At 40.1% G+C, this 72,089-nt stretch overlaps 2 protein-coding genes across 4 annotated transcripts in view; both read right to left on the reverse strand.

The window, feature by feature from the left end:
• LOC307126564 (uncharacterized protein) overlaps window positions 1–17,790 on the reverse strand; it is a 23,415-nt gene extending 5,625 nt beyond the window's left edge. Inside the window, exons 1-3 of one of the 3 annotated variants that reach the window (XR_013816506.1) lie at window positions 17,729–17,783; window positions 14,673–14,773; window positions 14,366–14,523 (exon numbers count right to left, since the gene is read on the reverse strand). Coding sequence is in view for 2 of the 3 variants with exons in the window: in XM_079817162.1 (XP_079673288.1) it covers window positions 14,366–14,726 (361 nt within the window). In the remaining variant the exon portion in view is untranslated. Of the gene's footprint in view, window positions 1–14,365; window positions 14,774–17,568 lie in introns of all 3 variants that reach the window. The other 2 variants (XM_079817162.1, XM_079817161.1) reach the window with 2 other exon arrangements.
• A 5,494-nt stretch (window positions 17,791–23,284) lies between these two features.
• LOC307126026 (uncharacterized protein) lies at window positions 23,285–39,982 on the reverse strand. The gene is made up of 10 exons (XM_079816355.1): window positions 39,282–39,982; window positions 38,650–38,786; window positions 36,990–37,147; window positions 36,702–36,896; window positions 33,388–33,477; window positions 32,685–32,774; window positions 31,981–32,103; window positions 31,201–31,332; window positions 23,701–23,817; window positions 23,285–23,565 (listed from the first exon to the last, which is right to left on the reverse strand). Exons 1-10 carry the CDS (start codon window positions 39,455–39,457, stop codon window positions 23,455–23,457), a joined length of 1,329 nt encoding a protein of 442 aa, XP_079672481.1. The 5' UTR covers window positions 39,458–39,982; the 3' UTR covers window positions 23,285–23,454.
• Window positions 39,983–72,089: the final 32,107 nt, after the last annotated feature.

Genomic DNA, 72,089 nt, shown 5'->3' on the forward strand with positions numbered 1-72,089 from the left:
TAAAAATCCTTTCTTTGTATTGGTCTTAAGTAGAGCTGCTCCGATCAGCACTTTTGGGGCCGATCACCGATCACCAAGATCATGATCTGCCGATTGCCGATCACAGAATGGCAGGGGAATGGCAATCTTTTATCTATAATCTTGCAGAGTTTGCACCATTTGTAGAAATGAAACTAACTCTAAATTAACTGAGTCAAGATCTTGAAGAACCACCAAGTGTTTATTTTAGAAAATGAGATAACTTAAGGCTACTGTGGGCCATCTTTCCCAAATAAATGTATATAATAAATGTATATAATTATCTCCCCTAAATATTTGATCATGCAGTGCATTTTTGTTTTTAAAAACAATTTTTCAGGTAGGTCTAACATTAGTATTGAGGTAAGAAATACTAAAGACATTTAATAAGAAATCAAATGTAAATTAATATTGGTCTTCCCTGAATAAATTTAATTAGATTAATCCTTACACTTAAGGTTGCAAAAGTTAGCCATTCAAGCAGTGAGTGTCATAAAGGTTCATCAAACACCACAAGACAAAGAGAAACTCAGAGACAGCAGCAGTTTATTCGACAGCTGTCACTTTAAGAGCGAACACGGATACATGCAGTTGCACAAACGTTCACTCGCGAGTCACGAAGGGGTTTACGTGCTTACTCGTCAAGACGGTCATTTAGTACATACATTTGTGTGTATCTGACCATTTCAGCGCAATTTGTACTCGCAAGCTTTTTGTGAGATGGCCTGTGTGTGTGTGTGTGTGTGTCTCTCTCTCTTCAGACCGTGCGCGCGACTGCTGAGCAGTTTGAACACTGGCAAAACTTAAAAATAAATGCAAATGATAAACTTTAGTGACGATGCGACACTGCCTCGATTGTGCAAAGTGGCAAATCCTGTGTCAACTGTGCAGCTCGATTTTAGTGCACATGCGATGCGCCGATGTGAAGCCATTTGAGCATTTTGAAAGGGAGAGAGAGAGAGAGCGCGCGCACGCGGTGATTCACGCGCACTGTTTGTGAATTTACGTCCCACAGAAAGTTTTCAAATGACTGCGTAAGTTATTTAATATAGAAATATGAATTGTACCTCACCTTCAGCATTATAATTATTTTACCCGCGCTGGAAAGAGAATGAGACGGTGTCGCTGCATATCATGCCCTAGCTCTCACGGCAGGTGCGGGGTTTATGTGTCGTCAGCATGCGATCGGTTCATGAGATCGGCCTTTTTGGAGACCGCCGATCAATCATCCCAAAGCGATTATCGACCGATCGAGATCGGTTGCCGATCAATCGGAGCACCCCTAGTCTTAAGTAATATTCTAATTTTCTGAGATACTGAATTTGTGATTTTCCTTAGTTGTCAGTTATAATCATCAAAATTAAAAGAAATAAACATTTGAAATATATCAGTCTGTGTGCAATGAATGAATATAAAATACAAGCTTCACTTTTTGAATGGAATTAGTTAAATAATAAATCAACTTTATGATATTCTAATTATATGACCAGCACCTGTATGTATAATATATATATATATATATATATATATATATATATATATATATATATATATATATATATATATATATATATATATATATAAATATATATATATATATATATATATTATTAGCTGCAAATTACTATATAAAAGTAAATTGCTATAAATTCCCTTGTTAGAGGTGTACCATAAAGCTTATTATAAATGTTAGTAATACGCATGTAACTCAATGGTAATTTTCTTCAAATCTGCAGTTCTGGGTATGCGGACCCACAGCAGCTTTGGTGCCTACGCTCTGTTGTTATGTATCGTCATCACTGTCCTGCGTTCTCATTGGTTCGCTGGCATATGAGGGATTTAATGAGCAGGGTAAGCTGTGAGCGAATCGCTAGGCCAAGAGGAAATATTTGCTGTTACTGCCTTTACAAAACATAATAGACTGAATCCAGTGAAAAAAAGTCATAACTATAAATAAATGCAATTAATGACTTTAAAGGTCCCGTTTTTCGTGTTTTTTTGAAGCTTTGATTGTGTTTACAGTGTGCAATATAACATGTGTTCATGTTTTGCGTGTAAAAAAACACAGTATTTTTCACACAATTTACTTATCTGTATACTGCTGTTTTCACTGTCCTCAAAACGGCTTGAAAGATTTCCCTGTTCTATGAAGTCCCTCCTTCAGAAATACCTAACGAGTTCTGATTGTGCCAGCGGTTCCCGTGTTGTGATTCGACAGCACCTTAGGGCACGCAGAGCGCACGTTACCGGAAAGGTCACGCCTCTCACCATAACGGGGACGCATGCGCTCAATGATCTCTAAGTACAGCGTCCCTGGGAAAGCCAAACAAAGGTGACTTGACTCCGGGATGAAAATAACAGCGTCTCGACGACATGGCAACAAACAAACTATACGAACGCAACCGAACGCAACACTTCCTATTCTCCACACGGGAGCAACAAGACCACGCCCCCTTTTTCGCGCGTTCTTGTGGGCGGAGGTTAGTCGACATGCTGCTCTACTGACGTAATTAAAGCAGGAAATACCAGGATGTAGTCATAACCAGCCGTTCGCTGTAGGCTTTGAAAGGGAACTTCTGTTAAATAAAATATCTCGCTTGACATTGAACTTTGAGCTTTATAATTTTACAGGTATTATAAATGCTCTAACAGCAACATTACACACTAACTAAAGTTTGAAAAATGGGATCACGAAGAACAGGACCTTTAAAGAACACACAGACTACGATTAACAGCCTCGGATAGTAACAGGTCTGTTTACAGTAGGTCAGTCTTTAACAGTTAACAGTTTTCATTCAAAATAAAATGCTATGAAAATAGTTTCAGTTATGACTTTTTTTTCACTGGATTCAGTCTATTATGTTTTGTAAAGGCAGTCACAGCAAATATTTCCACTTGGCCTAGCGATTCGCTCACAGCTTACCCTGCTCATTAAATCCCTCATATGCCAGCGAACCAATGAGAACGCAGGACAGTGATGACGATACATAACAACAGAGCGTAGGCACCAAAGCTGCTGTGGGTCCGCATACCCAGAACTGCAGATTTGAAGAAAATTGCCGTTGAGTTACATGCGTATTACTAACATTTATAATGTAAGCTTTATGGTACACCTCTAACAAGGGAATTTATAGCAATTTAATTTTATATAGTAATTTGCAGCTAATAAAATATATATATATATATATATATATGTGTATATATAATATATATATGTGTATATATATATATATATATATATATATATATATATATATATATATATATATATATATATATATATATACATACATACATACATACATACATACAGGTGCTGGTCATATAATTAGAATATCATCAAAAAGATAGATCAGACCACGTGACAGCAGCAAGCAGGCTCCTGATTGGTTAACGCGGCGCGAATTGACACCAAAGTTCACATTTTTGAACTTTTGAATTTAAAACTTTAAATTTAAAAAATGTTTGGCAAAACGCGTTTGGTGTGAAAGCAGCATGACACATTTAAATTGACACATGTCATGGTGTTTCTTATTTTTCGTCTCTGATTTAGATACGTGTCCTCAGCCGATGTGCTGTACCATTTAAAGGTAAAGCAGTTAGTTTATGTGACATTAGTGCCACCTTGCGGAATTACAAAAATACAGCATATTTTGCAAACGGCTCTTCCGCACTTCATGCCAGACTCAACTCAAACAACTCAACAGCTTTTACGGGTGCTTGGGAAGGAATTAACAGGTAAATGTAGGCCACTTTCAATAAATGGACAAATAGATTAGGAAACTTTTAACTGTGAGAGTAAGCATTCTAGCTACTGGAGTTCCCCAGGGCTCAGTGCTTGGACCACTTCTCTTCTCCATCTACATGTCATCACTGGGGTCTGTCATTCAGAAACATGGCTTTTCCAATCACTGCTATGCTGACGACACTCAACTCTACTTCTCATTTCAACCAGATGATCCCACAGTTGGTGTTCGTATCGCTGCCTGTCTAACAGACATTTCAGCCTGAATGAAGGAACATCACCTTCAACTCAACCTTGCAAAGACAGAACTGCTTGTGGTCTCTGCCAACCCAGCACTTCACCACAATCTCTCCATTCAGCTAGGATCATCAACTCCGTCCAGGACAGCCAGGAACCTTGGGGTTGTGATTGATGATCAGCTAAAATTCACTGACCACATTACTGCAACAACCCGGTCCTGCAGATTTGCGTTATACAACATTAGGAAGATTAGACCCTTTCATCAGATCATGCCACACAACTCTTGGTCCAAGCTCTTGCTCTCTCCAGACTGGACTACTGTAATGCTCTTCTAGCGGGCACTATCAAACCCTTGCAACTGATCCAGAATGCAGCGGCGAGGTTTGTCTTTAATGAGCCGAAGAGAGCACACGTCACGCCTCTCTTCATCAGTCTGCACTGGCTGCCAATAGCCGCTCGCATCAAATTCAAGACACTGGTGCTCGCCTTCAAAACATCCACTGGCTCTGCACCAATATACCTAAACTCGCTCGTTCAAACTTACACACCCTCCAGGAACTTACGTTCTGCCAGTGAACGACGCCTTGTGGTGCCATACCAGAGAGGCATGAAATCGCTGTCACGGACCTTTTCCTGGACCACCCCCACCTGGTGGAATGACCTGCCTATCTCAATTCGTCCGACCGAGTCTGTAGCCATTTTCAAAAAACACCTAAAGACACATCTCTTCCAGCAGCACCTGACCAATCAAGAATAGCACTTTTCATTCTATTCATTTTCTGTCTGTCTAATTTATTTATAAAAAAAAAAAAAATGTCCTGTGTTCTGTGCTAGATTAACTGAGACTTGTTACAGCACTTGCATATTGTTGCCCTTGACTGTTCTAGTTGCTTCTTTTGCTCTCAAGTCGCTTTGGATAAAAGCGTCTGCTAAATGACTAAATGTAAATGTAAGCAACTGATCAGCAAACACACCGACTAGAGTGATGGCGAACGCGCTTATTTCAAACTCATCCAACATACAGGTGCATTTTTGACATAACACGTCACTCAGCATACCCGGGTTAAAACCGCTCGCCACTGATCTATATATGTAACAGATGTAGGCCAGTAAGAGTTGTGTGTGTAAAACTCACTCCCCCTTGCCTCAAGAGGTGTGCTAGCGGCTAGTCTTTAGCGTCCTTGTGAGAGCCCGCCTCCCATGCCGGATACTCCAGTTTGAATCTCGCTCGTAGTGGGTCAGTGGGTTACATATATCTAAAGGAGAAACCCAATACAAGTAATGAACTTTATCTTGTGTTCTCACTCAGCAGCAACTATTTATATTTAAGGCTATACAGCCATCTAGTGCTTACACCTTGATATTGCAGATGGTAAATGGTGCATAATTTAGAGGTAAATATTTAGTATATTTACTAAGTATTTAGTAGGGTGACAGACTTCCACGTTTTCCAGGGACAGTCCCGGTTTTTAGTGTTCTGTCTCCAACTGGAGCTGTCCCCGTTTTACAGCTTGTTCAAAACAACCCGTAGATATATTGTAAAAAAAAATCGCCCAACCAACATGATGTGAAGGAAATTTTACATTTAGATGTGTTTTACTATTAGATGTGTTTTTATTTCATCTAGATGTGGTTTTAACTCTTAGAAGTGTTCATTTTACTTAGAGGTGTTTTTACTTAGGTGTGCACTTTAACCTTTTATTCCTAGATATGTATCACTTGTTAACATTGAACTATTAACATTGAACATGTATTTGTACTAATCATTATTAAAGAAATGTAACCAAGCTTTTAGAAATGCATATGTTAAGTGCAGGAGCTCATTGTTCTGGGTGATAAATGGGAACTAGCTGGCAGGAACATATTGTTCTGAGTGATTGAGTGTTGCAAGGAAGCTGGGTAGTGCAAAAGGTCAAGATGACATGTCGTACTTTAGGTGTGACAAATATGTGCGCGGCTGCAAACAGACTAGGAGTAGACAGGATACGTGAAAATGATGTAGCTTAAGAACAGGAACTTCTGCAGACATGAATATTGTGTTGTCTAGTTAGAATTTATGCTGAACAGGGGTTTTGAATAAAGATGTTTCCTTTTAAAGGCAAACAGAGATTGGGTGTAACCGACCCAGGATGTATGAGGGGTATATAATGATGTCGAGGAGAGCTAACTTTGCCCTTCTCATGACAGACATTCTCTGTATGTGAACTGCCTATTTCTTGCAAGAAATAAAATCATGTTTGATACTTTGACTTTTCAAAGGTTTGGATTTGTATTCCTTCCTCCTCATTTTTCGAATAGAATTATTTCCACAACAAATGGCGACGAGGACGATGGGATGCAGTGAACCAACCGATCGGCGTGATTGAGAGGGCAATTGATTGGCCATCCCGAGAGACCAAAACTCTGCGGCTCAGTATCCTCAATTTAAAGGAGAGAGAATTGTCCTACTCATCACGACGAGCGGAGGTGAACGCACTCCCAGAATTGAACTCACGAGGTCATCAAAAGACGGTGAGAGAAAATTATTTACGTGGTAAATAAGAAATTAAGTAAATATTTGCGTATTGAATATTTCTGCTAAAAGGGTCAGAGATTTGGAATAAGCCTGAAAGTAAGTTTCCAAACAGGGTTTGAGAATAAGAGTTTCTCAAATGCCAAGTGTTAATTGTTTTCCCAAAAGGGCCAGGAGTTGCGAGAATAAGCTAGAAATTTCTCGAGCGTCCAAACAAGGTGCAGTTTGAAATAAGCCTGACAGTAACTTTCAAACATTGATTAAGGCACTTGTTTGGGAAAAAGACCTAGCATCGACGGATGTGGGCAGTTTTGAAAGTCCTAAATTGACGAATTTAGGCAGGCGTGGTGGCCACGCTGGGGGAAAGAATTAACACAGTATAATATAGCACGTGGTGACCACGTGAGAGAAAGGATTCAATTACGCAAATATAAACACTGTTAATAGAAACAATGGGTAATGAGAATTCGAAAAGCGTGGAGGAGGAACAGGTTAATTTCTCTAAGAGCTCCTATAAAGCTATGGACAAAATAATGGGAACTTGGTATCATGCTTTTGTGCCGTTTTTGATAAGTCAATATGGGTTTAACGGGGGTTTAAGTGTGTCACATTTGACTCAGACTAAAATAAATTGGGCGACTCATGTTGTAAAAAAGAAGGACAAAGAACATTACGATAAATGTGGTGAAATCATAGTAAAATGGTTGGATGAGGCAGCACGCAGACAACAAAAAAAAGTCTGTCGGGCCATCGCACCATTATACTCTGATAAGGAAAGAGAGGAGGCTTCAAATAAAGCACTAATGAATCTTAAAAATGACTGTAGTGAGATTGCTGACTTTTCTTCTCCCTTTTTCGGTCACTACCCGAGAATGATGGTGGAGGACGGGACGTATCCGGCTTGGCGCCCACCTGCTCTCTATCCTGCTCCAAGTGAGGCTGCTCCAGCTGTGGGAGAGGCAAGCGCACCGACTGCACCGCGGCCCAATACACTCCAAAAGAGGAAGAGAGAAGTGACAAAGCGACAACGCGCTCGGGTGCACTGTACAGAGAAGACAAACAACAGAAGTGCAACAAAGACTTGGAAGACCTGCTCAGCAAGAACATGAGAAAGTTGACTTTGCACGCACGATGGACATTAACCAAGTTCGTCAATGCACTCAAGGAAAAGATGAAACCACTGAAGCATATTTCCTTCGACTAAAAGAGTGTTTTGATCGCCATGGTGGTATGGAAAAAACCCCCCGCCAACAGACCAAGGGGCGGAAGCCCTGGGGTCCGATCCGTATGATGACTATTTGAGAACTTTGTTCATGGATGGACTTGACAGAGAAATTTCAAAAGAAATTGAAAGAAGCTGTGTTGGATGGCAATTGGCCTCCACAGCTGAGATCCGACGACATGCGAAACATCATGAGGAAATCATCAAGAAGCAAAGAACAGCCAAAATCATCAAGCAAGACAAAGATTTTTCTCTAGCTCTGATGGCGCTGCAACACAACAACTCCAGACCAAACCGCTACAACAAAAAAGGTGGTGGCGGAAAAGGAAAGGGACGGGGTCGCGGAAAAGATAAACATTTTTCGCAGAATGGGCAGCGTCCAGATCGAGACACCTGTTTTACCTGCGGAGAAAAGGGACATTGGCGTGACACTTGCCCGCAAGCAGCAAGCAGTGCGGAGCAGGCAGATTGAGAGGAGGGGGGTGCGAGCGACGGGTCTCCGGTCTCTCCATCAGATAAGTATCATTCTCTTTCCGTTTCTGACTCTGCTCTCTGCAATGAAGAAGTGCTTGCTAATGTTTTCTATAGAGCTAAAAATTCTTTACCTTTGATAGAAGTAAATGTTTTGGACAAAACATTATTGTTTCTGTTAGACACTGGTGCATGCAACTCGATAATTAAAGAAACAGAATTGACAGCACCGATTCCACTTTCTGGAAAGAAAACTTTCTCCAGAAGTGCGACCGGTCATGTGGTCGTTGAACCATTCTCAACGCCGTTTGAGTGTTCAATTAATGAGAAAAAATTCAAGCATTGTTTTCTGATTTCTCAGTCATGTCCAGTTAATTTGATGGGAAGAGATTTATTGTGTAAGCTGGGTATTTCTGTTCACTGTACTACTAAGGGGCTTCATGCTGACATGAGGATGTTGCATTTAGACGCAGAGGAAACCTCTCTGTTTGTATATGAATGGCAAGTTTCAAACACGTGTCTGACCACAAAGGCTCATGACAGGGTGTTGTCATCATCTGACTTCATGAATGACTCAGATCTGCACTGTACTTCACATGTCAGCATTGAACCTGATGATGAATTTGCGCAGCGTTGGTTTGATGTGGATGTGGAAGATGTAAAGACAGACTATCTGTATTGGACAAACCACTGGTGTGTTTTAAGTGTGAAACTGACTGACAAACAGGCAATGTTTTATGACGTGGAAAATGCACAGCCTCATATCTCACTGGCCAAACCAGTGAAGGCTGAATGGCGTGACGCGGGTCCCTTCATGGTCAAGTGCCATGAACTGACCGACTGGGTCATAATAGATCAAAAAAGAATGATCTGCCAGAGTGAAAGTACCGGATGGTTCAAACAACCATGTCATAAAACATTGAGGGGTTTGAGAGCAGTCACAGTGTTGGAAGAGGAAATGAAATTTGACAATCTGACTTTATCGTATCTCCCTGTCATCCCCGAGGGGTTGGAGGGAGTTCCGAGTTGTCTGTGGGCTAAAGATAAATATGATGTGGGTCTGATTGCAGGGTGTGAGCCTGTTCGAATTAAACCTAAATCTGAATACAGACCAAAGAAAATGCAGTATCCTTTGAAAAAGGAAGCGATTGATGGCATTACGCCCGTGTCTAACTCTTTGTTGGAAAAAGGGGTCATCGTTGAATGTCCAGACTCACCTGTCCGTACTCCAATTTTTCCGGTAAAGAAAATAAGGGACGCAAATCAAGCTGTGGAATATAGATTTGTACAGGATCTTAAAGCAGTTAATGACGCTGTAGAAGCGCGCGCACCAAACGTTCCGAACGCTTATACGATCCTCGCTCAGATTCCAGCTGACACTAAATTTTATACGCTTGTTGATATTTCAAATGCGTTTTTCAGCGTACCAGTGCATCCTGACTCACAATTTTGGTTTGCATTTAATTTCAATGGTAAAGCTTTCACCTTTACACGTTTGTGTCAGGGATATTGCGAATCTCCAACAATATTCAACGAAGCTTTAAAACGCAGTTTGGAAGATTTGATACTTCCACCTGGCGTGGCTCTTTTGCAGTACGTTGATGACTTGTTACTTTGCTGTCCAAACGAACATGTCTGTAAGCAGGCTACCATCATATTGTTAACTTACTTGGCAGAACGGGGCCACAAGGTTAACCCGAGTAAAGTAGCTATAAGTCAAACCAAAGTTACCTTTTTAGATCACGTGTTGACAGCAAATGGGAAGTCATTGTCTGACAAAAGAATCACGGCAATACAAAAGATTCCTAAACCGATCACTAAAAAGCAAATTATGTCATTTTTAGGAATGACCTCATATTGCAGAACGTTCATTCCTAGCTACAGCGAAAAGGAAGGGCCTCTGTCGGCATTCATTTATGGTCAGGAAATGGCAGCCTCTGACAAAGTGACATGGACCGCAGAGGCAGAAAGTGCCTTTTGTGAAATGAAACAGGCTTTGCTGAGTTCTCCTACTCTTGGTATTCCAAATCCTGAAAAGCCTTTTACACAGACAGTAGCTGAGAAAAATGGCTACATGTCATCTGTCTTGTTACAGAATCACGGGGAAAAACAAAGACCCGTCGGATACTTTTCAACAAAATTAGACGCAGTCGCGAGGGGGCTTCCTGCTTGTCTAAGAGCTGTTGCTGCAGCTGAGAGAGCTGTGGTAGCCTCTAGAGATTTCGTAGGTTTCAGTGAGCTAACACTGTTAGTACCACATGCTGTGTCTCTGATTTTGCTAGAACAAAAGACTTCTCATTTATCTGCAGCTCGCTGGCTGAGATATAATTTTGTGTTGTTAGAAATGCCTAACATTACTATAAAGCGATGTAATGTTTTAAATCCTGCAAACTTGCTCCCCACGGAACAAGATGGGGAGCCACACTGTTGTGTTTCAGCCTTGGAACAGATATGTAGTCCGAGACCAGACTTGAAAGACGAGGCTTCAGCCAACAGTGACATGATTCTTTACGTGGATGGATCCTCCAGTAAAGATGCTCTTGGCAAAAATAGAGCTGGTTATGCAGTTGTTTCATTAACTGAGGTTCTGGAACAACAACCACTGCCATCACATTTTTCGGCACAAGCTGCTAAATTGGTTGCTCTGACTGCAGCATGCAAATTGGCAAGTGGCCAACGTGTTACAATTTACACTGACTCAAGGTATGCTTTTGGCGTTGTACATGATTTTGGCTCGTTGTGGAGACATCGAAAGTTTTTGAAAGCAGATGGAAAGCCGATCTTGAATCACCTGCTGGTGGGTCAATTGTTGGATGCTTTGATGTTGCCAAAAGAAGTGGCAGTGTGTAAATGTCTGGCCCACACATCAGGAAATGATGACGTTTCCAAAGGAAACAAACAAGCAGATGTAGCTGCAAAGGCTGCGGCTCTGCTTCCTGTTCAGATAACCGCAGCAGCACGGCTAGATGAGGAAATAGGGGACATAGAAGCGATGCAACAGCATGCATCTGTTGATGATAAGAGAAAATGGAGAGATGCAGGCTGTGTGTATAAAAATAATCAATGGTGGGGCCCCAATGAAAAACCATGTTTACCTTCTCATTTCTTTCAGGCATATGCGAAACTGACACATGGATTGGACCATGCTTCCAAAACGGGAATGTTTTCCATTATGAAAAATAACTGGTTTACCAAAGGTTTTTCCACAGTGGCAGCAGATTTTTGCAGCAGATGTCTGATTTGCGGAACTAACAATGTGGCAAGGGGTCAGGCAATGAGACAGGCGGGGCATCCCAGGCCACCAAGACCATTCTCACATGTAATGCTTGATTATATCGAATTGACACAATCAGATAAAAAGAAATACTGCATCGTTGCTGTAGATCTTTTCTCAGGATGGGTGGAAGTTTTGCCAACATCAAAGGCAGATGCACAAGGGGTGGCGAAATTACTCCTACAGGAGATTGTCCCACGATGGGGAATCCCTGAAAGATTGTCGAGTGACAACGGCTCACATTTTGTAAATAATGCAATTTCAGCCGTGGAAGCGTTTCTGGGTACTCCCTGGAAACACTTTTGTTCCTATCATCCGGAATCAGCCGGAGCGGTAGAGAGACAGAACCAGGTTCTGAAAAACAAACTGGTAAAAATTTGCGATGAGACAGGGCTTTCATGGCCTAAGGCTCTGCCCATTGCTTTGACTTATATGAGAATGAGGAAGAGGGGGCGAGCACAGCTCTCACCATTCGAGATTTTGTTTGCTCGTCCACCTCACATGGGCTGGGAACCACACAAACCTAGACCACTGCCTGACACCACTCTTTGTGAACATGACATGTTGCAATATTGTGTTGAACTGGATAAGGTGTTCTGTGATATCTCAAAACAGGTACAGGCAGCAGCTCCAGAGCCAGCTGAGACGGCCCTGCACAGCATCAGGCCAGGTGATTTCGTGCTGATAAAGGATCTGAGGCGAAAACACTGGAGAGCAAAGAGGTGGCAGGGGCCATTTCAAGTGTTGCTGACAACTCACACTGCGGTGAAAGTTGCGGAGAGGGCTCCGTGGATTCATGGGACGCACTGTCGGAAAGTGCCAGCTCATGCGGTAGCTGCAACGGATGTATCAGCTCATGCGGTAGCTGCAACGGAAGAATAACCTGGAGCATCAGCTCACGCGGTAGCTGCAACGGAAGAAGACTTCCATACACAGCCTACGAGCACCAAATAGGGCACCAGAGGCGGATGCCACAGTGCCTGAGACTGAGGAACACGAGGATGAGAGCGAACATGCGTTTGACTAAGAAATGAAGTAGTCATGGGAAAATTTACTTGGTGTAAATTACTATGATTATGGAGAAGGAAATGTCAAATTTTGTGTGTATGTTCTTTAAAATGAACATGGGGTGGATTGTGAAGGAAATTTTACATTTAGATGTGTTTTACTATTAGATGTGTTTTTATTTCATCTAGATGTGGTTTTAACTCTTAGAAGTGTTCATTTTACTTAGAGGTGTTTTTACTTAGGTGTGCACTTTAACCTTTTATTCCTAGATATGTATCACTTGTTAACATTGAACTATTAACATTGAACATGTATTTGTACTAATCATTATTAAAGAAATGTAACCAAGCTTTTAGAAATGCATATGTTAAGTGCAGGAGCTCATTGTTCTGGGTGATAAATGGGAACTAGCTGGCAGGAACATATTGTTCTGAGTGATTGAGTGTTGCAAGGAAGCTGGGTAGTGCAAAAGGTCAAGATGACATGTCGTACTTTAGGTGTGACAAATATGTGCGCGGCTGCAAACAGACTAGGAGTAGACAGGATACGTGAAAATGATGTAGCTTAAGAACAGGAACTTCTGCAGACATGAATATTGTGTTGTCTAGTTAGAATTTATGCTGAACAGGGGTTTTGAATAAAGATGTTTCCTTTTAAAGGCAAACAGAGATTGGGTGTAACCGACCCAGGATGTATGAGGGGTATATAATGATGTCGAGGAGAGCTAACTTTGCCCTTCTCATGACAGACATTCTCTGTATGTGAACTGCCTATTTCTTGCAAGAAATAAAATCATGTTTGATACTTTGACTTTTCAAAGGTTTGGATTTGTATTCCTTCCTCCTCATTTTTCGAATAGAATTATTTCCACAACAATGAGCAGCTGCTGGTTATAGGAGCAATCGTGTAGTGGTTATTTCTCCAGCAGATGGCGCTGTGAGCTACGCTGACTCTACTTGGACGCGTGCGCCGCTACTTTATGAAGAACGCAACTGAGAGCAGAACGCCATTATCATCAAATATCAAAAGAAACATTGTTATCGTTTTCAAGGTAGAAACATACTAACTGTTCATGTTAAATTACAGTAATGCTGTTTGTATCTGCTTTATAACAGAGCCTCAACAGGGATTGTTTTGTCCCCAAAAGTTCCGCAGTCACAACACAGTGATTAGCACACATCTGAACTATAAACACTTGCAAAAAAACCATGTGCAGAATACACATATTTTCTGCTTAAAATGAGCCTTAATTAGCCCAATGAAGGACAGTAAGATTTATTTTCAAGCACAAACGTAACAGAACATTTGAAGTAGAAAAAGTAATTTATATAGTATAAACTTGTGAAAATGTAAATATTAAATACAATTTTAAAATGTTAAAATATTTGTTGAATAGTTTTATTTATATTTATGTTGTTTTATTTTTGTAATGTGTTTTTGTTGAGTCGTGTTATAATATTGTTTTTAACTGCTTGTTATTTACAATGGTTAGGCTTCTATTAATTGTTTTTTTGCGGGTGCGTTGAATTGTATTAAATCCAGGCCAAAAATCCTAATAATCAAACTAAAATCATAATAATTATTAATGTTAATAATAATACAGGGAGACCACAACAACAACTCAAATATATTGTCCCTGTTTTTTTTTTATTAAAAGATAATAACAAATGAGATTTTGACCACTCAAATAGGAAATGTCCCCGGTTTCCATTTCAGAAATCTGGTCACCTTAAGGGGATTTTTAGTAAAATATTAAAGGGAAAATATTATTAAAATTCTTCAAAAATATCCTTCAAAAATATCCTTCATTTCTGTAGAGCTGGAGATTTTAATAATGATCAAATTACTGAGTTCAGCTTTGAGAATGAAACCAACCTGTGTGTTCCTCAGTTTCCTCAATCTTCAGTTCTTCACTCTCCTCTTTCTCTGTTTGTTCCTCAGTTTCTTCATGTTTCACTCTCAATGTTTCCTCAATCTTCAGTTCTTCAGTCTCCTCTTTCTCTGTTTGTTCCTCAGTTTCTTCATGTTTCAAACTGAATGTTTCTTCAATCTTCAGGTCTTCACTCTCCTCTTTCTCTGTTTGTTCCTCAGTTTCTTCATGTTTCACTCTCAATGTTTCCTCAATCTTCAGTTCTTCTCTCTCCTCTTTCTCTGTTTGTTCCTCAGTTTCTTCATGTTTCACTCTCAATGTTTCTTCAATCTTCAGGTCTTCACTCTCCTCTTTAATGAAAGCCATCTTTATAATAGTGTGTCATGTGGATAGTGTTTTTCCGTGTGTTTGTCCTGTTTAAGATGAGAATAATTAACAGAGAGAAAAATAAATCCACAATAAATCATTTCAGTAGGTCATCGCACAAGTAATGGAGTCAGTCAGAGGGATAGTTTTTTTTTTTTTTAAATTACAGAATTCAAATTATTATTCAACTCAGCTACCGATGTATCGGCCAATGATTGGTAGCGGCCGATAAAAGCTGTTATTTTCACTGTTGGCCATCTGCTGACTGTTTAAAACAGATCAGGGATGCGGAAAAACGTGTCCGACTGCAAATCATACTGTGTGTGAATAAAATGTCTCGTATTGAATTTAGGGCAAGATAACGCAACAATAATGCAGGCAGTTAAAAATAGCGACATAAAAGCGTCTCTATTTGACCCTATGAATCACCCGTAGCTCAAGCCAGGGTTGCAGGTCTGCGGTTTTTCCCTACACTAAACATGATCTGTAGCGCCTGTCATCCAGTAATCGCAAATAAACTGCTAAAAACCATCATCATCTTTCCAATTCTGTCCATTTGATCACAAAATTCAAAGAATAAATGCCGTTTTGTCGCTCCTACATGTGACGTGACAGATCGCTGTAGCGCCTCAGTTCAAGCAGAGCACGAGTCCTCTCTAACACTTTAAAGAGGTGATGAACTGAGAAATCAACTTTCCCTTGACCCCTAGTCATACATGTTTGCTTGAATAAATTTGTCATGAACACAAGTGCTTATGAAAAATACCTTATATGAGCAACATATGCATTATATGTGTACAATCATTTAAGTTTTTTATTTGGGTGTAATTAGCCTATTATATCTGAAATAAATAGCAGTTTAATATAATACCTTTGTTGTTAATTGCAACCAATAGTGTTGTGTCGAATGAGAGGGTTCTGTATAGTTTGCAGCATTATTTGGGAGAGAGTTTTTTCAAAATGAATTTATAGCCTTGTATGAAAATACCATATGAAAAGGTAATGCAGGATTTAAAATGTTTTTAAAAGTGCAGTGCAGAATAGGATGGTGTTCAGGACGAGTCTGTGTATTTTCTGTAGTTTTTCTATTTCAAGTTATCATTGTCATGGTAAATTATTGTGTCCAGCCTGTCAGGACATTGAGTCCACAGGTTTCCTTTAAAAAAAAAAAAGGTAGGAAACCTGCATGGTGGCGTTTTGTGCAGGTGAAGAGAAGGGACTTACAATGACATTTTCAGCTGTGTGGAAGGCCTATACTTCATGTTAAACATACATATATAGCGAATATATAATATCATCAGCCTACTGATACAGCAAAGACAACTTCGGCAGTATTGACGGAAAAATAGGCTACAGTATATTTCGTTCTGTATTGACAGGTGCAATATTTGAAAATCGATCATTATTAATTTTTTTAATTACAATTATATCTGCATTTATGTCAACCTAGAGACTTTCAAACATCTAAATGTTATTTATTAATATGTATTCATGTCAAAATGACAAACATATTTTCCTATTCTATTTTGCCTGGAAACGCGTCCAACACGCTCGCGTGTCGCGTGAAAAATAGGCGTCGGTTCTATTTCTAGCACGTTCCCAGCTTTGCTATTGCCTGAGACATCAATAATCAGTACAGTGTTGTGATCTGAGCACAGTGTTCATATCGTTAGCTAGCGTATATACTGTATATATATCTATATATCTATAAGCTAACACTGTTCTCTCTCCGACACCTGCCGTTCTCCACTGGTTCTCCTCACAACAACTCAATGTGTCTCCTCTAATCGTTGATCTGTCTAATCCTGGCCTGTCCCTAATTGTGTGTCATTATTGTATGGCTGTGGTCTGCCATATGAGTATTAATAAACATTTATAATGTCCTGAGCGTCTGAACTGTCATTGCGATCCATTGTTTTCCTCACTGCACTCACTCTCGTTATGTCACTTCCGGATTTGGCGTTTTTAGATGCGGAAGTAAAATTTTCTACATAGTTCCTACATTATTTTTCTATACATTGACTCACTGGGGTCTCTGAATCATTCGTTGTGAATCAATCGGTTCAATTGACTCGGAGAGTCGATAGCTCCAGTTCTCTCATAATTATTTTTTTTTTTTAATTTAATTTTCCAACAAAACATACAATGACATTTGACATCAAACAAAAAAAAAACAGAAGTTGGAGAATAACCGATCTTAAGTATTACATTTTGCTAATTACTTTTTTCAGTATGAGAGATATTTTAATACACTTCTTATTTCTAGAAATTGAGTTCAATGAGTCATAAAATATTTTAAGATCTTTACAGAAAAACTTAAATGCAGGAGTGATAGACATTACTTTATCTTTATGAATATGAAACTTCCCAAGAAGAATAATTAACATTAATGTGTCATCAATTATATCAGATCCAGTATTACAGTCCATGAAGAGGATCATAGACTCTCCTTTTAATTATTTAGTCAAATGTATCAAAAACCACCACAGATATCCGCTTCCAGAAGTCTTCTGAATATTTACAATTACAAAATAAACATATGAGAATTTCAGATTTGATTTGACTAAAATAACATTGTGGAGAGGAGTCTACTTTAAACTGGTTCAGAAACATTACATGGATAATACATGTGCATTATTTTAACATTAATACTTACTGACCAACTTTCTCAATTGAAAGTAAAGAGAAATATTGTTTCCATTTTAAAACTGCTTTTGGGCAACAACTGATATCTCGAGTAATGCTATTTCTGATGCAAACGTTATTACACTTCATATCCAATATATTAACACAATATATTAACACATCCAATATCACGTTTTGAAGACAAACTGAACTGTACCTGAGATGATCTTTCATAAGAGCCGCTCCTTCTGTTACTCATGAGTTTATTCTGTTACTTTACTCACACAGCGCTGATACATGTTAGATAAAGCAATGCAGAGTTACATTTAATAATACATCATTCATTCTGCGTCGCTTTAATCACTTAAAACACAAACCTTTCCTCAGCTGAATCACAACAGATGCACGAGCGCGGCGCAGCCTTATGACGTCATGCACCAAAACCAAAATAAAAGTCCTGCTCAACCAGGCCTGAGTCTAAAACTAAAACATTTATGTTCATAAAATATATTAATAAAAATAAGATGACAAAAATTCCGATTTTCAATGTATTGATGAAATACATTTAATAACACAATGGTAAGTTAATAATACAGTTCACATTAGGAGTTACAAAATAATTAAAATTAAAGCAATATAACCATTTTTTTTTCTTAACGATGTACTTCTTATTACTTAATATTCCATGTAGACTCACAACTAATGTCACAGTATTTATGTTCATTGTCCCATCCAGACGGTTCAGACACTACCCATACGGAAATATAATAAATATGTGTATGAAATATCAATGTATGCGATATATAAAGTAAAAACATATGAAACCTATTAGAAATTGGAACAATTCCATATTTTTACATATAAATGTATCCCATATATTATATATGTTTATGTATGTATAATATATGTCTCATATATGAAATATTCTAATATGCTCATATAGAGTAAAATCATAAATGCACAGCTTTCAGAAATACCATATATTGACATATATCCCTATTCCACATATTATATATGTTCAAATTATATATGTGACAAATCACTATCACTGACAAATGTCGTAGAGTCTTAGTATAGATTTTATGTATAAAACAAATTATATTTGTAATGTTACTTCTTGTCAGGTGAGGCAAGGGATGAAGAACTCAAGGATGCAGAGGTTAATGGGCTTTTTATTAGACTTAAAAAAAAAACAATCAAAACACAACCAAACCCCTTCATGCTTGTAAGTGGCTCGCCGTAGTTTTTTATACAATAAGAAAGCCTCATAAAAGGGGAATTCACTTTTGCCAATAGTTTGTGTTCAAAATAACTGTAACAGTCTCAATGAGGGAGTGAAAATAAATTGTATCTATTGAATTGCCCTGAAACCCTACTTTAGTCCACTAATATAGTTCACTTGAAGCAGTGAATGAAAACGACTGCGTGAAGTCGGACAGCCGTTGTGTGTACATCGGCTGTACACTCGTTATTGAGGTGTAATGTGGGATTGAATGAGTGCACTCAATAATGTCCACTATGGTTTCGGACACCACTACAAATGACTGTTCCCTCAAGTAGTGCCTCATTTAAGGGTATAGGGGGCGATTTCAGATACAGCCACTGACAACACAGTCAGCATGAACAGGGGAACCTGCGAACTGTGACAACACCCACATTTGCCACCAATTGCACCCTTGTATACATATTTGAAACTAAATTGGACATACTTGTGAATAAACAATATAGCAGAATTGGTTCAGGAGATTTGGTGCATGAGTTACATGCTGTGGCCATTGTGTCTCAAGTACCAGTATTTGTGTGTAAACAATTGAGAAAAACTGTAATGTAAAAAAAAACTCATAAAGTGCAATTTTCATATCATGGGACCTTTTAATAAAATAAATGATAAGTAAAAGTATTTAAAAGACTGTGGGGTGAGAGATTAAAATGTTCTTACATAATCTTTTAATATTTTTGGATGATAAACTTTTTGAATGCTGTCTATAGTCAACATCATGCACAATATAATATAATAGTATAATATTGGTTAATATAATATTTCTTAATTCTGCAAATTATGTTCACATTCTTAATTCAAAATAAAATATTAATTTATTAATAATATCCATTTCTGATAATCATAGGTTGCTATGGTCATACAAGTTTGTTAACGCATTAAACTCATGGCCACAAGAAAAAAAAAAGTAATTTCCTCAACACGACTCGAAGCCACGACACGAGGACACGACTTCACATTGCATGGCCATTGGCCACAATATAAGGATCTCATGGCCACGACATATAATCACATTCCCACAAGTTAATATTACGTTCCCATTAATTAATATCTCATGGCATGACAAAAAACTGTCACCGTAGATTACAGATATTATTACAGAATAAAAGTATTAAACAAAATATGGAATATTACTAAAAACACTTTCACTGTAAAATACAAAATTGAATATTTAAGAATAAATATAATAAAACAATTTGAATATAATAATAACTTTATTTACAGAAAACTGCAGTTATTAAGCTTATATTCTGACACCTTGCTGGAGCATGCTTTAGTGTGTCTGCCACAATGTCCTCCACTTTTGCCTGATGGATTCCACGATTAGACTTTATCACTGCCTCTGTAAAATGAAATGCAGCAATGGTGTAAAAAGTACTGGTAGTAATGGTTGTTTTGGAGTCATTGACATATTGAACTGACTTTTTATGACCTTCAAAATAGTCATGTTTTGCAGTGGTTTCTTCCCTTTCTTCCTCTTCAAACTGAACTCCTCCTCAACACTATAGGAGGCCACTGCCCGCATCACCCGCCGGGTGTTCTCCCCAGGGTTTGGACCTCCAACGAGAATTAAATGGTGTCTGTAAGATGGAATACATTTTCAAAATTGTGACCCATCACGGGAACCAGTGAAATAAGTCGGCAGCACAACTTTCGAGCAAAATGAGAAAGAAGCTTTTTTTTTTTTTCTTTTTTTTTCAAAATTGGTGATTTTCGCTTTTTTGCAGAATCTGTTAGTTGAGATCACGAAGAAGCCTCTCCGTGTTTAAGATAGCAGTATTGGTATATTAAAAAGCGTACACTTTGAGGTAGAAATTGGCTTGTTTTTCGGAGATTCTAGCATGCAGCAGAGGCGTGTTTCTTTTGTTATTTGTTATCTCAGTGTTGCCAAGTCCGCGGTTGGGCTACTTCAGCACTGTTGCCGCGGGCTGTTTTTCATGTCCGCGGGTTGAAGCGACCCCAATTATGTGATATTTACCCCCAGGAATGCAAATTTTACCGGAGAATCCCCCCTAAAACGCGATTGGGCTTGTTTTGGGCAAGTTTTGAGTAGCAATTATGTGGGTTTTGTTGTGAAAACCTGGCAACCCTGGTGGCTGGCCGCGCACAGATCTCTGCTGGCAGTGCCAAAGCAATAACGAGCAGCTGATATGAAGTGCAAACCTCCCAGATGACAGAAAGTCTGAAGCAGTAAAGAAGCAACAAGATCATCTTTCCCTTGTGCAGAAAGAGAGGGCTGTGTACAACGACATGACTGAAAATAAACATACATACAGGTCCTTAAAAATGCTTGAATTTATTTTGTGGAAGAAATTCCATATTATTCTCTCCGGTCCGATAATGTGTTATTTCGACAACACTTCATGGACTATGTTTGATTTACGTGTGTTACTTGCATTTACGTGTTACGTTAAGTGTTTCCCACGTGAGGTACTTTGTGTTGTACGTTGCCATGATGTTCACGCACGCACAAAACCACTACGGTACCTCAGCGTTTCACAGACACACCGTGAAATATTGCAAAAATAGACTGGTTACATGAGCCTAAGCTCAATAAAATCCATGCAAAAGTTAATATCATTTTAGATCATTTTAGAATACAGTATAGGATGTACCGAATATTCTTCAGTTTTATGCAAAACAGAAATATGACAAATAGAATATCAGACCTCTGTCATATGGCCAAAAGTAAAGTCCTTGAAAGGTTCTTGAATTTGAAGTTAACCAAGCTGTGGGAACGCTGTATTAACAACTATCCAAACTGTTTTAGACCTTAAAGAGTCTTTGTAGGCCTATGTTACTCTTAAATATCAGAGAAAATAACAAAATATAGAATATTTTAAAAAAAATATAGATTTCCATATTTTTTTCTTATAGAAAATTGTTCTTTGCATATTATACTATAAAAACACATAATTATAGTCGATTTTAGTTTATCATAGAATTCATTTCATGATTATAGTGACCAAAATGATCACGGTTATCACAGAATCCTGTTCAAAAAGTACACAATGCATCCCGTTGGGTCTGTCGTTGCTATGCAACCATGCAGCTTTACAGGGGGTGTGGCTTATCTAAATGAGATGTAAATGAGCCCTATTGTCACTCCCAACAGGTGAGAACAGGTGAGAACTGCACTTCTCCAAACATTATCAGATTTCCATGTGTTACACATTGTTGGAAAGCTTGGAGACTACACTTTCAGAATCTGTGAATATCTCAAAATGCCCCAGAACCGACTTGTGTCCCTACTTTCCGTGACTGGTCACATTTATGGTTAAAAAAATGATGATGAGTGAAAAGTTGGGTTTGATGGAAATAGCAAGTTTAACAAGAAGGTTCTTGAGAATGTGAAAATAATGATTGAGATGGATGAGATGAATGTTCTAGTTTGGTTCTGTTTGAAGAAGAAAGGTATAGGATGTGAGGTAATTACGATGGTACATGTATGTAGACGGTAAACTGAAGGGTGTTTTATTTAGAGACTGAATGTAATTGGATGGATTATTCTGTTTTAATTATTTTGTTGTTTATTTTTATTTCAGGCCACCATTGTGTTTTGTACCTGAAAAAGATCTGTGTTTTGAAAGAAAAAAAGTATTTACAATCCCTATTTTTGAGTGATTTATCTTGGTGGTAATGATGAGGATGGATATGTGTTTGTTGGTGATCAATCAAGTCAATGATAAAGCCAAATTATCCCAGTTAAATTCTTGAGGGGAAAAGAGCTTTTATGTTTTTCAAAATTATAACTTGACAATGGGGGGCATTGGAAATTATGAAGCTGCCTAAATACCATTTGTTGGAGGTGGGGACCCCAAAATTGGCTTAAGGGGGGGGGGCTGAAAGATGCAGGAATCTACCACTGCTTCAATATAATTATATATATATATATATATCCTACTTAAATTCATAATCAAAGCCTCAATCAATATTCATCCTCCTATATAATTATTATGACTTTAATGATTCTTTCCAGTTATGATTTTGCTTAAATCAAGGGGACCAATGATTGTTTCTACCTTTATATTTTCTAAAGTTTGTATTTGGTCTCTGATTGGTGACAGCTTCCAGAGATGAAATATGGATTTGTCTTTCATTTTATTTAATTTAATTTTATATTTCCTTTTACTGAAACCCTAAAGAATCAATATGAATACAATTGTACTATTGTCTGTATCTCTTACTGAGAGAAAAGCACATGTTATCAATATGTTTTGGAAAACTTTCTCTGGTTGGGACCAGATCTCACCAACTCAAACCTTGGGAGACCTGTGATTCTAGAGAGCTTTTGTGTGTGCGCGGTAGATGATTGGTGCAGGCCCAATATTGAAGATGGACGTTTTCTGCACACGACACCAGACCTGAAGACGCCTTTCTGCAACCTCTGGGTCATTGTGATCTAAATCTAGTCATGGGGCGACAACTAGTCTACCATTTTAGTGATATGCTCTGCTATCTATCCTTGTGTGGAAATTTACCGTGACTGTGCATTTTCTCTGCTGTTATCCTAAGCTGTTACCCCAACAATCTGCAGCTCATAATAAGATCTAAAGCTCATTGTGTGTTAGAACAGCTGTACACTTTATACTTTCACTGCACATGGGATTTTGAGGATTTTATCAAACACTTTAAAAGCACACATCAAAAGATTCAAATCAACAAAGAAAGTTTTATTCACTTATGCTGCATAACAGTATGTTGGTCTTACGGCTCTGAAAATATTTAAATGTTGAAACACTGTTGTGGAATTCACAGAATTAACAGAGTTTAATCTGAAAATAGTGATTCTGGTTTGGTCATTAGTTGGTTTTCTCCTCTTGCTCATTCTTTGGTGGCATAGAAAAGCCCCAATCGTTGGTCTCCTGTCTCACAGCGCTGCAGTTTTTCTGTCCATCCGTTTATGATGGTATCATAGTCTTCCTTAGAGAACTCCTGTGGAGGAGACAGCGATTACAAGCGCTCTTTCAGCATGCGTGCACACATAAAAAAGGGGAGAAATGGGAAATAAAATATTTCCTAGAACAGTGTGCATGCAAATGTGAGGTTGTAAAGTGTGTGTGTGTTTACCTGTATTAACTCCTCTTTCATCTCCTCGGCTCTCTGCAGTTCAGACTTTATGACCTGAATAAACTGGTGTGTCCTGTCCTCTGCACGGACATTACTGAATCCCACCTCGCTCAGGAACTGAAAAACACACAAACACACTCGATATTATCATGGTCAAGGTGAATAAACAAGCTTTTTGTTCCTCTGTCAACTTTACTTGGCACGTACAGTTAGGGGCGTCAGACAGGGGGTAATAGTGGAACCGAGTAACCGGGGCCCCTACCAAGATATATTGATAATCCACAATATTAACATGACAATATTACATAGTTATAATATTATGCTATCAGTAGGAATAACAATTTGCAAGTCTCAATTTTCCATTTGCAAGTTCTTTATTTGCTTAGCAGCTTGTGCCCTCCCATGTTAACGATCGCCCTATCAAAAGGAAAAATGGTGTGGAAAGAAGCCTCACACAACAAAACATGAAACAGGAGCGGAGGGAAAAAGAAAAAGCTGCAGGAGGGCAGAAAACTTCTGACTACTTTTTTCCCCCTGCAGTACCAGTTTTACTGAGTACAAAGACTTCATTCGATACACACAGATACACGGCTGCATTCAAATGGTCCCGGTTTACAACATTTCCGTTTTCAGCACTGTTTTCTTTCAGGGCGAGCTCAGCTGAACAAATCGCAAATCCCTTCATTGTAACCAAAATAAGAGATTCTTTGTGCTTAAAACGAGAGTTTTCGCAAGAGTTTAGTACTGAAACTGAGAGTGCACTGAGAGCGTAAGCTTTCTGTAGGCTATATATACACTATATTGCCACACGTATTGGGACACCCCTCCAAATCGTTGAATTCAGGTGTTCCAATCACTTCCAGGGCCACAGATGTATAAAATCAAGCACTAGTCATGCAGACGCTTCTACAAACATTAGTGAGAAAATGGGTCGCTCTCAGGAGCTCAGTGAACTCAAGCGTGGTACCGTGATCGGTTGCCACCTGTGCAATAAGTCCATTCGTGGCATTTCCTCACTACTAAATATTCCACGCTCAACTGTTAGTGGGATTATAACAAAGTGGAAGCAATTGGGAACAACAGCAACTCAGCCACGAAGTGGTAGGCCACGTAAAAAAAAAAATCACAGAGCGGGGTCAGCGCATGCTGAGGGTTACAGTGCGCAGAAGTGCACCAACTTTCTGCAGAGTCAATCACTACAGACCTCCAAACATTGTGTGGCCTTCAGATGAGCTCAAGAACAGTGTGTAGAGCTTCATGGGATGGGTTTCCATGTCCGAGCAGCTCATCCAAGCCTTACATCACCAAGTGCAATGCAAAGCGTGGGATGCAGTGGGGTAAAGCACGCCGCCACTGGACTCTAGAGCAGTCGAGACGTGTTCTCTGAGTGACCAATCACGCTTCTCTGTCTGACAATCCCATGGACGTGTCTGGGTTTGGCGTTTGCCAGGAGAACGGTACTTGCCTGACTGCATTGTGTCAAGTGTAAAGTTTGGTGGAGGGGGGGGGGGATTATGGTGTGGGGTTGTTTTTCAGGGGTTGGGCTTGGCCCCTTAGTTCCAGTGAAAGGAACTCTAAATGCTTCAACATACCAAGACATTTCGGACAATTTCATGCTCCCAACTTTGTGGGACCAGTTTGGGGACGGCCCCTTCCTGTCCTAACATGACTGCGCTCCAGTGCACAAAGCGTCGCCCAATAAAGACATGGATGAGCAAGTGTGAAGGAACTTGACTGGCCTGCACAGAGTCCTGACCTCAACCCGATAGAACAGCTTTGGGATGAATAGAGCGGAGACTGAGAGCCAGGCCTTTTCGTCCAACATCAGTGCCTGACCTCACAAATGCTCTTCTAGAAGAATGGTCAAAAATTCCCATAAACACACTCCTAAACCTTGTGGAAAGCCTTCCCAGAAGAGCTGAAGCTATTATAGCTGCAAAGGGTGGGCCAACTCCATAATAAACCCTATAGATTAAGAATGGGATGTCATTAAAGTTCATGTGCATGTAAAGGCCGGCGTTCCAAAACTTTTGACAATATAGTATATGTCCCATTTACTATTTCAATAGGCTAAAAGCGGTGTTTTTCACGCTGCTATAAGCATTTATTGCTTCAGACAAGCACGTGCAGGTCGCGGTTTCTGTTTGCGTCATCACAACATTTCGGCCGCGTTGTTTGGTGATAAAAGTCTTTCGGCCGAAAACCGAAAATGCACTGTTGGCCATTTTCGGCGGCCGAATATTCGGTGCATCCCTAATTATATTATTGTGTTGCTATGTTAATAGTTTCTTTTTGACACTCTGAATATAGACCTTGTAAAAAATAAAAAAGTTTTAAATAATAGTGAAAATCTACGGTGAAGTGTCCCACCCCTTTGTTTCTTTGACCAGGGCCCAACATTTGGTTCTACGCCCCTGCGTACATGTAACCAGTCCTGATCGATCCGCTCCGAATGGGATTCAAAATGGCGTCTCTGGCATGGGAGACAGTTGTGCTAATAAGGATGCTATAGACCAGTGGTTTTCAAACTTTAAGAGAAACCCCCTTTTTTTAAATTGACACAAACCATATATAGGCCTACAACCATTTACATGCAAACAAGCCAAGAATGGACCATTTGACTTTAATCTCCTTTAAACCACTAGATGGCACAAATATTCAGCTCAGCGCTTTTCTTAAAGGGATAGTTCACCCAAAAATTAAAATTCTGTCTTCATTTCCTCACCCTCAAGTTGTTCCAAACCTGTATGAGTTTCTTTGTTCTGCTGAACACAAAAGATAGCATGAAGAATGTTTGTAACCAAGCAGATAGAGCAACTATTGACTACCATAGTTTTTTTTCCCCCCTACTATGGTAGTCAATGGTTGCTCTATCTGCTTGGTTACAAACATTCTTCATGCTATCTTCTTTTCGGTTTCTTTTCTCAAGACCCAAGATGTCAGCGCCCTATTTGAACACTGGCGGCTTCACTTACTTCAACGGAAGAGAGTGAAGATGCGTCGTCCATCTTCTCTTACAGTCTATGGTGTACACTCAGAATAAAACAGAACATTGTGCCTTTGTAAAATAAAACAAACAAACAGGATGAGCTTTCTGTTGTCTCCGCACACAATTCCTCAGCACGGCACAGCGTGGAGGAATCCAATGTTTTGAGGAGAATATGCGGCTGTCAGTCACCGCGCCGGTGTGGATACTGTCATTCAGAATCACAGATTATACTTTTTGAAAGTATAACCAACATAAGAATTTTCACCGGAAAATGTCATCTGAACAAGTAAGTAGATAACATCCACTTTTGTTCTGACCAACTAAGGGGGAAAAATAATTGCAGTAAATCGTGATGATTAAATCTAACGATCGCTTATCATATCACGTCAAACCGTGCAAATTATACTTTGTTTATAAATGGTTAATGTTAACATCAGCATAGCGTGACTACATTTAATATGTATTAGGGCTACCTGTAGTTTAGTTTCCATTTCTGTGCAGTCTAATTTCTAACTGTCATTTACCAACAAATGAATGTGGAGTAGAGGTGAATTGCTCCGACTCATAGCTAGCGCAAAATAATTGATATAGCAAAACGAGAACGGCACAAAGAAAACTCTGTAACTGTATGAATTAAGCAAACAAGTGTGCTTCTATTACATAATTTAACCACTGAAAAGTCTTGTCCAGCAGAAAAGGGCGGTCTCTGCGTCCATTTTGAACCCCTTTAAAACACGGAGTTCACGCCACATTTCAAAAGCCATTTTTATTCTTGTTTTCGCATGGGCCTGGTTGAAGTCTCTTTTTTTCTGTAGCCACTCTGAGGGTGCATCTCAATCAGCTCCCTAGCTCAGTAGTCAGGGCACTGATCAGGGAGTCAGCCCATTGACTCATGTCCTGATCAGGGGTGCGTTTCCCAAAACCATAGTTGTAACCCGTTAGCAACTTAGTTGGTTGGCAATGGGAAATTACATTGCAACCAACAAAGTTGCTAACTTAGTTAGCAACTGTGGTTTTGGGAAACGCACCCCAGTGCCCTGACTACTGAGCTAGGGAGCTGATTGAGACGCACCCCGAAAGTCCAAAGTCTTTTGCATTTGCAACGGGTGAATCCCCAGTTGTCACTGGTGATTGTGTTTGAACCTTTCTGGATCCGCCATCAAATTGAGAAGTTTAATTATATCAAGTGCTGTGAGAAAAGGCTATAAATCTCCACCTCCAACATCCTCACACGCAATATAACCTACTAGCCGGGACACCTTTATGTGTACAGATGTGACATAATGACGCAAAGACATGCTTGAATTTCTTGCGGAAATCCACCAGTACCACTGGAATTAAAAACATTACTACAAGCTTACCGTTGTAAATCGAGCTAAGGTAAGCAGATAGTATTGAACACTGGCTGGTTATGTACTTGCTCAAATTTATTTTGGAGAAATTTATCATCTAAAAAAGTTAAGGACTGCAGCTTTAATCTGTTAATTGTTTAAGTCAAATCTATTTAGCATATTTATTCCTTTTATGTAGGCCTATAGACTTTAATGTTATGAAAACAATTTTTTTTATTTTTAATGTAACTCCATTTTGATTAAATCATCCTGGCAACCCATTTTTGGAAAACCTGAGCTTTAGAGACCACACACTGCAAAAAATGCTTTTCTTATTGTAACATACTGCTCTAAGATGGAAGGTAGAGGATCCAAACGCAGCTTTATTAAAGGATAATCCACAAACGTGGTCAAAAACAGGTCAGAACAGGTAATCAGTCCAATCAGGCAAACAAAACAGAAGAGACAGGCAAAAGGGTAATCCACAGAACGGGCTAGTAGTCCAAGACCAAGAGACATGAAACCAGGGAAAACGCTCAGAAATGCAGTGTTACACTAGCCTGACGTCGTCATACTCAATTCTAGTCAGAATATGCTGTTGGGGTAACAGCTTAGGACCCAGGACCAGTAGTGAAAAATGAAGACCAAGAGTCAGGAGTTAGATTAATTCAAGAAAAATTTACTGAAGAATAGTTTGCAGTTTCATCAGCAGAAGCCAGCTCACAAGGAGTTTGTAGGCCGCGCTCCCTCTAACAGTCTCCCCGCCTCTGCCTCTCGTACATACAATTTCTGAACAGTTATACAGGGAGTGCAGAATTATTAGGCACGTTGATTTTCTGATCATATTTTTTTTCCAGGCACATTTGACCAATTCCAAACCACAGTAACCCTAATAACTACTATTGGTTTAGTATTTAATAATGTATAAGTGATATATAATTGTTCATGAAGGCTGGAAATGAAAAATCACCTTATATTCAGGTGTGCAGAATTATTAGGCATGTTTTCTTTTACAGATAAATTGAGCCAAAAAAGAGATTTAACTCAGACTGAAAAGTCAAAAAGTATTAAATGCCCATGAGAAGGATGCAATACTAATGCAATACTAGACATTGCAGTTAAGGCATGACCATTGGACAGTGAAATGCTCGTTGGGTCAGCAGGATCTGACAAAAACAGGTGGTGAAGAAAAGACGCCTGTTAACTGCAAAAGAATTAAGAATTAAGGTGAAGAATTAAGGGTGAAACCATCAGGAACCCTTTAGTCTCCAGCGCCACCATTTTCCAGAGCTGCAACCTACCTGGAGTCTCCAGAAGTGCAAGGTGTCAGGATCTCAGAGACTTCAGTTAGGTAAAGAATCCTAAAAAAAAGACCCCCACTAGATAAGAATCATAAGCTGAAGTGTTGTAAAATACATGAAGAAGGTTTTTTTATAGGCTTTATGGACCGATAGGTTGAGAGTGACTCTTGAAGGACCAGCACCACATCCTCTAGTACCACTGTTTGAAGATGAATAGGCGTCATCAAAAAGGCGTCAAAAAGGCAATGAAAGGCGTCTTCAGGTCTGGTGTTGTGTGCAGAAAACGTCCATCTTCAATATTGGGCCTGCACAGATCATACAACGTGCACACACAAAAGCACTAGGGTATATCGCACTCTAGTTAGTGTCAGCGGATCCTGACATTTATCAAAAGAACACCCAATACCCAAACAAAGATACAGCAATCGCTCTCCTTCGCCAGAGAGAGACATACATACTAGATATTCTTTTATTCTTTAAGGACTGAATATATGAACATTGAGAAGGATAGGTGTATAAAAGAAGAGACACAGATATCTGACCTGCCCCCTCAATGAGTAATACTGCTCCGTTGGGCTGTGATTATGGGGCGTTTCAACCGAACCAGGAAAGACCTCAATTGGATAGACCTACAACCAATCAGAGCAACGGAGCGACGCATAACGTTAGTTGTCAAATGTCAACAGAACTCAACTGCACTGTGTTGCCAAGTCCGAGGGTTGAAGCGACCCCAATTATGTGATACAGACCCAGGAATGCGAATTTTAGCTGCCAGCTCTGCCAAAATAACACATATTTTACCCCCCAAATGCCATTTTTTCCCGGAGAACCCCCCCAGAAAGCTATTGGGCTTGTTTTTGGCTAGTTTTGAGTAGCAATTGGGCAGGTTTTGTTGTAAAAACTTGGCAACCCTGTCTGCACGCTGGAATAAGTAACGTTAGAAGAAAAAGATGATTGTAAACGGTCTTTGCTGGTGTTGTAAAAAAAGAATTTAAGGATACACAGAGTACTTACCAACACGATCATCATTTCTGAGAGAAATAGTAAAGGTGAATGTATATATGAACAAGTTCTCCGTTTAGGATTAGAACAAATTCAACCCAAGCGCCTTTTGATGACGTGGATGATTATGTTACTGTTGATCATCTGTCCATCATCGTCTAAAGCCCGCCCTGACAATTTCATTGGTCCGAACAGTTTCTGTTCGGGCATAATTACTTCTCTACGGATCAAGTCCAGACTGAACTGCCCGAGCTCAAATGTTGTGGGTGGTGCTAAGTTCGGCTGGCATCCAGGCTAGTGTTACACAAAACAAGACTTCGCAATGAATGACTGAAATAACCAGGCTTATAAAGGGTGAAGTGAACAAGGAAATGAGACACAGGTGTAAACAGTGAGTGCTAATGAGTCCGGGCAAAGGATTATGGGTAATGTAGTCTATGAAGGAGTGACAGTCCGGGGTGGAGTGCCCTCTGCTGGTAATCACGGGCACTCACTCTGGTGAATTGTGACATTTAGTATTTTATTACTATTATTTTATTCTATTTTATTGTCTTGATTCTAGTCTAAATATCTAAAAATTCTTAAATCAAGATGAATTTACTAGATGAGTAAAATGAGTCGACAAGATATTTTTTCCAAAATGATCTGCCAATGGGGTAAGAAAAATATTCTATTTTCTGTTTGAAATCTTGTTTCAGATAATTTTGCTTGTTTTAAGTAAAAACTCTTTTTTGAGTTATATATATATATATCTTATGTTATTTTACTTATCTAGTAAAAACATCTTGATTCTAAATCCAACCACAAGCCAGCTTTAATAGTACACTATGATTATATTTTAGGTATGTTAGGTGTTCTTGTGTATTCCGTGTCCCACCTGTCCGTATTTCTGAGGTGTGTAGAGAATATATCCCCTCTGGTTGATGTAATCCTGAAATGCTGGAGACCAGGGCTTCTCTCCACAGCAATAGTCACTGATCAACAGCTTACCGCCCGGCTTCAGCCATAACTGAAAAACACAAGCATGTTAAAGCAGTAGTTCAATCTGTTATGTACTCGTATGACAATACATGATTTGTCCATTAGAGGGCAGACCATGCACATCCAGTTTGCCCTATACTTTTATTTCCTGAAAATTATTTTTCATGTCAGTATGGTATGTAATTGCATTTGCCTATTTGGATACTATCCACTATAGATCAATACAAACACAAAAGCTTGTTTTTATATGCCATAAGTAATGGATCATCTCATTTGAGTCTTCTTAGTAAAAAAATAAAGGGGCTCAAGATAATCTTAACTGATAAAACCACAAACACTGAACACCTAACACACACATATTCACCGGAACACACACACACACACACACACACACACACACACACACACACACACACACACACACACACACACACACACACACACACACACACACACACACACACACACACACACACACACACACACACACACACACACACACACACTGACTACCCACTGACATTTACACATACAGATAATCATTTGTATGTTTTCATACAAACACACACAAGCCTTATGCATGCACACATACAAATATATGCTACTTCTACCACATATAAAGTCACAGGCATGAAAACATGCAGACAAGCACCTGTTTACCTCTGTGAACACTCACATAACATTTTCTGAAGAGATCAAGTTTGTCTCTGATGTGCAGAATCATGTCTCTGCTGTAAACCACATCAAATGTGGCTTCAGGAAACCTTCTTTTTGTGGCATCAGACACCTCAAACTGCACCTGCAGAGGGAGGACAAAGTTAATCTGCTATCAGGAAGTGAAGAACGACACCCAAAACTGTCCCAGAATGCAGTTCATTCTCAAAGCTAGACATAAAAAATAAAAAAAACTCTTTTTTTTTGTTGCTATGCAGTTGCTAGGTTGTTATAGGTGGTTGCTACGGTGTTGATATGTGGTTTCTGAGCAGTTCTGAGTAGTTGTACTTGTGGTTGGTCATTCAGGTGTCCATGTGGTACTACAGTGTTGCTATGCAGTTGGTGAGCTGTTTTGAGTAGTGTGTGATTTGCTATGAGGTTGCTAGGGTGATCTGGTAGGTTGTCAGAGTGTTGCGATGCAGTTGCTAGATTGTTGTAAAAGTGTTGTGGGTGGTTGCCAGGGTGTTGCTATGCAGTTAAGAAGCTGTTTTGAGTATTTTTTGCCTTAGCTATGTGGTTTCTATGGTGTTGTGAGTGGTTGCCAGGATGTCGCTATCCAGTTAAGAAGCTGTTCTAGGTAGTTTTTTGCCTTTGCTATGTGGTTACTAGGGTGTCATGGGTGGTTGGCAAACTGTTGCTATGTATTTTTTTAAAAAGTCAACTTACTAATGGGAGTTTCTCTTTGACGGCTCTCTCCGTGGCGATCTCCACCATGTTTGAGGACAGGTCCATCCCCAGAACCTCCGCTCCAAAGGTCTGTCATTAAAACAGTAGTCAGTAATTAATCATGGTAATCAGAAACAACAGGTGTCAACTTTATTTATATAGCGCTTTTATTTTTTACAATGCAGATTGTTTCAAAGCACCTTTATAGTGTTAAACAGGAAAACAATGCAGCATAATTTTATTCAGCTGTATAGCCATTCTGGAGGAAACGGTGATGTCATCAGTTAATTTCAATTATCATACAGTGACAGTGTGGGCTTTAGATCAGTAATTAGATCAGAAATTTAGTTGATATGGTTAATTTAGTTTAATAATTAGATTTATTTGGATATTTAGTTGAATAATTTAGAAAAATTTAGTGTCCCCAACTGAGCAAACCAAGTCAGAGGCAACAGTGGCAAGGAAACCAAAACCCCATCAGGTGACCTGATGGAGAAAAATAAACCTTGGTCCATGTGAATGATCATATGTAAGTAGTCAGATTGTAAGCCAACACCTGTAAATAATAGATTCAACTGAATTTATGTTTGATAACATTTATGTCTCTAGAAAGTTTAAAGGTCCTGAGGAAAGTGGACTTAAAGAGCATGAAACACATTCTGTGGCAACACATTACCCCATCATATGTCAACCTTTGGCTCACCTTGGCCATGTAGAAATCTCCACCTCCAATCCCACAGCCAACATCTAGAACCTTCTCTCCTGCAGTCAAGTTCAGCATGTCAACAAACTCCTGATGGGTTACAGATTAATATATCAAAGAGATCAACAGAAAACAAACCTTTAATTATTCACTAAATTATGAGATAACACAGAGAATGCAGAGAGCAGTAGTTCTCCACTGATATTAAAACAATTATAAAAAAAAGTTTGATGTCTTAGTATTACTGATCTAGGGCCCTATCACTCACCCGGCACAATGCGACGCCAGGCGTGACTCACGCGAGTGTTTTTTGCTAGTTTCAGCCTGACACGGTTATCATTTTCACGTCCAGCTCCACATTGTTTAAATATCAAATGCACTGGCGCATCTGTTCACCCATGGGCATCTGGGCTGAACACCAGGGGCCTCATTTATAAAACTTTGCGTAGGATTTGCGTCAGAAGTGGCGTACGGATGAAACATTGGACGTGCATACGCACAGAAATATTCGGATTGATAAAACCGTGCGCACGCACATCCTATGCATGTTTCCCCTTAATAAATCACAATCAATTCTAAATGTAGCGCAGCTTTTGCGGCTTCATGTCACGCCCATAGTTGCCCATAAATAGTCTGTGAAACGCCCACAAGTTAATATTCATCGATTGCGAAATCTTGGCAAATACAGAGAGGAAATCAAAAAAACGTAACTTCACTCAATGCGAAGTAGAAATTATCGTTGGCGAGGTGGAAAAGAGGAGAAAAATATTTTTTGGAGTGACACAGTGTGAGCATTACTAATGCCAAAAAGACACTTGAGTGGCAAAAGGTTGCAGACGCCTAAATGCTGTAGCCCCACAACCTCGGACCGTGGCCGAAAAAAGAAAGAAATGGTCGGACATCAAAGTCGAGGCAAAAAAGCGTCTAGCGCTCCATCGCCAGAGTGAGTCTGCCACGGGTGGGGGAAAGGGGACACCGGAGCTGACCCCTCTTGATGAGAGACTGGCGGCAATTATTGGGGAATCCCTATTAATCCCTATCCCTATTATCTACGTGGAAATGGGAAATAGTTCAGTGCAAATGTAATTTCTTGCAGCTTTCTGAATGGTTGAGACATACGTCATATGTTATTTTATCGAAAATAAAACAAACTAAAGGCATTTGCATGAATACCATGATTCCGTAGCTGATGAAGAAATTTTTACTATGAAAACAACTTTCCCCAGTGGACAATTAATACATCTATCTATCTATCTATCTATCTATCTATCTATCTATCTATCTATCTATCTATCTATCTATCTATCTATCTATCTATCTATCTATCTATCTATATATCTATCTATCTATCTATCTATCTATCTATCTATCTATCTATCTATCTATCTATCTATCTATCTATCTATCTATCTCCATAATTATCTATCTATCTGTCTATCTAATTGCATCTATATCTGCTCCGCCAGACGGACACATTGACGAGAATATCAGTTTTGTACATTATTTCGTTCTGTTTACCATACATATTATTTATGAGGATTAATTGCATAACATGCCAATATTGTTGCAGAACATATTTCACTTTTTTTTTTTGCATTTCTATTGTAATTTTCGTTTGATTTTGTTTGTTTTGCACTGCAGATCGATCAAACGGGTGTTCGTTTAGGCTGTTAATTGTAAGACTTGCTTTGTGAAGTCTTCATGTTATTTATGAGAGGCAGTATTGCCATTTCTTTTACACAACGGTCTACAGTTTTACACACTTTCACGTGTTTCTTCCATCTGCCGACGGTGTCGCCATTTCTCATTTCACCCGTTTCTGTGCGTACGCCTGGGTCAGAGCTTGCATGAAGGACCGCACATTTTCCCGTCAAGTTTGCTTTTTATAAATACCAATTATTGCGTAGAGAGCGGCGTACGCCTTCTTTTGTGCGTACGCAATGTTTATAAATGAGGCCCCAGGTGTGATCAGGAGCATTGTTGGAGCGTTGCTATTTTGAGGAACTGAAAACGACTGCGCCACTGACCAACAAAAACCTGGTCTAAAGTCAATAGTGCAGCATTTTTGTGTTATTTAAAGGCCGTGTTAGTAATATGAGCCTATAGGCGGTGCACAACGCACGTACACTCACGCGCAGCAGCACACACACATTTTTAAATATTAAAAATAAAAGGATTCCTCTCTGGAGAAGGGTTAAGTCTTTCCTCTATGTAAATAGCGAATCCGCCATGGTGCGAGCGCAACTGGCTTTTAAAGGGAATGGGAGATGAGACTGATTGGTTAACTGCACGTTACATCCAAAACACACCCATGACTTAATTAATTAAGAGACAAGGTACAACACTTTTGGACCATGGGCCTGGTACGGCGACCGCTTTTGTTTCGTTGTTAAACTAGCAAAAGTGGATTCAGATCATGTGATCAGCTCATTAAAATAGGGCCCCTAGAGTTTCACTCTTTCCAAAAGTTACATATTTACTCCAGTAGGTGGCGGCAAGTGATTGTATTGTATATGAGTCAATTATTGATTCATTCAAACTGTTACGATACAGATCCACTTTTGTGGCACGACTGAAGGGAGGTGTTGTGACGCTTCCCCTCATGTGTATGTTGACGGGCGTTCCGCAAGTTTACCGCTATGGGCGTGCATTTGAGCCAGCGGGGAAAGAAAAACAAAGGACCAGCGAGAGACTTCCCCCGTATCCATGTGCTCTACTTCTATTGGATAGTCACGTCGCGTTCAACGGTTTAATTTGCATAAAGTTGAGCTTCGGCCAGCTTTTTTGACACGCAGCATTTGTTCAAATGCAGTGCCGCCTTCCCGGAATGCTTTGCGGGCGTGTTAAAGTCGCTTGACGTCACCCATAGGAATAAAGTGGAGTGTGGCGCGACAGAAGTGGATCAGCAGGATCAGCACCTTTAGCCTGGATGCCAGCCGAACTTAGCCCCGCCCACAGCATTTGAGGTCGGGAAGTTCGGTCTGGACTTGATCCGTCGTGGAGCAACTATGCTCGAAACAGAGCTGTTCGGACCAATCAAATTTTCTCAAGGATCATGTGACACTGAAGACTGGAGTAATGATGCTGAAAATTCATCTTTGATCACAGAAATAAATGACATTTTAACAATATATTCAAATAGAAAACTGTTATTTTACATTTTAGTAATATTTCAAAATATTACAGTTTTTTTGTTCTAAAAACATAAAAAATCGTACCGATTAAAAACTCAGAATGGCAGTGTATGTATGCATTTAAATGAACTTCACATGACTCGTTGACAATGTATAACGTGCGTATTCTGCACCCCTGACCTTGGTCGTGCTGAGTCCGCCTGTGCTGACGTATCCAGAGCCGACCATCTTCTCGTAACATAATATTCCTCTTCGGGTGTACTGCTGGTTATCCAGGAACTGCTGAAATGTGGAAAAGCCACCCTGATGCTGATCTACCGCATCACGACGGGATTTCTGCATGAGCCAGCACAACTGGTTCTGGTGGTTCTTCATCTAAAACAAAACAAGGAAGTTTAATTTCAGGGTTTTTTATATACTTTTATACTGTTCATGTCTTGATATTAGTTTAGTGACTGACTGGTTTACCTTCACATAGGTCTGAACTGTTTTATTGAGCACCATTTCAAAGCCGTAGCATTTCTTTTCTGTCTTCTCTGATTCGTTCAGCAACACGAATGTCATCAGATGGTTATAGTGAGCAGGACTTCTGTAGTGTGTGGGGTCAAAATCTCGCTTGAGGTCACCTGTGGAGGTCAAAAAGACAAACCTGTAGAAATACTTTCACTTATAGAAATATTAAAACCAACAATGAAAGCAATAAAGCGTGATTCATAAATGCGTCCTCGTCGTCATAACCTTTCATCAAAAAGCAATAACTTGTTCTGTCTCTGAAAGGACTTTTCTTTTCGACTGACAACATAAAGCCCTTTTACTTTTTTTTTAACCATCTGTCACAGAGATACTTTCAACATACAGTCAGTTCTCAACAGGCATGTACTGGCCATAGAGAGTATGGCGCTATCCGATGGTGCTGCCGCTCTATCAAGTAATAGAAGTCTCTTGATCCACGATTTAATAGTGCCATTTCTGCCAAATCCATCCAGATTTGACTTTTTTGTGACAATTTGACAATTTTGTGTTATACAGTCGTGTAGTGAATCTATTTGTAGCCGAAAAAGTCACGACCATGTAAACTACCTGACAAGGTAAATTGTCAATCCAGCACCAGCTTATTATTTACCTTGCCGTTACAAACACTGTGTTTTGGCATAAAATATTAATATTAAAAATATTTAAAATGTTGCTGTTAAATTAAATATTGGGGAGTATAAATCTCTTTCATAGAGGTTGTTTTTGTAGTTTCTACATGTGTTTACACTTTTTTTTTTTATTATTATTACAAATTGTATAGTTTAATATAATTTATTTCTATTTTAGAAACCATTTTGAAGAATGTTTGTAACCAAACCATTTTGGGTTACCCTTGACTTCTATTGAAAAAAAAACAAAGAGAGAGCCATACATTTGGAATGACATCAGGGTGAGCAGTAAATGTAGCTACTTTACGGCATACTAGCTCAAAATCAGTGCTTTACTGTCATGTTCAACACATATTACATATTACTGTATTTGCAGTAAATTCAATAATATATATCATTATTCTGTCATATTTTATTTATTAACTCAAATTTAAGGCCCTACCCCCAGCAAAACATTCACAGGTGAACTCATGGGCCGGATGGGCTGGATTTGTCCAGCGCCAAATTTTATCGCCATCCAGCCCTTGTTTCCGATTGATTAAAATCCTCCTGCCCTATATTTTAACACATTTCAGTCTCCAATAATGATAATATAAACTGAGTAGTTATGTCAATGTTTATATAAATAATATAGTTTATTTGCGTAACAGGTTCCATTAATATAGAGTTGTCACATTATTTTGTCACCAATCAGAGAATAAGATTTCAATATAATTAGTGAAAAATACGAAATTTTACATCATTGGCATAAAGCAGGGGTGTCCAATCCTGCTCCTGGAGGGCCACTGTCCTGCAAAGTTTAGCTCCAACCCTAATCAAACACATGTGAACAAGATAATCAAGATCTTACATGCATACTAGAAACTTCCAGGCAGATGTGTCGAGGCAAGTTGGAGCTAAACTCTGCAGGACAGTGGCCCTCCAGGACCGAGTTTGGACACCCCTGCCATAAAGGCTACAGGACTACAGGACATTGTTTCTCTAACCTGATTGGTGGAAGCAGGACTCCCTGAAGAACAGGTAGCCGCCTGGGCGGAGCCACCTGAGAAACTTCTCAGCCAATGACATCAACTCCTGATCACTCAGATACATCAACAGCCAATTAGAGAAGATCAGGTCAAAACTGAAACAGAAAGTGTGTGTGTGTGTGTGTGAGAGAGAGAGAGAGAGAGAGAGAGAGAGAGAGAGAGAGAGCAAGAGAGAGAGAGCAAGAGAGAGAGAGAGAGAGAGAGAGCAAGATATTTTTTAGAATGAGAATGTAAAGTTATTATGCTATTAAAGAGATAGTTCACCCAAAAATTAATAATGTTAATAATCAGGGAATTTAAGGTGAATTTGTTTTGGAACCTTTAGGAAACTGTAACCAAACTTTGTCAACTCTATCGACTTCAAACTGGTGTAGCCCAGCCATTTTGTAGCTCATTCCGATTCAAACAAATCCTACATCATTTTGAAGGGTTTTTAATAGAGACTATAGCAATAACATTTTAGAAAATGTGCTCATTGCGACTTATTTTGCCAGCATGGGTCACACGCAGATATATATATGTAGATAAATATATACATATATATGTAGATATAGAGAACTATGTAGCTGTGTAACATTTTTTTCTCTCACCTGTGTTCAGGGAAGTCCAGCTTTGTGACATCAGCTTGGATGAACTCAGCGTTGCCCAGGTGACTGTTTTCCTCTCTGTTCTTTTCCACAAACTTCTCCATGAAGTCCACAGCGGTCACATGATGGGCCTTGCCAATGAGGTGACGTGTGTACCGACTGAAAAGAGCAAAGGTCATGATAACAATGGAGCAAATAAAGCATGCTTAAAAGCTCACTACTGGCCAATCACCGCAAAATTTGACCACAAGATTTTATTTTATAATTGTACACTGTAAAAGTGATTTTTAGAAGATATTTTACAAGAAAATATCTCTGTCAAAAATGTCAAACTTGCTTTTTCTATGTTTATAAAATGTACTAGTAATTTTTGAGTTTACACCATTTTTTTGTGTGTGTATACTTATATACACAATGACTATATACAATGAATATTATTGGCTCTGTGACAAATTTCTTTTCAAAATGAAATGAATAAATGTAAATGTAAACAATTCCACACATATGATGAAAATGTAAGAGCCTATGTTAGCTTATAATTCAATATATTATTAAACTGGTCAAGAACATGTCATACATCTCAATATTAAAAGAAAATGAATTCCTTTTTTAGGAATGTAACATTGTGGATTTTTTATGACCATAAAGTACAATTTCCCACATTCCTGCAATTATGTGAAAAAATTATGATTTAAAATGATATCTTGTTGTATACATCTGTGATATCTAAAGTATAAGTAGCAAAGTATGCATTGCATTGAGAATAAAGAGTATTATAGAAACATCTGGATACATCACGGTGATTAAAATTGGGGGAATCATGAAAATAATATTACAATAGTAAAACAGGTTTCATTATCTTTATGCAAAACGTCTCGGTTACGGATGTAACCCTCGTTCCCTGAGGAGGGAACGGAGACGTAACGTTAGTGACTAACGAATGGGGGTTTCGCTTAGAAGCCTATCAACTTCGAGTTTTGAGAAAACGCCCAATGGCGTGCCAATGCCATGGGGCATGCGGAATTTGCATACGTAGCTCCGCCTCACTGCGTGAGTATATAAGGAAGTACGAGGCAATATCGCATTATGTTACCTGCTTGAGGAGCCAAGACTGAACTCCTGCGTTCCAGGCAACACAGCTGATGTGGCAAGGGGACGTTACGTCTCCGTTCCCTCCTCAGGGAACGAGGGTTACATCCGTAACCGAGACGTTCCCTTTCGTTCAGTCACTACGACGTAACGTTAGTGACTAACGAATGGGGGTCCCAATATAATCCCGCCACTCAGCCGTCTTCCAGCGCCCTGCGTAAGTGTGAGTTCCCTGTCGTAAGACTAGTACGGACGAAGGACTCCCACTTAACACAGGATTACCAAGGTACACTGGGAAGCATATCCCAGTGAGGGAATGCCAAGATGCCTACCCGTGGGGAGGACTTAAGAGACACATATGACCCGGAGAGGGTTGCATATGGAAGATCTCTAGGGTACCAGCCGAAGGTGGATTTTTAACCCTAGGGGTGGCGGGGACACGCCAAGGGAAGAAACCCGCTCACTGCGGAGACTTACGGTGAAATACACATGTGGGGGTCGCCAGAGGGAACCATGCACATGGGGCACCTGGCCGGACATGAGGGTCTGGGCTCGAGAGGGCAGACTGAACTGATGTCGGCGTCGACAGTGCTGGAGGAGCTCAGGGCTCTCGGGGAGCTCACCTGAGGACAATATCGCACGTATCCAGTCCGTGGAGTGGAGTGGCGAGCAAGCGAAGACACCTGAACCTGGTCCATCACCGGCCCCTCGGGGGGGCGTGTACATAGTCGGACACTGGCTCCACTCGGAGATTGTAGAATCTGGCGAATGTGTTGGGTGTCGCCCAGCCTGCAGCTCTGCAGATGTCTGCTAGCGAGGCGCCATGCGCTAGAGCCCAAGAGGAAGCCACACTCCGGGTGGAGTGTGCCCTCACACCAAGGGGACATGGTCGGCCTTGCTGCTGGTAAGCCAAAGCAATGGTGTCCACTATCCAGTGAGACAGCCTTTGCTTTGAGAGAGCACTTCCCTTCCGCTCTCCACCATAACAGACAAAGAGCTGGTCTGAGGTCCTGAAACACTGCGTCATGTCTACGTAGGCGCGGAGAGCGCGTACTGGACAGAGCAATGCCAAGGCTGGGTCTGCCTCCTCCAAAGGCAGCGCTTGCAGGTTCACCACCTGGTCCTTGAACGGAGTGGTGGGAACCTTGGGCACATATCCAGGCCGGGGTCTCAGGATCACGTGAGAGTTAGCCGGCCCGAACTCCAGGCACGCTTCGTCAACCGAAAATGCCTGCAGGTCCCCGACCCTCTTGACTGAGGCCAATGCGGTCAGCAGAGCCGTCTTCATAGACAGAAACTTAATATCGACCGACCGCAAAGGCTCAAAGGGAGGTCTCTGCAGAGCAGTTAGTACTACTGCGAGGTCCCAAGAGGGTACGAGAGGAGAGCGAGGAGGATTCAGTCTCCTAGCTCCCCTCAGGAACCTGATGACCAGGTCGTGCTGACTTACCTTTTTGTTCTCCAAGAGATCGTGGTGGGCAGATATTGCGGCCACATATACCTTGAGGGTGGAGGGAGACAGCCTTCGCTCCAGCCCCTCTTGGAGAAACTCAAGCACGGACCCGATCGGACATTTCCAGGGGTCTTCTTGGCGGGAAGAGCACCAGGTGACGAAGAGGTTCCACTTCAACGCATAGGCATGCCGAGTGGACTCTGCCCTAGCGGAAGTGATGGTGGCGACCACCGTAGGTGGTAGGCCACTCAAACCTGCCGGGTCCCGTCTAGGAGCCACACGTGGAGGTTCCAAAGGTCGGGACGCGGGTGCCAATGGGTGCCCCGTCTCTGAGTGAGGAGGTCCGGTCTCAGAGGAATAGGCCAGGGAGGGGCTGTCGCAAGGAGAATGAGTTCGGGGAACCAGGTCCGGCCGTGCCAGTACGGGGCGACCAAAAGGACCTGCTCCTTGTCCTCCCTGATCTTGCACAGAAGCTGTGCGAGTAGGCTCACTGGGGGAAACGCATATTTGCGTAGGCCCCGCGGCCAGCTGTGCGCCAGTGCATCCGTGCCGAGCGTGCCCTCGGTCAGGGAATAATACAGGCTGCAGTGGGAAGAGTCGTGGGAGGCAAACAGGTCTACCTGTGCGTCGCCGAACTGTTCCCAAATCAGCTGAACCGTCCGGGGATGGAGTCTCCATTCTCCCGGGAGAGGCTGAAACCGCGAGAGCTCGTCGGCTGCGTGGTTCAGGACTCCCGGAATATGGACAGCACGAAGGGACCTCAGGCGCTTCTGACTCCATAAGACGAGATGGCGGGCGAGTTGAGACATGCGGCGGGAGCGTAGACCGCCCTGGTGGTTGATGTACGCTACTACGGCCGTGTTGTCTGTCCGGACAAGCACATGTTGACCCTTCAGCAACGCTCGAAAGCGGTGCAGGGCGAACCGTACTGCCAGCAACTCGAGGCAATTGACATGCAGGAGGCGCTGGGGTCCTGTCCAGGAGCCCGCGGCTGCTTGTCCATTGCACATGGCACCCCAGCCCGTGGCAGAGGCATCCGTCGATACGACAACATGCCTGGAAACTCGTTCTAAGGGCACACCGGCCCGTAGAAAGCTGAGGTTCGACCACGGGGTGAGTGTCTGTAAGCAGGCCCGAGTCACTTGGATCCGGAGCGTGCCAGACTGCCATGCCCATCTCGGGACTCGATCGCGAAGCCAGTGCTGAAGCGGTCTCATATGAAGCAATCCGAGCGGCGTTACCGCGGCTGCAGATGCCATATGCCCCAGGAGCCTCTGAAAAAGTTTCAGTGGAACCGCATTCTTGCTCTCGATTTGTCGGAGGCAAGTCAGCAGAGACTGCGCGCGCTCGCTCGAAAGCTGCGCGTACATGGCGACCGAGTCGATCTCCATACCGAGAAAAGAGATCCTCTGCACTGGGCAGAGTTTGCTCTTCTCCCAGTTGACCCGAAGGCCCAGACGGGTTAAGTGGTGGAGAACCAGATCTCTGTGTCCGCAAACCTGCTCTCGAGAGTGGCCTAGTATGAGCCAGTCGTCGAGGTAGTTCAGGATGCGGACCCCGTGCTGCCAAAGGGGCGCAAGGGCTGCCTCGGCAATCTTCGTGAAGACGCGAGGGGACAGAGATAACCCGAATGGGAGAACTGCGTACTGGTATGCCCGCCCCTCGAAAGCAAACCGTAGGAACGGTCTGTGTCGAGGAAGGATGGAGACATGGAAGTAGGCGTCCTTCAGGTCGATCGCTGCAAACCAATCGTCCGGACGAACGCATTCGAAAAGGCGTTTCGCAGTCAACATCTTGAACGGAAGCCGGTGAAGGGATCGGTTCAAGATGCGAAGGTCCAGGATTGGCCGTAACCCACCGGTTTTCTTGGGTACAATGAAGTAGGGGCTGTAGAACCCCGACCTCATTTCGGCTGGAGGGACAGGCTCGATCGCACCCTTCGCCAGTAGAGTGGCAATCTCCGCACGCATGACGGGGGCATGGGCCCCGGTCACGGTATAGCGGACTCCCCTGTAACGGGGAGGAGCCTGCGCGAACTGAATCGCGTAGCCGAGCCTGACGGTCCGGGCAACCCAGCGGGACAGCCCCGGAAGCTGAAGCCAGGCTTCCAGAGACTGCACCAACGGGGTCATACGGACAGTAGGCGTACCCCGGGTGGGGCAGCGAGGCAGCGTTACCGGCGCGGACAGGGGAGGCTGTTGGGCGTCCCCGGGTCGGAGCACGGTTAACGGCTGCGCCCTGACAGAGGAGACCAGGGAAGGACTCGCGTTCCACGGGGGTCTGCTCTGCCAGGGGGCTGGCGACAGAGAGGGACGAGAGTGGCGTGACCCGAGGGTGGCGCGCACTGCCGTCACCGATCTCTGGGGGCTCAGGGATGGGTTTGTCAGTTCTTTCTTTAACCACATTAGGGTGCTGCTGACCCGGGGGCCAGCAGCTGAACAAAAGATTCTCCCCCGGCCCTCCACCGGGGGAAGGAGCGGCCCTGCCGCCGTCTCCTGGAAAGAACTGCCCATCCCTGAGCCGTCCGCATCAGGAGCGCCACTTAGCCTGGCGTTTCTTCGCGGGCTGCGGGGCTGGAGCGGACTGGGACGCCTTCCTGCGGCTGCCTCTGCGCGGCCCGGGTGGAGGCTGCTGCTTGGGTGGCGCAGAGGCGGAGGAAGCCGCGGGAGGACGTCCTCGGCGGCGAGCAGGCTGAGGCACCTGCGCGGGCGGTGGGGTGGAGGCAGCAGCTGACCGCCGGGGCAGGATGTATTTTATTGCCTCAGTCTGCTTCTGAGCGGCCGAGAACTGTTGGGCGAAGCTCTCGACCGCTCCGCCGAATAGCCCATCCTGTGATATGGGGGCGTCGAGGAAACGTGTTCGCTCGGCGTCGCGCATATCAGACAGGGTGAGCCATAAGTGTCTCTCCTGGACCACATTTGTGGACATCACCTGACCCAGGGAGCGCGCGGTCACCTTCGTCGCCCGGAGAGCGAGGTCGGTGGCGGCACGCAACTCATTGCTGAGCCCTGGATCAGCCCCTCTCTCGTGCATATCGCACAGCAACTTGGCTTGGTAAGCCTGAAGAGTTGCCATGGTATGCAAAGAAGCGGCGGCCTGCCCCGCAGCTCTATAGGACTTCGCCACCAGAGATGACGAAAACCTACAGGCCTTGGAGGGGTGCTTTGGGTCACCACGCCAGGACGAAGCGCTCTGTGGACACAGTTGCATCGCAACAGAACGTTCGACTGGGGGGACCCCAGTGTACCCATGAGCCGCGGCTCCATCGAGAGAGGTGAAGGCGGAAGAGGCCGCCAAACGTTCACGGGAAGACAACGGGGCCTTCCAGGAACGCGCGACCTCTTCATGCACCTCGGGGAAGAAAGGTATTGGAGGAGCGGCCGGACGGGTGTCCGAACGCGCCGCCCCCAAAAACCAATCATCCAACCGCGAACGCTCGGGCTGAGGCGGAGGGTTCCACTCCAGTCCAAGCGCTGCGGCGGCCCGAGAGAGCATGGCTGTCAATTCTGGGTCCGACTCGGGCAATGCTGGGACACCCGAAGGTGGCAGCACAGCCGAATCCTCATCCTCAGATGACTCCAGCCCACCTTGTGATGCGACGATAGACATCACTTCCTCCTCCGCCGCGCCAAACGCCACAGTCGGGACAGCAGGAGCCGGCCCCGATGTAGACGCTTGAGCGCGGGCCGGGTCAAGTGCCTGAGAGGGGGGTGTGGGCCGAGGAACTAGCGTCGGAGCTTTATTCCACACCGTCACCCTCAGATCACCCTGGTCACCAGCCAAAGTGCCGCCTCCAGAGGAGACCGCAGATTGGGGGGGGACGGAGGGGACTCTCGTTCCGGCATCAGCACGGAATTCACGGAGTCTCGATCGTAACACTGAGATGGCCAGGTTCCCGCAGAGAGAACATGAGTCATCCACGAGCGCTGCCTGAGCGTGCTGAAAGCCCAAACACGTCACACAGCGCTCGTGCCCGTCGAAAGAAAAAAGTGATCTACCGCACCCAGAAGTGCACGGACGGAACATCCTGAAAAGGACGCGTCACGTGCAAGCTCTTTTATGAGAGGAAACTTCACAGTCGATGCCGAAGCGCCCAGGGAAACACACACCAGCTGGATGCAGACCACTGCACAGATCAGCAGGCAGGAAGTATGCGATCACTGGAACGCGCCGTCACACCAACACCGACTGGAAAGCTGCTCGTCTCGAAGAAGCTGACAGAGTCTCAGAAGGCTGTAGGAGTGAAGAGGTAGGTACTCTTGGCTCCGAAAGCAGAAACATAATGCGATATTGCCTCGTACTTCCTTATATACTCACGCAGTGAGGCGGAGCTACGTATGCAAATTCCGCATGCCCCATGGCATTGGCACGCCATTGGGCGTTTTCTCAAAACTCGAAGTTGATAGGCTTCTAAGCGAAACCCCCATTCGTTAGTCACTAACGTTACGTCGTAGTGACTGAACGAAAGGGAACAATAAATTGTTCTATACATTTTTATTTACAGTACTTTTTACAACTATTTACATAAGTTATGTTTAAGATTAGACAAACAAAATACATTTTAAAATTAACAGTACATAAAACAGATGGAAGAAAATGTTTTTATGTAGACTTTTATTGAGCTGGGCTGGGAGACCCTGGTGAAGCCTCTGTCAGCGGGACATCATCTAGGATCAGTGCATTTTCCACTGATTTTTCCCTCCAAGAACAACGGTGCCTATCCCTAATCTATAAGACATATTTCTAGTGTATTTTATTTTTAGATTCTTTTTTAAACGATAACTAATATCAAAATGTAATATCCATGTGTAAAAAGTCAGTTTTTCATAAAACCACAATATTTGCCTCTGAGATGAAGTTGAATAAAAATCGGAGGTACTTCACAATTATACTCAAATACAGAGTAAATGTATTTCGTTACATTATTTGTAATATTTAGCAACTGTTGACAGCTGCCGTTGAAGAGAACTGAAATGAACATTTATACTAGACTTTAAAGTTATATTCAACTGCCTAAAAACAAAACAACTAAAGATGTTTACCTTGGCCCATTTATGTACATAATAAAGATTATAAACTATATAAAATCGTATGTTGGTAACATATTAGTCAACATTTTGTTTTTATCAGTAGATACATTAGATTACTGGAGTAAATTGAAACCCAATACTTGCATTTAAAAGTGTAATCTGGCAATTTCTCTTCAAAAATCTGACGTCGCGGCGCGCAATGAATTCTGGGGTAGGCAAGGCTGTGAAGCATCCATCCGAGTATCCTTCATTTCATGGGAAAAGAAGGACGCATTTGCAGGCCGTATTTTGAAGGAGCCTTCGAAGGACCTACGAATTGGGACAGCCTTCGTCGCGCCGCGGTGACGCAATCCGCTATACCTTCCACTGTAAACGAGTCTCGGTGCGTCCTTTGAAGGCTGCGTCGGCCACGCACTACAGAGGTCACGGCCTTCAAAGGATGCAGCCCTTGAATTGGGACACAGCTAGTATAAGTCGTTATTTAGGGTTTTTTTGTGCACAAAAACTATTCTCGCCGATTCATAAAGTTATTGTAGAACCACTGTAGTGAGATGGACTTTGTAACGACGTCTTTAGTACCTTTTAAGGGTCTTGAGAGTGAACCGTGCATTGTGCCAATGGAGGCCTTTCAGAGCCATCAGATTTCAACTAAAATATCTTCATTTGTGTTCTGAAGATGAACGGAGGTCTTACGGGTGTCCAACGACATGAGGGTAAGTAATTAATGACAAAATTTTCATTTTTGGGTGAACTAACCCTTTAAGTTCTTCATTGGTTAACTAGAAAACTCATCTGTATCTTTACTTTAGATAAATGTTATTTAGACAACCCAAATACTGCTTTGAGAACCCAAGTTCTTAGATATGATCATGTTTATTTTTTTGGAAGTATGGTAGTTCTGTTTTGGACTATACTTCCTTTTTGTTTAGTTTTTTTTTCCTGTTTTGTTCTGCATTTATTGTTCCTCCTGTTCATATGTTCTATAAGTACCTACTAGGAATTGCTGCTACTTCCAGGTCACATTTTAGCAAGGGAAGGTGTAGTTCAGCCCCATGAGCAACCATGCTCTTAGGGCTCAAGGTGGGTATGTGTAGTCATGGTAGAGATTCAGCAATTCCTAAACAGGTTTCAATGTTAAATTTGAAAGACATGAATTGCAACGTAAACATCTTCTAAACCTTTTCAGTAACCTGGCACATGCTGTGTCCAATGGACCATGGAAGGCATTTTACTTGGCTGATGAGGTAAAATGTGTGGCTGGAGCGTGATTCATTGCATTTAACGAGTTCACACTTACAAATAATTGGATAGTAAATGGTATGCGTATTTGGTGTGCTGTCCGAGGAGAGGGAGGCATCATATAATAAGAATCATCGATAATAAATCACTCCCCTTTTACCACCACAGGGCGCATCTCACCAGCATCAGAGCAACAGCTGTGGGGTGTGTATGCTGATGGTGAGATGCAATATTTTCAGAAATGATGACTAGTTTGCAGAACAACTTCTGGGTCTTCAGTACGCAATGTATGCTACCCTCCAAAAGCCATATGATTTCAGTGAGGTGAGTTTGTTCAAATCTCAATCAGATGTGTAGCGTGAAATATAAGGCTTTTAATAATTTAGTCCTATCTGGAGGCTACAGTTAACATGCACCAATAGGCCATACACCTAACTTTGACTGCAGGTACTGTACTTATTGGAGGAGATGACTACATCTGTAAAAATGTTCACTGCCATAGCTCCCATCAATGAGTAAACAGTACTGTAACATGGATTTTTATCAGGCTATGAAGACATTTAAAGCATAACTTTACTTTTCAGGTGGACATGCTCTCTATCAGAAGGTGGTGGTGTGGGCAGCTGCTGGAGGCCTTTACGCTTGAAAGGTGTTACATACTGTCCATATATTGCTATTTAATTATATTTGGTGCTCATGAAGATGGAATCGAAAGCCAATATTCTCTCTTTCTCTCACCCTCTCCATCTCCCCATCTCAGCCACACCTTCCAGTCCCTAATCTGTCCAGCAGAACCAGCAGGCACACCCATCTCACCCTCTCCATCTCCCCACAACTTCCAATCCCTAAACTGTCCAGCAGAACCAGCAGGCACACCCATCACAACAGAGGACAGGCCATTCTTACCACCTGTAGTCCTTCAGCGTATTATTGAAGAGACGCTGAGTATGGACATGGCTATGCTTGGCGTGATCAATAGAGTTTCGAAAACTTTCCAGGAACTCGCAAAGCCATTCCATCCCTCTGTTTATATTACTGATAGTTTGGCAGGGGCCCTCAAACTTAAGACAGACAGTTTGATGCATATAACTGTTAGAAAGATTTATAAGACTGCAGGCCGTGCCAGTGGCCTTGCACTACGCCTCAAAGGCTTCTCCAAAAGAAGGAATTGGCAGAGCGCACGCCTGGTCCTGAGCCACATGGCTTATGGCAGGTATCTGATTGAAGATGTCTGCCTAGCATAGTGTTGTTCTCTGAGTCTGTGTGGTTAGTGTTGGTGATGTTGTTCTCTTTTATTACTCCTTTTTGTATCCTTTCTTTTTTTTAATCCCTTTCATTTTAGCATGTCAAATCTGTTTGTTTGTTTGTTTGTTTTATACTGTACACACTGTGCCAACAATGTTTAAAAGTAAGTTGTTCAAGATAAATGACTGTATTTGCTGTCTTTATCGAAAAAATCCAAAGTGCCAGTGGGAAAAGTGAACCCTTAGTCAAATAGCCTTAATAAAGTGTCTGGTAACTGGATTGGAACTGCACAATGTCCCAAGTGTTATTTTAACCTATTCATCATTCAATTCAGGCATATTCTTAGACAACTTTATTGGTTTCGGACTGGATCTCAAAGAGTTCCTTTATGTGAAGCAATTCACTTATATCTAGGGCAGAGCCATAGAGAGATTTGTGTCCTCAACTCGTAGAAGATAATGAACATGTACTGCACAACCCCAACATTCTCATTAGATTTAGCTACCATGGAGCGTCCCTGAAATGATCGTGTTGTAATATCAGTAAATTAAACCTAATCAAGCTGCTTGAAAGATTCCAAAGTTCTGTTTGAGAAAAACTAACTAGCAGTGTTAATTTTGACAGCAAATTTTGATTTAGTTTTAATCATAGTCTTTTGACTAAAATGCCATTTGGTTTTAGTCATATTTTAGTCACCTGAATTGTTTTTAGTTTTAGTCGACTACATCTACAGTAGATTTAGTCTCCTAAAATCTAATGAGTTTAGTTAAATTGTAATACATTAAGCATTTAAGCATTACATAACCGACGGTCACTTGAACTGACATTTTTACATGTTGTTTTTGACATTAAATATACACGAAACAGAGCTCAATTCACTTTTTTGTTTGTTTTTTACAAACATCTATATAGTTTTTATAACTTTGTATTTCTGTTTTAGTCAGTAGGCTATATCAGGTTAAGCTAAAGCTTCAAATAAGTTAGTTTATTTATATATACTTTTTTATTTCAGTTAACATTTATTTAATTTCAAGTAATGAAGATTTTTTTATGGTTTTAGTGAACTATTATAACCCTGATACTTTATTGAATATGTGTCAAATACTGGTCTTTCCTCCTGACTATAAATTAAATGGGAATGAAATTAAATACAGTTTATTGTGTAACCAAAAACAAATATATAATGCTTGACTTTTAATGATAAACAAGCTGGAAATACACCAGGACTCTTATTTTGAAATGTCTACGCCTCTGTTGCAGTTGCAGGAGCTCATTCAAGTTCAGATGAGATAAAATATGTATTGTTACAACCGTCTAAAACATATTACTATATAAATATCGTAAAGTAAACATTGTCATTATTCATCAGCATTAGTTCATAAACAATTGCATGGCATAAATGTGCGCTATTTATTGTGAGCCGCTCTGGAGCGCTGGATTAGGGATGTGTGAGCCGTGTTTTCCAGCGGTTAGATCAGTTCAGATCAAATGTGCGCATCTGTTACACAGGATATCAGTTCTGACTGGATCTCTTCCCTAATCGACCCTCACTAACATTTTCGTCATCCAACACTAGTTTTTATTTAGCGAATGTTGAACATATTAATCCGGATGTTGACAGCTAGCAGTTCAGCAGAAGAGGAAGAAGAAGGGGGCGTTCCAGTCTGCGAAAACGGTAACCCCCATAGATATCCATAATAAAGGCTAGATGTCTTACGGCGGAGTCTCTAACGTCATCACTGGCGGCCATCTTGTCACAGGCAGGGCTCTGTGGTACCTGATGATCTGCATGAACACAAATACTCACTGAAATCTTGACGGATTTACAAATGATTTGGTTTCTTACAAACGTTATTAACGTGGCTATAATTATGGATGCTTGAATAAATTATGAATAATTTTTCATAAGTATGCAGTGTCATAACTTCATCTCTGACGTTTATAACAAACCAAACAGTTTGAAAATCGGTAGAAAATTGAGCAAGTTATGGTTATTTTAAAAGTGCAAGCACCCATGAAAACAATGTTACGAGTCAGCGAGCTGCCTGTGACAAGATGGCCGCCAGGTGCGCGGACGTCGACCTCCATTGGCCAGCAGCGCGCACGAGACATCTAGCCTTTATTATGGATATCTATGGTATGCCCCACCAGCACGATTGTGGCCGCAGTTGGATGATATTGATTTCAACATTAATGAACCTTGTTTTGAGGCATCTGGAAAGTCCAGTTGCTTATGCTAGGTTGCTTTTTATAGATTTTAGCTCTGCGTTTAACACGATTCAACCAAATATTTTGCTGGAGAAACTATTTAATTTAAATGTTAATTCTTCTTTAATATCTTGCTATCATTCTTTCTTGATAAATAGGACACAACAAGTAAAAATCAAGCAGTAAGTAGTACAGGGGCCCCACAGGGATGCGTAAGTTCGCCTTTCATTTTTACTTTATACACTAATGACTGCTCCAGTCATCAATTACATCAATTCGTAGTGAAATTCTCAGATGATACGGCAATTGTGAACTTGTTAACAAAAGATTCCAGCACTGAGGAGTATAAAGCAGCGGTGGAGGGGTTTACAGGCTGGTGTGATGCTCATCACCTCCTGATCAATGTTGAAAAAACAAAAGAGGTTATTATAGATCCCAGATCAGTGGGTGACAGGAGCTCTGTTGTAATCTATGGTCAGGAGATTAAACAGGTGGCTTCTTACAAATATTTGGGAGTCCACATTAACAGTGAGCTCAAATGGCACACACATGTCCTAAATGTTTGTTCACGAGTCCATCAGCGCCTACACTTTTTAAGAAGGCTAAGATTATTTGGAGTCAGTAGTAATATTATGCATATTTTTTACAAGACTACAATTGAGTCTGTCTTGCGTTATGGAATTATTATTTGGTTTGGGAATTTGACGGTGAAAACGAGAGCTCAAATAAGCAATTTGGTAAAGGTTGCAGGAAAAATTATGGGAGTACGGACACTAAATACTATACAAGAAATCTTTGATACGTCTATGATACAGCAGGTTAACAAGATTATATTGGACCCCTCACATGTATTGTACTCTGAGTATGCGTTGATGAACTCTGGAAGGAGATATAGGGTTCCTCTATGCAAGCATAATCGCTATAAACATTAATTTGTCCAGTTGTCGATAAAAGTGCTTAATGAGCAACTCTAATTATGGTAATCTCTAATGTATTAAATAATAATTTTTACTTTTTTTTTTACATTATATAATTATATGTATATATATATATATATTTTTTTTTTATTTATTATTATTATTTTTTTTATTATAGGTATTTTAATAAGAATTATCATGTTTGGAGAGTAGAGTTTTTCATGAATTGACGTATGGATGGAATGTATGTTTGTGTATGTTGATGTGCAGCAGTTCTCTCATCCAAAACAAATTTCTCCTAAGGGAGACAATAAATGGTACCTTGACCTTGACCTTTCTAGGTGAAACGTACTTATGTGCTTTATTTGGGGTTTTTTCCCCGTTAACAGACTTTTTACTTTCATTTTCCTGTTCTGGTAAGTGGGAGACTTAATTTATAAACTGGCTTACTACCAAAGTGAATGAAACATCAGATTTCCCTTGTACTGGATTTCCCTCCCCCAACATCACATATTCTCCTTTATCAGGCATAAGGTCTTAGAGGTCTTGAGGTCTTAAAGTCTCTATTAACAAGCTCTTTCACTCTTTTTTTCCAGTAAATGAGAGACTTTATACACAAAGGTGTTTTGTAGTCCGTACTAATGAGCTGATGAAATTAATCAGGTGTTTTTGATTAGGGAGACATACGCTAGGTGCGTCCCAAACCGGACAGTGCACCCTTTGAAGTGCACGAAAGGTTGAACCAAGGGGCAGGGTTGTCTGGACTGCACAACAAAACCAGCCCAATTGCTACAAACTGATTGTCCCATTTCCCCTCACCAGCTGAGGCTTTCTATATGAAGAGCGGGTCCATAGTGTGACAGCTGCAGGTCTACAAAAGAAACCATGCCAATCAGAATCACACCTACCGAGTTCACTGCAAATAATGACACAAATAGTGACACAGCAATAATGACAAACCTTGGTGAAGTAAAGCTTGTAGTGCAGCAAAAAAACAGCCCGCTCCAGGAAGCACTCATCTCCCAAAAAAAAAAAAAAAAAAGCAAAACAAAAGAAGAGTCGGGTTTGGGTTAGTTTGGCTGTGATTCTGCTACTTTTGATTAGCAATTGGGCGGGTTTTGTTGTGCAGACCGGGCAACCCTTCCCCTCGGGTCGCCTCTCGTGCACTTCAAAGGGTGCACTGTCCGGTTTTACCAGACAATTTACCTACCTGATGATATGATGACGTAATATTCCGGCGGCATTAACAAAAATCATACAATAGCTTTGTTAACAGCAACAGCTGGTGCTCCGACCAGGGCTACGTTAAGCTGATGGGAGCCCCGAAGGCACATCGCACTGAAACATATGACCGTGACTCAAGTTAAGGCGACCCAAAGTTCCCACAACACCAAAAAAAACGCAAAATCCTAAAATCCACTTATTGATGGCATGAATGACATCAAATTTAGATTAATCAATTTTCTGTTGTCTTGCATGCATGTTTCTTGTTAGTACAGCCATGCACAAATTAATTGGTTGAGCATTTAGATTTTACATAGCAAATTTGGTGTTGACATGTCAGGGTCACAATATTATTCAAATTTCAAGCTTTTTACATTTTTTTTTATAGCAACCATCTTCATCTAAAGACTGGAGGATTTATGAAGTAGGCGTGTTATATTTACGGAAGCAGCGTTTTGACGAGAAAATGTAATTCAAGTGTCGTAATGTGATTATATCAGCTTGTAAGCTTGAAGCACAAACATGAGCCCAAAGCCCTTCCTATAATGAAATAAAGACTTGAATGATTTGTACATTAATAACCTCACACATTCTGTCGCTATTTAATAGCTCACCATGAAAAACTGCTTTAGCGATAAGTTTACTTCTTTTTTGATGCAGTTTGAGTCCCGTGACAGGTATGACTATATTGGCGTTTTTGTTCAACAAACGTTTGCCATTGCAATTAATGAAATCTCTTATTTTTTCATCTTTACTATAACACCAGCATCATGTAGTGCAAATGTTTAATTGTAATGGATGTATTGCACAGGCTTTCGGAATTGACACACGGCTTCGTCTGTTTATTTAGCAGTATAAAACTTCAGATCAGGGTTTTTAACTTATTAGAGGTGCAGAACGCCACACAGCAACTTCTCGGCATTGCACCAAGCTAAAATCAATCGTAATCATTACAAAAAGAAAAGATCAAGCACCTAACAAGGTCTATGCGCGTTCATTTGAATAGCTTGTTTTCCCCCACGGCATAAACGGATATGACGTTTTGTGCGCGTTCCCAGTAAGGCCGACCAAGTTTTTTAAGTTTTAAACCCTCTAGATGGTGATGGTGGTCTAGTGGGTTAAACCACTCAACTGATATGCAGAAGGTTGCTGGTTCGATTGTCCCTGTAATACGGGTACTGTAAGTCGCTGCGTCTGCCAAATCCCAAATGTAAAATGTAAATGTCTCTATGGTCGGCGTAGGTGCCGGCATGATTGCTTGCATTTTTTCATGATAACACTAATGACAGTAATTTATTAAATAAAAAAGATAAACACATTGTTCAGTCGCGCCTGCTTCCATTTATTTGTGATAACAGGGATCCCCAAAACAACTCCATTAAAAGTCCCATGCCGTGGATTGTTTTTTCTATTTTATAATGTGTCCTGAGGTGTACTTATATTGTTAGTATGATTTTTACATCATAAAATGTCATAATTTAGAAATAAAAGGCATTTTTGATTTACTGATATTAGTCCTCTGGCTTGAATACTCTGTTTGAAGGGGCGAGACTTCAGTAAAAACGCCCACTGTTGTGATTGGCTGACATCTTTGCATTTGAAATGAGTATTAGATTATGTGGCAGAGGGGGTGTGGTTTAGAGAGGTAGAGCATTATTTTTAGATCTTTTCCCATCACATGTTGATCGCGTGAATGCAGTGATCTCGTCATTGCAACGCGTTTTCTCTCACAAAATGCTTTCACCACAACTAACAGCAAACACGACATCGATATGAATACAGTAAGAGCTTTGCTGTGCAGCATAACAGCATCATTCATTAAAACTGCAGTTTGGGCAAGTGTGCAGATACACTCGCGACGTGTGATTGACAGATCCGAACATTATAAAGAGAGTGTTCTTTGATCGCTAATCTAGCGTCTAATCCCAATATAAATAGCAGATTTGTTTCATGCTAGGCTACTAAGAGAAACGATGTGAAGTTGATCGTTTAGTCACTGGCTTGATTCACAGATGCATAAACGATTTAGAGAGAAAGTCTGTGTGAACTTGAATGATTAGCTACACATCAGAAATCACTGATCACAGATCAGGCATTAATGAACATGGTTACTCACTGTTTGTGGCGGTGCTGTCGAATCCATAACGTAAAAGCCTGTGCTGACATTGCGAGTAAAATAAACAATCCATTTCCTCCAAATTCTCTGGGCGGGCAAAGCAGAGGAAGGGGAAGGTAACCTTAGAGGTGACATTTCCCCGTATGACGGCATACAGGGAAGATTCCAGATTGGCGCGTCTGACCTCTCATTTTCTCAAATTAGAGAAAGACGGCCAGAACTCGGTTTACACCTATCAAAATTTCTAGCCACTTGGGGACCATAGACAGGCTAGAGGAACTCATATTAATTTTGAAAAACCTCATAAAGTGAAATTTTCATGCCATGGGACCTTTAAGGCTTTTAAGTCCAAAGGCTTACACATTTAGAAAAATTGTGATAAAATATCATATGTTTGTCACATTTCTTTAAAAAAGAGTAAGTATTTCTATTAATTTGCCACAAAATGTGATCTGAGGAGGTTTGAGCAATCTCTAACCTTTTTGTTATCCTTTCAGCCAGAGCAACAGAGGGAGCTCACGGACAGAAAACAGTAGTTATATGAGTTAACCAGAGTCATGTCATATTTTTCATATATATTTCAGCCTCATAGGGAGATCCAAATCCCTATCGGATCACAATCAAACGTTATTTCAGGCACCTGCTAGTGTCTGATAATGAGTGTTTGATTCAAGGACCGTGTGAATCAATGGCTAGAGTTGAGAAACCTTGTTTTTGGGGAATCTAGTCGCACTGCTCCATTGGCATTACAATGATCACTTGATCTTAAAAGGTAATTTAGTGCAATTTTACACAAGATTATTAAATGTTAGAGAGCAAGCAAGCAAGATTACAGATTATACTGTCCAAGATCTGGGAACCTTTTCAGAACCAGTTGAGATATATATATATATAAACCTGTTCCAGGAAGGGATTATGAATAAACAACTTCTATTAATCAATGGTCATGCAGTCACAACACTGAGGAAAAACATATGGACATTGAATAACATAAAGAACAAGAACATTTCCACTAAAGACACAGTTCATTGACTTGTGAATTTTGCAAAGCACATTCATTCCTTCTACAATATACTTCAAACTGTACCTATTTGCAATTTTTGTAGATCCTCAAATGAATCATCATCTTTTGCACAGTAATCTATTTAATTAATTTATCATTTGAATTGCGATGCCACTTAATAATAATTTATTCATTTTCTAACAAATTGATGTTCTTTAGTGGTCTGCTGATGCCAGGCCAATTCTTATAAAGCCTTACAGTTCCTGGAAAAAAAAATGAAAGTAAAACTTTCCAAGTGTAGGGGTTTTTTATGGGGAGGATCAGGAGCATCAGTTAGACGAATAAAAGCCAGTGCAGAAGCTTTCTGCAGCTACAACTGAAGAGCAGATTCAAGAGGAAACTGAAATAATAGTAAATCTTTTTATCTTCATTTAACCCAAGATACTCAGAATATAAACTTTTCCTATTCTATTTTCTTAACCCTTAATCGTCCCATGGGGTCCAGCTGACCCCACTGGACTTTTCCTCCATTTTTTAAAAGTGTTCCCTTCATCTCAGGGCCATGAGACTCTGTGACTTTTCCTAAATAATCTATCTAGACATGCACAAAAAATCTGGGCTTGATTTGGTTGTTCTAAAGGTGTGTAAAAAAAAAATTACCGTTTAAGTCCCTCGGGGTCAGATTGACCCCACATTGAAAATGAATGGGAAAGTGTAAAAAATAAAAAATAAATCACTTTTTTTGTCAATTTTTTTTTACTAAATCCAATATAAATCTGAAAATTTCCACATTTATATCAAGGTCTGGTCCTAGAGCATAAACACAAAGTAGAACGAACTTTCTGTCTCATACACACACGCACACACACACACACAAACACACACATGTGTGTGACTGCAACAGAGAGCATTTTTATAGAAACTGGCAAATAAAATCAACAAAACTGGCATAAATCTGAAAGATTTTCATTCATAAATGAAGTACTAATACTAGAGCACAAATGCAATATGGAACAAGCATGTTCACTCACACGCACACACACACAAACACAAACACAGGTGTCTGGAGCATTTTCTTGGATTTTGGCAATGAATGGGAAAATGTAAAAAATGCTTTTTTTTCCACTTTGTTTGTAAAAAAAAATCAACTAAATCCAGTATAAATCTGAAAATGTCTACATTTATATCAAGATCTGGTCCTAGAGCATAAACACAAAGTGGAACGAACTTTCTGTCTCATACACACACGCACACACACACACACACACACACACACACACACACACACACACACACACACACACACACACACACACACACACACACACACACACACACACACACACACACACACACACACACACACACACACACACACACACACACACAAACACACACATGTGTGTGACTGCAACAGAGAGCATTTTTATAGAAACTGGCAAATAAAATCAACAAAACCGGCATAAATCTGAAAAAATTCCATACATAAATGAAGGACAAATACTAGAGCACAAATGCAACATGGAACAATCATGAGAAAGAGAGGGAAAAGGGCAAATAAAAGAAAGATGAAAGGCAGCTTAACTTTTGCATAACTTCCCTATGTACCTCTATTGGATAATGTGGTCATTGCACTCTCTTTCTCTTTAACTATAATTCCTAAAGTTTTTCCACAAACCTACAGATGGCGGTATTCTATCCCTAACACATAGAGCAATGTCCAAAAACTATTTATATTTATTTAAGATCATCATTCAAGTGATTTTTTAATAAAAAAAATAATTTTTAATGAGCCAATTTATGACATAGTTACGTATTTGTGCAGTAAATAGGTAAAAAACTACCAAATACCCACAAAAACACAGCATAAATGTATAGTTGAGAAGTAAATAAAAAAAATGATATATAGTTTTCCATGAAAAAAAATTATATTTCCTTATGCAATCGCTCTGTAAAAGTTTGGGGTCTATCTGACCCCAAGGGACTCAAACGTAAACCCTACTTGAGGGGCGATTAAGGGTTAAGTCTTAAATTACTTTTAATATGGATGACACTTTGTTTTGTGCTTGTTGAATTAAGGGATTTTAGGGATTTTCAAATTAAATATAAAAGTAGTATTAATTTACTTCAACTGAAAAATTATTTATATATTTCCCAGATTTACAAACTATTACAAGTAGTTTGGCAAAGCCTTGATTTTAAAAGGGATATCTTTTCTTCACAGTTTTTAACCTTTTGGGCAATATAAATTGACTTTTCTTCTCCAGAGAAAAAGACTTAAGACTCGATTTGTAATGTTTGATATTAAACTTTCTTACAGTGACTGCAGATATAAACTTAGGCTTCAATGTTTTTAATTATGATTAAACATAAGTACTTTCTCAGCAGTAGGATTTATCATTTGATACCCCTGTAATACAATTTATACAAAACTACATTAAAAGATTACCAATCTTATTCTTATACAATCTATTTTACTTGGATTAAAATGTGAAATGTAAAACAAACAAAAAAAAGCTGTCGAACGCTGCACGCAGACATTCTAGACTTCATTAACAAATGACCAACAAGAACAGGACCGGATGAGGAGAACGAAGCAGGACTTGATTAATGACAGGAGGACCACAGGGAGAGGTTGCTGTGGAGGAGAGTCCAGCACAGGACTAAACTGCAAACCAGAAACAAAATTGAGTAAAGCAGTCTCCTTAAAGGATTAGTTCACTTAAAAATTAACATTTCCTGATAATTTACTGGCCCCATCTCATCCAAGATGAACATGTCTTTCTTTCTTTCTTCAGTCGAAAAGACATTACGTTTTTTGAGGAAAACATTCCAGGATTTTCCTCCACATAATGGACTTCAATGGCAACCAACGGTTGAATGTCCAAATCAGTGCTGTTTCAAAGGGCTTCAGAGGCTCTTTACGATCCCAGCTGAGGAATAGGGTCTTATCTAGTGAAACCATCTGTCATTTTCGAAAAAATAAATAAAATTGTATATACTTTATAACCTCAAATGCTCGACTGTGTTGTTATTCTTCACTGTGTATGACATTGAAAGGTCACGCGTGATATAGGTGGAAGTACCGACCCAGTGCCGAAAAACTCTTGTTCTCCATCTTAAAATTGTCCGACATCGTTGTTTTACCTTTATTTTTGTAAAGGGCGTTTGATTTAGTCTTTGCACGTTCGTTTTAGCACTGGGTCGGTACTTCCACCGACGTCACGCGTGACTTTTCCGACGTGATGACGTCATACGCCGTGAAGAATAACAACACAGAAGTCGAGCGTATGAGGTTAAAAAGTATATACAATATTATAAATTTTTTTTTTTCGAAAATGATGCTTTCACTAGATTAGACCCTATTCCTCGTCTGGGATCGTGCAGAGCCTCTGAAGCCCTTCCTTTGAAACTGCACTGATTTGGACCTTCAACCGTTGGTTGCCATTGAAAAGCATTGTGTGGAGAAAAATCCTGGAATGTTTTCCTCAAAAATTTTTAATTCTTTTCGACTGAAGAAAGAAAGACATGAACATCTTGGATGAGATGGGGCGAGTAAATTATCAGGAAATGTTCATTTTGAAGTTAACTAATTCTTTAAACATACAGCCCGCTGATTCTGCATTGATGAAACTATGAAAAAAGTCTGAATGAAATCTTGTTGAAATTGAAATTGAAAAAAAAAATTCTGAATGTTTTTCCTAACAAACTATTTATTAGGAAAAGTATATAGTATATAGTGACTTATTTTTCAGTATTGCGGTAGATTCAAAGGTCAAATTGTAATGTATAATATAGAATGCGCAAAAAAAACATTGTACATTTTTTTTATTGTGATTGTAATCATTTGACTAATATTCGAACATTTCTTTTTCATTCATTATTTTTCAAGACAAACAGTCACAGAAAAAAGCAGGACATCGTCCAGGTGAGTACATTATAAGAATGACTAAACTAGAATATATTTAAATATCAAATATATATTTTTATTTATTTTTAAAATTGTATTTAGAATTTTAGAAAGTAGGATGAATGTCATTAAAGCCAAAGAAAGAACTATATACACTATAAAAAAAAGAAAAAAAAAAGAACATGAAACAAACTGCACCATGAGCAGTTACAGGGAAAGAAGCTAGACAAGACACAATTGTAACATGAGGGCAATGAGTAACAAGAAACACCTGAGCACGATCAAGAAATTAACCAATGACAAAATAGAACTGATGAACACATGACTTGGGGAACGTTGAAGCTCAAACCGGTGCGCAAAGTTTTGCTACGGTTTCCGGTTGAAAGCCATGTTTCCTGGAAACAGTGTGCAACGGGTCTGAGATGCGTTTTCTCTCGTTTGATGAGTGTGTCAAATATGTCAGCCCAATCAGCAGCAACATGTATATAAACCGTGCGGTATAAAGAGACAGCTCGCACAATGGGTTGAGTTGTTTACAAATGTGTCCGGTATACGCAACAATTGAAGATATTAGAAGACGTGACTGTCGTAAGAGTTTTGTAGTAAAAATATAGCATATCAACATGATGATGTAGTTGTTTATATTTTTAGCCTCATTGCTTGGCAAGTTTATTTACATACCAAATTTCATACACAATGGTAATTAAGTGCTTTACATAAAAATGAGAAAGAAAATACAAGGTATTAAAAAAGTAAGAAATAAAATGATTTTAATTAGAATTGATTACCAGGAGATGAAAAAGTTAATTAAATGGGATGGGGATGTTGTCTTTTATTCTGGGCGGCAAGGGCAGTGATTGCATGTATTTTGCAGAATTAAACACGTATTTATATCGATTTCATCAGCCTCCGAAAATTATTCAAAAAGAACACAAAGAATGGCCTTCTCAGCTGCCGTAGTTGCAACTCTAGCGTCATCAGAACAGGGGTGTTCAATGCACCACTGATTCTGTTTAAAAAACGTTTAGCTACGTTTTGTTCAGTCCTGAACAGGGGGATCACATGGCAGGCTAACATGGGCTGAATCCAAAATTGGGCATTATTTGAGGGGACAAGCATTTGTAGTGGTGTCCGAAGCCAAAGTGGACCGCAAAAACGAGCTGATGTACACTCAACGGCTGTTCATTCACTCCTTCAAGTGAACTGTGGACTAACAGGGAATAGTGAATGAGGGTTTAGGGGGCGATTTTGGATCCAGCCACGATGGACAAGGGAAGCACATGACAAACAGGAAACATGATATAAACAAACAAAACCCAAACCAATGATGCCAGTTGTTTCAGCAAGATAGGTCTCATTATACAGTGAATATAAAAATACCCGATACATGTGAAACACTGCTTTTCTTACTTAGTATTTTTTTTCTTGCTTCCAGTCCAAATATCTAAAAATTCTTAAATCAAGATGCATTTAGTAGACAAGTAAAATGACATAAGATATCATATCTTATGATGTCATTGTCGCATCATTCTTACGCCGCATCAAAGGGCCTGTTTACACCTGGTCACATACATTTTCTCTGATCGGATAGCTATCTGATTGTGAAAAGACCAGGGGCCTCATTTATAAAACTTTGCGTAGGATTTGCGTCAGAAGTGGATGAAACATAGGACGTGCGTACGCACAGAAATATTCGGATTTATAAAACCGTGCGCACGCACATCCTACGCAGTTTTCCCTTAATAAATCACAATCAATTCTAAATGTAGCGCAGCTTTTGCGGCTTCGTGTCACGCCCATAGTTGACCATAAATAGTCCGTGAAACGCCCACAAGTTAATATTCATCGATTGCGGAATCATGGCAAACACAGAGAGGAAATTAAAAAAACGTAACTTCACTCAATGTGACTTAGAAGTTATCGTTGGCGAGGTGGAAAAGAGGAGAAAAATGTTGTTTTGGAGGGAACAGTATGGGCATTAGGCTACTAATGCCAAAAACGCACTTGAGTTGGCAAAAGGTTGCAGACGCCGTAAATGCTGTAACCTCACATCCTCGGACCATGGCCGAAATAAAAAAGAAATGGTCGGACATCAAAGTTGAGGCAAAAAAGCGTCTAGCGCTCCATCGCCAGAGTGTGTCCTCGTTTATCAGCAAGTCTTCTTGCTGTCTGAAGATGCGTTCACTACGAATCCTAACACTTGCCACATCTTCTAAGAGCGCAAGATCAGCCACTGTGCGTCATTACGCATTGTGATGGGGCATTTTATTTACATCGATTTAATTGCATCTGACAAGCTACAGATGTCGGTTATAATCTACGTGGAAATGGGAAATAGTTCAGTGCAAATGTAATGTCTTGCAGCTTTCTGAATGGTTGAGACATACGTCATACGTTATTTTATCAAAAATAAAACAAACTAAAGGCATATGCATGAATACCATGATTCCGTAGCTGATGAATAATTTTTTACAATGAAAACAACAATGAATAATTTTTTACAATGAAAACAATTAATACATCTATCTATCTATTTATCTATCTATCTATATATCTCCCTAATTGTCTATCTCTCTGTCTATCTAATTGCATCTATATCTGCTCCGCCAGACGGACACATTGACGAGAATATCAGTTTTGTACATTATTTCGTTCTGTTTACCATATTATTTATGAGGATGAATTGCATAACATGCCAATATTATTGCAGAACATATTTCACAAATATGTGTTAATTTGCATTTCACTTGTAATTTTCGTTTGATTTTGTTTGTTTTACACAGCAGATCGATCAAACGGGTGTTCTTGTAGGCTGTTAATTGTAAGACTTGCTTTGTGAAGTCTTCATGTTATTTATGAGAGGCAGTATTGCCATTTCTTTTACACAACGGTCTACAGTTTCACACACTTTCACGTGTTTCTTCCATCTGCCGACGGTGTCGCCATTTCTCATTTCACCCGTTTTTGTGCGTACGCCTGGGTCAGAGCTTGCGTGAAGGACCGCACATTTTCCCGTCAAGTTTGCTTTTTATAAATACCAATTATTGCATAGAGAGCGGCGTACGCCTTCTTTTGTGTGTACGCAACGTTTATAAATGAAGCCCCAGGTGTAAATGCCCTCCAAAACGCATTCAAGACGGATTTAAATCCGATCACTCAGTCTAAATGCATCTGGTTGTTGAAACCACATATGTACATTTTACTCTGAACCACTGTAGTTATTTTCCGCATCTTCTTGCGCTCAAATGGTTTAAAACAGGGGTCGGGAACTTTTTTTGAGCAAAGAGAAAATTTTTTCATTTTTGGTTAATGCATTTTTCCAAAAGTTAAAAAGTAATATAATATTACTAATCAAGAAAATGTTTATTTATTTATTTATTTTTTTCCCCAATAAAATTTCAACAATATTAATTATTAGGTACATAGGCAACTAAAAACAAACAAATATGCAACCAACAATAAATAAGTAGCAATATGGAATTAGTTGTGCAGTGCTTTCACTGTGAGGTTGTTAACAACTCAGGAGCGAGCGTGTGTGTGCGGTGCACCGTGCTTACATCTACTGTGTTTACGTGAATACTCAACTTGACATTTTGATATATTTCACTGATGCGTGATATAAGGGACAAAACATGTCCCAAACACAAAGGCCCTCTTTAAGGCCTGTACACACCGGGACGAATATCGCGCGCGCTTATCGCCAGCGTTTTTCGTGCCGTTTTTCGGCGCGTCTTGATTGTTCACACCCAAGCGATTTTCACTGGCGCTGCGCCGAGTGAACGTGCACATTCAGTAGATGCGCTCCCGGTACACAAGATGGTGCTGCGGCACTTTAAGCCTCTGACACTCGCTTGTCACACAGAAGGAGAAGAGAGACAGTATTTACGTGCTTGCCAAAACCATAGACATATTATGTATATGGACAAAACCATTCACACACTTTTTGCTAACTGGCAAGCAGCATTAGCAGTTCATCTTCTTCTTTGTCTACTTACTACTTCTTCGTCGTATCAATGTGTGCTCGGCAAGACCGTTTTGTGCTCGAGCGCCACCAAGTCGTGTTTTACTGTCACTTCAGCAGCTCCAGGCACGTGAACAAAAGCGCCGATCTCATTGGTCGGACAGTTTTTTACGCGCCGCGTCAAAATAAAAAAACGAACCCGAGGCGTTTTTTTAAAAATGACGCTTTTACGTCTGGCGTTTTGCGCGTCGGTGTGAACACTCACATTGGCGCCCATTGTTTAGTCCCGAGGCGTTAAACGTCGGCGATAAACGCGTGCGAAAATCGTCCCGGTGTGAACAGGCCTTTATGTTCAAAAGTAACCATATCAACACAATAAAATACTTAAAAAGTTACATCTTAGAATATACTACATTTGTATACACAGGACATTCATTGCTTATACTTTTAAATAATTTATTTAGTATTATTTTAAAGCACACTCTATACTTGGAAACACATGTAATCTAATCTGTCCTCAGCATTAGGTCACAATGTAAAACTGCCAAACAAAGTTAAATAATTATAAAATACACATTACATTAAAAGGTGGAGATCTTTAATATGTCAAACAATACAAAAAGTCTTGAATTATATTTTCCATTAAAAAATGGCTATAAAAGTTGTCCTCACTTTGCAACAACACTTTGCGTCAGGATTTTCTATAATTCTGAATAAATCAGGCAGTGTCATGGGCAGCTTTAACTCTGAGGAGCTGTCGGGTTCTTCCAAAAACTTTTCAGGAGGCAGTCATCAAGTCAACAAAATCTTGATTTATTCAAGAGGGGGAAAACAAATAACTTATACAAGGGTCACATCAAAATAAATAAATAACTAAATGCAAGGGAAAACCAACGTGAGCTCTGGGTCTCTGATGTTCTATGACCGGGATCCCTCCCCAGAACTGACTCGCCATCACAACCAAACTCATTTTTAAGAAATTAGACCAAACCATTGCATTACCCAGGGGTCTCACAAATGTCTCATCTCATGGTTCACATTTTAAAGAAGAAAAAGAAAAAAAATATTCACACAAATAAACTCCAGAAACATATGAAAACTCACATGCACCATAAAGTAATAATAAAAATAAATATACACAAAATACTATACACACAAGTATATCCATTCAAATGAACAAGATCACCTTCCCCCCCCCAACAAATGATCCAAACACATGTTAAACCAAACCCTACATTTCCCATAATTCCCCAAAATAATAATAAAAGATCTCCGGAAATAATACATCCGTTTAGTCCGATCTTCGCTCCATGCTGCAGTCATGGGCCTTCAGTGGAACCACGGGTAAGAAAACAACTCAAACAATAAAATGAATATATTAAACTCATAAATGTGTCTAGTGGAATTTATTCATTCTCTAGCGTGCACTCTAGTAATGAATTGGCGCTATCTCCTTTTTGGATGTTAAATGCGCACACCCCTTGTACAACCGTTTGGTTATGATTTTAACACAACAATACATAAGAATAAATAAAACAAAAACAATCTTACAAAACCAACACAATAATGTACTACCAAATAAACAAAAATAAATACAACATATGAAAATAAAGAGGGGAAAAAGGTCAATCACTAACAATTCCCAATAAATATAACCTACATAAATAAATATATATATATGTGTGGCCTTAGCCTTCACAGGAGCACTTGCATTTCCTGCTCATTGTGGATCTCACAGTAGGACACATAGTGCTGGAAGTTATAAATGTTTTAATATTTTAAACGTAAAACATCAATTGGTGATCTATGTTTAATATTAAAAGGAAGGAGGAGAATTAAGGAATTTAGGAACTGGATTGTTCATAATAGTGTGAAAACAGAGAATGTATTTTATAACTTAGTTCCTTTAATGAACACCAGTATTACATATATATATATATATATTACATAATATTACATATTACATAACTGAAGACTTTACACTGTTTTTGGATAGATTAAACTAAATGTGCATGCTTTTTAGTGTGTCTGACAGAGACGGAGTTGACACAAATTCAGTTATGAAGTGAATAAATAATTATTTCTAGAAAAAAATGTTTTCATAAAAGCCTTACATGGTTCATTATCTGAGAATCTTTAATAATGCAGTGTTAGTTTTAATTTTTTTAATGTCTTAAACATGTTTTGTCCCTTATCTCAAGAATCAGTGATTTCTGTTTATTAGGTGTCACAACTAAAGACATGTTCTCGCTCTTTCTTTCTCATTCATTCATGTTTCCTTATTAATAGCTTCAAACAGTATCGTCAACTGAAATCTGCGAAGATTTTCATAAATACGATACATTATAGGACATAAAAGGTCTCAGCGAGTGAAATGTTTTGAAATGTCTCTTTGCACAGCAAAGCACCAGTTTCAATAAAAGGATATATTAAAGTTTATATAGCCTACTTTTGAATTTTTGCTTCTGTTCTAAAAATGGATTTTGCCATTATCTCAAAAAAGTAAAGCAGCTTGAATCTCAGAGCAGGAGTTGTAGGTTTACCACAGAAACATAAGTGGTTAGTTGATTGTCACAACTCCTGACACTCGCGAACAGCACTGAACATGCATGTTGGCCGGTAAAACTTGATTATTATTATTATTATTATTAAACTTTTCATTAACTTCAGTAGGCTGTACAACAAGGAATTGTAATTGGCTGCTTTTTCTGCAGAGAGCGGATCTCTGTTGATGTGTATAATTTTTTATCGGTCATTTGGTAAAGTCGACCGCTGGTTCAAAATCACATTAAAATGTGCACACAGGAATCAATAAGCAGAATAGTTAATTTGATAACAAGTATCCAATTCTCAACCTTACATATCTGATTCCAGAATTAGAACTCTTATTGATGGGTAATAGTATTTTGAATTATTTGACATTTTATTGATAATGCATAGGGTTGTACTCACTTTTCTTGTATGTTGTATTAATAATTTGATGTACAAACAATTATTCATTTTCCTTTAAACAGCAGAGGTGGAAGAAAGTATGAAAAAGATAACTAAACTGTTCCAGTTTGCTGTTAACAACAATAAAAAAATGTCAAGAGAAAGCACAAGCAGCGAAGCCATGGAAAATGACCAAAGAGATGGAAAGGGCTTAAGTGTTGCACATAATATAAAGAACAACTGGAGCAGAAAAATAGAAGTTGGAAGCAATGAAAACCTACCCATGTTTAAACTCAACCTGGATGAAACATGGCAGAACAGCGATGGATTCTGCAGAAGAAGCACATTTGGGAAAAGCATCACTAAAGAGAACAAGACTATTATGATGATTGGAGCCACAGGTGCAGGAAAAACCACTCTGATCAACAGCATGATCAACTACATTCTGGGAGTGCAATGGGAAGACGACTTCCGGTTTGTGCTGATAGATGAAGGGAAGCAGAAATCCCAGGCTGAAAGTCAGACTTCAGAGATAACGGCATATCAAATCAATCACATGGATGGTTTCCAGGTTTCAAATTCTCTGACCATCGTGGACACACCAGGCTTCGGCGATACCAGAGGAATTTCACATGACCAGAAAATCACACAGCAGATTCAGGAGTTCTTCTCTGACCGTGGAGGGATAGACCACATTGATGCCGTGTGTTTTGTAGTACAAGCTTCACTTGCCCGTCTGACACACACACAGAAATACATCTTTGACTCCATTCTTTCCATATTTGGGAAGGATATTGCTGAAAACATCCTTGTGCTGGTCACCTTTGCAGATGGGAAAACACCTCCTGTTCTTGAGGCCATCAAAGTCTCTGAAGTTCCCTGTGCAACCAATGAGTCTGGAGAGCCACTTCACTTCAAGTTCAACAACTCGGCTCTGTTTGCAACCAATAATAAATCTGCAAAGGATGAGGATTCTGACTGTGAAAACTTTGATCAAATGTTCTGGAAGCTGGGATTCTCTAGCATGAAAAAATTCTTCGCATCCCTAAGTAAGATGCAAACCAAGAGTTTGTCGCTGACAAAGGAGGTCCTAGAAGAGCGTCAACAGCTAGAAGTGAATGTGGAAGGTCTCCAGCCCCAAATCAATGCTGGTCTGACAAAACTGGACGAAATCAAGAAGACAAGAGCTGCTCTGGAGCAGCACAAGGCTGAAATGGATGCAAACAAGGATTTTGAATACGAATTAGAAGTAACTGTCCCAAAAAAGATAGAAAACAACACTGACTCCTTTTTGACCAACTGCCAAAAGTGTCACTACACATGTCATGATGCATGTTCTATTGCAAATGACAGTGATAAATATATGTGCTTGGCCATGAAAGACGGAAAGTGTCAGATCTGCCCTGGAAATTGTGTTTGGAATGTGCACTTCAATCAGAAATACAAATGGGATTATGTCACAGAAACGAGAAAGGAAACTTATCAGGATTTAAAAAAGCGATTTGAGGATGCACATGGACAGGTCATGTCAAATGAAAAGATCTTTGAAGAGATTGCAAAGGAGTTTCAGGTTGTCCGGGTCATTGTGGCCAGACTAATTGAAAGATCTCAAAAGTCCTTGGAGCGTCTGCAGGAAATCGCCCTCAAGCCCAATCCTCTGTCCACCCCTGACTACATTGATCTGATGATTGAGTCTGAGAAACAAGAAGCCAAGCCTGGATTTCAAGATCGCATTCAGTCTTTATTGGAAGTCAGGAAGAAGGCTGAGATCATCAGTAAGGTTTCCACAGGAGAAGCGCTTCCAGATTATTGGGAAGAAGAAACAAAAAAGCATCCTATGACTCAAGGGTCCTGTTCATTTATGTAAAGAATTGCTTTCAGGACAAAATTAGCAGGAAATGAAATGTCTTTATTTTTGCCTGTTAATACACTGTGCTTAATTACAACTTATCTATATCTTATCTACACAACTTATCTAAACTCCTCATCTATAATTACTATACCTATCAACTATAACTTTTGATTGTGTTGTAAAATGCTCTGCATGCATTTTTGACAGTTTAAAAACCTTTAAAAATACTTATTTTACTTTAGTTTAAAATGTATTGTATGCATGGTGTATGATATATATTTTTCCTAACAACTTTGTCAAATGAAAAAAAAAAATTAATAATAATAATGATACTATGTTTAGACAACACCGTTTTAAACTAAAAACTTTTTATACATTTTGGCCGTTAATTTACAGCTTTTTGGGGGTCCTGAAAATGCAAACTTTTGAAAACGACAGCACTATCATCTCCATGTAAACAACAAAGATGCAAATCTGTGAAAATATGTCTATGTATTAAAGATGAAGATGCTGAGCTAGAAGTCTTCGAAGAACCCCAAAGTTTGTGCCAGGCTGCGGCCTTGTCTTTCCAACCATCAAAGACCTGCATTAACCTGGTTCACTCTCTCATCAATACAACTTCAAAAAAAGATCAATCGGAGCTTCAACAACTTGCATCAGGACTCTCTTTCAACAGGCAAGATGTGGAAGCATCAGGCTGTCTTATTATTTGATACGTTAAGTATCACCTACCTCTTTTCACAATGGTGTTAGAATTAAGAAACTGATGTTTCCTTCAGCCTGTTGGTTTGCTGGATATCAAATACTGCTATAACTTCATGCTGTTATTATTCACTCTGCTTCAGCTTTAAGCCTCTTCCTATACCAAAGTGTATGTGCCTGTGTGTGTATGTTAAAATAGCTTAAACATTTAGTGTAGTTAATAAAGTCTTGCTTGTATGACGCTTGAGGTTTGTATGTTGGTTTGCTCATGCTGATCACAGCAACATGCTCTTAGATAGAGGTAGATATGTATTGGGATTTTATTGTATGTAGCCAAGAGAGTATTATCTTGCTATAGTCTATAGATGTAACTTCACTGTATGAGTGTTGGTGGGGTGTCTATCAGGAACCCCTAAATAATTAATAATACAGATTTCCCATTTGGGCTAATTTGCGACAAGTGTCTCTTTAAATTACATGTTTCAGTTGTTATTGATTATAGATTTTATTCTATTATTTTATTATTATTATTTCTGACCTGTCTGATAGCTTTAATACTTCAATTCTTTAACACTTAATACTTGTAAGATTGAAAATAGTCCCCAGCAGGCAAGGCCAGACTGGGACACAATTTCAGGCCGGGAAATCCTACACCCATCCAGGCCATCCTATGCACCCAAATAAAATTTAGAAACACGGACAAACCTTTTTTCCCCCTAAATAATTAAAGGCTTTATCTTGAACGGTACCCTCGCTTCCCTTTTCCTTTTCTTAATTTTCCCTTCCACCAGGATCATCAGCCTACAAACAGAACTGTCTCCACCTTGGTGCAAATCATCCACCTTATTGTAATTTGTTTGCCCAGAATCTACATCTATTTTTGTACAAATCAAAGCATTATATTTAAGACAAAATTTAGTTTTTATGTTAAAATTGTATTAAATCAAATTAAATAAAAAATTTAGCAGCACTATATTTCATACAATATGTAAAAAAGAAAAAAGTTTCTTATTTTGCTTCTACTCCCTGCCTGGCTGAATCTGATGTGTGATCACTGCACCACAGCTAGTGCTCACAAATGGGCAGACATAGGGTGCGTCTCAATCAGGTCCCTAGTTCAGTAGTCATCCCATGGACTGATTCCCTGATCAGTGCCCTGACTACTGAACTAGGGAGCTGATTGAGAAGCACCCATAATTTTCTAAATAGTCTAAATGTCAAAATGTATTCAATAATAAACATTTTGACAGTATCTTTTTTAAAAATCCTAATAAAATGGTATTGCATTATGTTTTGTTGATGTCTGCACTATTGCTCCTGTCTCCCTGCTCCCAGTACCTACCATATAAATGTGAATATATATGTCTGCTAAATTACTAATGTAACTTTACACTAAATAATATTAATCTCCTTTAGCATACAGTACTTTAAGTGACGATAGTAATAGGGCCCTACCGCTAACATTCACTAGCAGTTCAATACTAATTTAACAAAGAAAAAAAGTACAGTATTTACAGATGAAACGTCTCGGTTACGTATGTAACTCTCGTTCCCTGAAGGAGGGAACGGAGACTTACTTCGGAACTGACCAATGAATTGGGGATCATTTTCAGAGACCAATCTACTCCGAGTGTATAGCCGGAAAAGTGACTCGGCCATTCAGCGGAAGCACAGCACCTGGCGACGGGATGTTCGTCTCCATTCCCTCCTTCAGGGAACGAGGGTTACATCCATAACTGAGACGTTCCCTTTCAGTCGGTCACGTTCGACGTACATCGGAACTGACAACGAATTGGGGATCCCTACCAACACGCCAGAGATGCAAGCCCTGCTTGAGCTCGCTGGAGTGCTACTAACTTGGAGCAGGAGTCAGGGCTGCAAGCAGGGAAGGTCCATCACTGCTGTTTCTGCAAGACCCACTCAGTGTGACT

The sequence above is a fragment of the Gobio gobio genome (genome assembly GCF_949357685.1).
Source record: "Gobio gobio genome assembly, chromosome: 5".
Lineage (NCBI taxonomy): Eukaryota > Metazoa > Chordata > Actinopteri > Cypriniformes > Gobionidae > Gobio > Gobio gobio.

What these genes read in the sequence shown, in the direction of transcription:
- LOC307126026 (XM_079816355.1), bottom strand. Translation starts at nt 39,457, where the DNA reads ATGACCTTTGCTCTTTTCAGTCGGTACACACGTCACCTCATTGGCAAG. An exon ending in CACCTCAGAAATACGGACAG is followed by an intron (nt 23,818 to 31,200) that starts GTGGGACACGGA and finishes TGTGTTTTTCAG; the next exon opens with TTCCTGAGCGAGGTGGGATT. An exon ending in TGAAAGAGGAGTTAATACAG is followed by an intron (nt 23,566 to 23,700) that starts GTAAACACACAC and finishes TCTCCTCCACAG; the next exon opens with GAGTTCTCTAAGGAAGACTA.